The 72,089-nt window shown below is 36.8% G+C and overlaps 2 protein-coding genes across 2 annotated transcripts; both read right to left on the bottom strand.

Annotated features, from left to right (window-relative positions):
* Window positions 1-44,050: 44,050 nt before the first annotated feature.
* Window positions 44,051-46,191, bottom strand: LOC130949942 (uncharacterized). Its single transcript, XM_057878534.1, has 9 exons — window positions 46,100-46,191; window positions 45,532-46,015; window positions 45,358-45,444; window positions 45,105-45,233; window positions 44,876-45,010; window positions 44,628-44,740; window positions 44,464-44,557; window positions 44,209-44,378; window positions 44,051-44,057 (listed from the first exon to the last, which is right to left on the bottom strand). Exons 1-9 carry the CDS (start codon window positions 46,189-46,191, stop codon window positions 44,051-44,053), a joined length of 1,311 nt encoding a protein of 436 aa, XP_057734517.1.
* A 9-nt stretch (window positions 46,192-46,200) lies between these two features.
* Window positions 46,201-48,071, bottom strand: LOC130951939 (uncharacterized). The gene is made up of 8 exons (XM_057880697.1): window positions 47,932-48,071; window positions 47,654-47,731; window positions 47,501-47,566; window positions 47,354-47,422; window positions 47,204-47,278; window positions 47,077-47,130; window positions 46,470-46,535; window positions 46,201-46,386 (listed from the first exon to the last, which is right to left on the bottom strand). Exons 2-8 carry the CDS (start codon window positions 47,728-47,730, stop codon window positions 46,287-46,289), a joined length of 507 nt encoding a protein of 168 aa, XP_057736680.1. The 5' UTR covers window position 47,731; window positions 47,932-48,071; the 3' UTR covers window positions 46,201-46,286.
* Between the last annotated feature and the right edge of the window lie 24,018 nt (window positions 48,072-72,089).

Here is a 72,089-nt window from a genome sequence, read left to right as displayed (position 1 = left end):
GAAGCTGCTGAAGGAATTGAAGGAGGAAATGAAGAGAGTTAAGCTTGATTGGTTTGAGAAAAACAAGCATTGACTGTACAATGGTAAGAATAAATGACACTACATTAGTTTCTAGCTATGTAGTCAAATATAAGTTGGAGATAAAAACCTAAGATTATACAGAAAGTACCGAAAGAATCATAGTTGTATTCTTCTCTTTGTTTTTTTTTTAATAATAAGATTCTTTTATAGTTCAAAAAGAAAAGGATACAACAAAAGGTTTCATTATGAAGAATAATTTGCACTAAACCAAAAGCTAATATATAGCAGAAGTTCTAATTAGAAAGAAAAATCATGCTTCTAGACTTACCAATAGTGTAAAAGTTAATCCAGCCGAAAAGCATATTGCAAAACCATATAACTTCTGCTCATAAACAGAGAGCTTATTAGTCCAACAGTTTCACAGATAGAAAGCTTACCGAGTGAAAGCAACAAAGGTTTTAAGATGATAAAGATTTCCAGTAAGGAAGAAAACTAGGGGAGGTTGACTCGTTGACACATAATGACATGTTTCAATACAAAATTAAAACAATACAGAAACAATAGCAACAGATTAGGATAAATCAAACATCAGCTTAAACCATAGAGTCAATAGATCCACTACTCCTGTGGTTCTAATGGGAAAAATCAACAAAATTGGTGCTACATTGCATAAAGTCCTAACAAACCAATCTCCCACAATAAAAGTAATATGAATGGGAAACAAATTCATTATTCAAAAGTCCTGTATATGTAATTCTTGACCCAAACAATAATATTCATCACCTTAGAAACACAATCCGTCAAAATTATCTCTGCTTAGTAACAAAATCACATCTTACAACACAAACAAGCCTCAAAGTTATACTATACCACTCTTACATAACCTGTATAACTCATAAGTATTCATACCAATAACAAAAATACTGTATTCATGACTCATCCAGTTCATAGATTTCCTAAGAAATATTTCCCAAAGCATTTTGGTGAAGATATTCATAATCAAACTTAATAAAATAAAAACCTGGAACAGAGAACTAGTATAAACGTGATATTCAACTCTACTAATTAGTACAACAATGAAAGCTTGATATTAAAATGGAGACTTACTACACGTCTACACCCAAGTTCAACGAAAGCTTGATACAATGAGTCAGCGACGGTGAAGAACTGAAGATGACGGCGGAGAAGACCAAAGGCAGAAGAAGAGAAACAGAGGTGAGACCCGTTCAACATTGAATGAGACGGTGCCGGTGCCAGTTGCCTGCTACGGTGGAGAGTGGAGAGTCCCCGGTCGAAAGAGAAGAGACGAAGAAGTAGAAGAGGAAAGTTCACCGAATCAGAAATCCGAAATTAGGGTTTTTTTAAGATTTGGATCTTAATTTGGATCTGGATCTGGATCCGGATTTAAAACCATTTAAATGGATTGGATCAAAAACCAAATTATAAAATAAATATAATTTGGTTTGGATTTTTTTGCCCACCCTTATTAATTATGTTGCAATATTATAGGATCGGAAGAAACTTTCACCTGTTATAGAAATATGCATTTGTGAAGCAAATACTCAATTAGTTAAATGCAGGGATAGGAAGAGAAAGACATAGAAATGAAAAAGTAATAATATACTATGTATTAAGAAATGCAATAAAGATCGGGATGTGATTGAGCCTCTCCAAACTTGAAGATGAAAATGAGTACTAATGCATGCATAAACATTTTCTTTATGGAAGAGAAACAAAACTTACGATTATGAATGCATTTCGATTCACTAATTTGATGATCCTTCCAATACACCTTAGAAAAAATTGAGAAGATCTATATCTAGCCTTGCTAATCCAGTTGTCGGGCTCATAACTGAATACTTTTAGTTTGCGACGCATAGATTCAAGCAAAAGCCAGATCGACTCTACAAATGATACAATCAGATAGCCAAAAGCCACAAAACCATGATTATAACACCCTAACACACGGAACTTTACGCTTAAGCCATAAAACAGAGGTTGTGTGGTATTACGACCTCTAAAGTAAAACATATATAATAATAATAATAATTGAATGAATGTAATATTCGAGGAGCCTTGAAGAAAAACTTAAGCAATAAGTCGCAAAAAGAAAAGCGCATCGCTCGCGTAAACGGTTACTTGAACAAGAAGAAAATAAGGATATATATACACATAGAGCAGAGTATCTAAAATATAGAATATCAAGCTCCAAGCTCGACCTGCGAAGACAAGGCCAGCCGGAGAATATCATATATACATATTGTTCCGAGGGTTGCCTGAAACTGAAGGTCGATCTCGGATGAGATCTTCTGTACTAGTCGGAGCTGTTGCGTCCGACTTGTTGGATCTGGAGGCCGGAGCTGTCATGTCTGAATTATTGGATCTGGCGGCTGGAGCTGACGTGTCTGACTTGTTGGCCTTGGTGGCCGGAGCTGTCGTGTCCAATCTGTTGGACTTGGCGGTGCTGCTAATCCTTCGTCACCGGAGGGTGGTGGTACCTACAAGAGACTCCGATGCTTAAGTTAGCACGTGCTTTAGGTAGGTTTTTAGTAGAATCAGAGTATGAGTTATACCTGGGTGCTCCAGTGTATTAATAATAGTGTGGAGTGACCTTTCTGGAGATAAAATAGTTATCTTATCTTATCTTTGAGTAAAGTCATCTTATCTTTAAGGGGAACCATCTTTATCTATCTGGACTTTGGCTATGTTCATACCCTGGGTCGAGCTATCCGACCTGGGATGATTCGAGATAAAGCGACCAACCTCTTCAGGTCAAACTATCCGACCTCTTTTCAAAGAGCTCGGCCAAATCGACAGGAGAACCCAGTTAAGGGCCCAAATAGAGGAGAATCCTAAGGCAGCGCAAGCCTATAGGATAGAGGCGGTTCCGTTGAAGATACGCTGACCTCAACTCAAAGATAAAGATAAGATAAGATAACTAACTTATCTTATCCAAAACGGTCATGTCTCACCACTATAAATACACTTGAGCACCCAGGTATAACCCATACTCTGATTCTACTCAATACCTGCTTAATACCCTTGCTAACTTAAGCATCGGAGTCCCTTGCAGGTACCCCCCACCCTCCAGGAACGAAGGATCAGCACCATCACCAGGTCCAACAAGTTGGACACATCAGCTCCGGCCGCTACACACCTGCCGGACACGTCGGCTCCGACCAGCATAGAAGATCTCGTCCGAGATCAACCTACAGTTTCAGGTAACCCCCGGAATATTGGCGCCGTTGCCGGGGAACCTGGACGTCATCCCATCACCATGGCGGACGACTATGACAACGACCACGATTCAGGTCTGGAGGATCGAACACCGCACAAAAACGCGGATGTCACGCTATAAGACACTCCAGAGACCAACAAAAACAAAGACGCACCAAATTCAGGGACAATAGAGGTACTCCTGGATCGTCTAAAACAACTGGAAAAAGAAACCCAACTGCAATGGGAAATCGGAAGAGATCTCCAAAGAGAGGTGCGGCGACGTCGGGAGTTGGAAGAAAAACTACAACAATTGGAAGCCGATCTCAAATCAAAAGCACCTCGGGATAATCCCGAGGAAAATTTACGCAAAGAACAAGACCCATTCACCAGGGAAATCATGAGAACTAAAATTCCAAAAGACTTCAAACTCCCGGATATGACCCTGTATGATGGCACCACAGATCCCAACCATCACCTCAGCAACTTCAGAAGTAGAATGTACCTCACTAACGCCCCAGATGTTGTTCGCTGCAAAGCTTTTCCAACAACTCTGACAAAAACAGCGATCCGATGGTTCGACAACCTACCCCCGAAGTCCATCTCAAGCTTTGATGACTTAGCCAAAAAATTCCTAGCCAGATTCTCCATTCAGAAAGATAAAGCCAAGCACGCCCCCAGTTTACTAGGGATCAAACAAGGAGATCGGGAAAGCCTCCGAAACTACATGGAGAGATTCAACAAAACATGCATGGACATACAAAATCTACCAACGGAGGCCGCTATTATGGGACTCATCAATGGCCTACGAGAAGGATCTTTCAGCCAATCTATCTCAAAAAAGTACCCGACCTCCTTAGACGAAGTACAGGAACGAGCAGAAAAATACATCAACATGAAAAAAAAAATGCTCGGTTAGAAGAGACCTCAAAATCGGGAGCCTCCTACCGAGACAGAGACAAGGAGTCTAAGAGAAAAGAAGATCGACAAGGGGAGAAAGTCAAAAAATACCATAATTTCACTCCTCTCAGGGCATCCCTGGTCAAGATATACAAAGAAGTCGGCCATACAGAAAAAATCCCCCCAGCACGGCCACTCAAAGGCAAAAGGGGAGGAGGAAACCGAAAGGAATATTGTGAATACCATCGAGTCCGAGGACACTCCACAAACGAATGCTTCGACTTAAAAAATATCATAGAAAAATTGGTGAGAGAAGGAAAATTAGATCGATTCCTGGCCACCCGGGATGATGATCAAAGAAAGAGACGAAGAGAAGAAGACACCGAATGAACAGAACGATCACCTCAGACACCAAAAAGACATGTCCACATGATACATGGCGGATTCACAGCAGGTGGGATCTCCAAATCCTCCCGCAAAAGATATCTCAAAGAAGTATATCACGTCGAAGGAGAGGAGAAAGCACTCAACATCCCGACAATTACATTCACTAAAGAGGACGCATCCGACATCATCACAGAACACGATGATCCTGTGGTTATCACCATCATATTGGCGAACGCCAACCTGCACCGCACATTAATAGACCAAGGGAGTTCTGCCGACATCTTATTCAAAACAGCCTTTGATAAACTCGGCTTGGAAGAAAAAGAACTTAAAGCATATCCAAACAGCCTGTTTGGGCTAGGAGATACCCCGGTTCGACCACTCGGATACATACCGCTACACACAACCTTCGGAAAGGGGGATCAATCCAGAACCCTCAAAATAGACTACATCGTAGTCGATGTAAGTTCAGCTTACAACGCTCTCATAGGACGGACAACACTTAACCAACTCGGCGCAATAGTCTCGACCCCACACCTATGTATGAAGTTCCCAACCCCAAAAGGGATAACCACGATAAAAGTAGACCAGAAGACGGCACGTCGCTGTTATAACGAAAGCCTAAATCTCAGAGACAAAGGAGAAGAGGTCCACACAATCGAGCTGGGCAGAGTTCATCGACGAGAAGAACTTCGTCCCCAGCCAGAAGGCGAGATAGAAATGATTCAGATCGGGGACACCTCGGAAAAAACAACCAATATCGGCACGATCCTAAAAGGAGATTTAAAAGAACTACTAATACAATTCTTGCGAGATAACGTCGATCTCTTCGTGTGGAAAGCCGCAGATATGCCAGGCATAGACCCTAAACTAATGTGCCACAAGTTGGCAGTGTACCCAGGATCTCGGCCGATGCAGCAGAGGCAAAGAAAACTTGGGCCAGAGCGATCCCAAGCTATGGACGAGCAAGTACAGGCACTACTGGAAGCCGGATTCATAAGAGAAGTCAAATACCCGCTATGGCTAGCCAACGTTGTCTTGGTGAAAAAATCAAACGGGAAGTGGTGAATGTGTACCGATTATACCGATCTCAACAAAGCTTGTTCAAAAGATCCATACCCACTCCCAAGTATTGACGCTCTAGTAGATGCTTCCTCCGGATACAAATATCTCTCATTTATGGACGCATACTCGGGGTACAATCAAATCCCCATGTATCCACCAGATCAAGAAAAAACTTCGTTCCTAACACCGAAAGCAAACTACTGCTACATCGTGATGCCTTTCGGTCTCAAGAACGCAGGAGCAACATATCAAAGGCTAATGAATAATGTCTTCTCAGATCACAACGGAAAAATCATGGAAGTCTATGTGGACGACATGTTGATAAAGACACAAAGCGAAGATACATTATTATCCGACCTGACTCAAGTGTTTTACACTATAAGGAAGCACAACATGCGGCTCAATCCCGCAAAGTGCACCTTCGCAGTCGAAACAGGCAAATTCTTAGGCTTCATGCTCACACAAAGGGGAATTGAAGCAAATCCAGACAAATGTCAAGCCATACTCAACATGAAGAGCCCAACCTGTGTTAAAGAAGTACAACAACTCAATGGGAGGTTGGCCGCCCTATCCCGATTGAGCTGCGATAAGATCTCTCCCCTTCTATGCTACTTTAAGAAAGGGAAAACAGTTCGAATGGAGGACAGAATGTGAGCAAGCCTTCTAAGACTTCAAGGAGTTCTTAGGATGGCCACCTATCCTATCTCGACCACGAGAAGGAGAACCGCTCATATTATATCTCGCAGTAGGGAGTCGGGCAATAGCCTCAGCACTAATCAGAGAAGACAAAAATAGGCAACAACCCGTCTACTTCATTGGCAAAGCGCTACAGGGATCCGAGCTGAACTACCAGAAAATAGAAAATTTTGCCTATACCCTCATTCTAACATCTCGACGACTCCGCCCGTACTTCCAGGCTCACACCATTAAAGTTCGAACTAACCAGCCCATAAAAGGAATATTACAGAAAACAGATCTGGCTGGCAGAATTCTACAATAGGCAGTCGAGTTGTCAGAGTTTGACCTCCAATATGAAGCTCAGACGGCAATTAAATCACAGTATCTGACCAACTTTATCGCAGAATTCACAGATGCCCTATAAACCCCCACAGAATGGAACCTTTACGTGGACGGTTCTTCAAATAAAACTGGAAGCAGTGCAGACGTGATAATAGAAAGCGACCAAGAAACCCAAGTTGAGCTTTCCCTCAAGTTCGGGTTCCCGGCCTCAAACAACCAGGTAGAATATGAAGCATTATTAGCCGGTTTGAAGCTGGCCAAAGAGGTCGGAGCTCAAAAAACTAAACATTTACAGCAATTCACAAGTGGTCACATCACAAATAACAGGGAGCTACCAAGCCAAAGATCCCACCATGAAAAAATATTTGGATAAAACCAAGGAACAGCTCGGACAAATCGGGGAGTACAAAATCTGCCACATACCCCGCGAACAAAATGCCCGGGCTGATGCGCTCTCAAAACTAGCCAGCACCAAACCGGGGGGCAACAATAGGAGCCTCATCCAGGAAATGTTGCAAAACCCGTCAATCTCGGAAGAAGAAAAAGTCTTGACTATAACAAGTCAAGACCAAGGATGGATGACCCCCATAATCAACTACCTCAAAGTATGAACACTTCCCACAGAAGAAAAGGAGGCAAAGAAGTTAAAAAGGGAGGCACAGTACTACACCATCATAAACAACATCTTGTACAAAAGAGGAATCTCAACACCTTTACTAAAATGCGTGCCAACCTCCAACACAAGGGAAGTGCTAGAAGAAGTACACAGCGGCATTTGTGGTAATCATCTCGGGGCACGAGCTCTCGCCAAAAAAGTACTCCGGGCAGGATTTTATTGGCCAACTCTACAGAAAGAAGCTACAGAATTTGTAAAGACATGTCCACCATGTCAGAAACATGCCAACTTTCACATCGCCCCGCCAGAAGAACTCATTAGCGTGACCTCGCCTTGGCCGTTCGCGAAGGGGGGACTCGATCTTCTCGGTCCCTTCCCACAGGGATCAGGACAAGTTAAAATCCTCATAGTATGGGTAGATTACTTCACAAAGTGGATCGAGGCAGAGCCCCTAGCTAATGCCACCGCTCAGAGAAGCCGGAAATTCTTATATAGAAACATTGTCACAAGGTTCAGGGTTCCATATTCAATAACCACACACAATGGCACTCAATTCACAGATGCAGGCTTCAGAAAACTAGTAACTGACTTGAACATAAAGCACCAGTACACCTCCGTTGAACATCCACAAGCTAATGGACAGGCTGAGGCTGCTAACAAAGTTATATTAGCCGGATTAAAACGGAGATTACAAGACACAAAGGAAGCCTGGGCAGAGGAGCTTCCACAAGTTCTATGGGCATATCGAACAACGTCACATTCCTCCACGAAGGAATCCCCCTTCCGACTAGCATACGGAATAGAGGCAATGATTCCAGTAGAGATTGAGGAAATGTCGCCTAGAGTAGTTCACTACAATGAGGGAGCAAACTCCCAACTTCAGAGAGAAGAGCTCGACTTATTACCCGAAATCCAAGAAAGAGCTCGGATAAGGGAAGAAGCTCTAAAGCGCCGAATGGCCTCCAGATATAATCAAAAGGTAGTACCGAGAAGTTTTGCAGAGAATGATCTCATCCTAATCCGAAATGATATTGGAACAACTCGACCAGGAGAAGGAAAGCTGGCAGCAAACTGGAAAGGACCCTACCGAGTTGTAAAAATACTTGGAAAGGGCTACTACAGACTGTTTGAACTCGACGGACAAGAGTTTCCCAGATCATGGCACGCCTGCAACCTAAGAAGGTACTACAGTTAGAATAAACAAAGATCTCATCATTGGATGCACTCTTTTTCCTGAAAAGGTTTTTTAATGAGGCACCAAGTTGAGATTCAAACAATCCCATATGTATATATTTGCACTTTTTCTTTTTACAAAATATATTTTAGATGTTCTACAAAGATTCCAAGACGCATTAATCTGAAGCATTCATCGTCCGATTATAAAGCAACAGATCGTCGGAAAGTGAAAAACAAATTTCACTGCACGATCACGATAAAGACAACCGTCCGATAAAGGTGAAAACGCGATTCACCCAAAGAACGATCTAGAGATGACAACCACTTTCTACAAATTGGCAAAGATGAACACAAAATAATGTAAGAAGTTATCGAAAGTGATCTAAAAAAGAACCTGACGAGGTCTTACGGATCGCTAAAATAATAACTTAAGGACTGGTCGAACATTAAGAAGTCGAACCAAGTCAACCCAAGTTATAAGTAAACCCTGGAAAGAGGTCTGGCCAACCCTATTAAAGAGGATTACTTTAATTTAGAAGGGCATGACATAATCAAGTCGGCCCAAAACAAAAAGTTATGCAAAGTAGTCCCTGAAAGAGATCTGACAAAGATCCAAGAAAGAGGACTACAAAAAATAACTTAAAGGAGACCGGCATAACCAAGTCGGACTCCTACCACTTAAAAGTTATGCGAAGTAGTGCTTGAAAGAGATCTGACAAAGATCCAAGAAAAAGGACTACAAAAAATAACTTAAAGGAGACCGGCATAACCAAGTCGGACTCCTACCACTTAAAAGTTATGCGAAGTAGTCCCTGAAAGAGATCTGACAAAGATCCAAGAAAGAGGACTACAAAAAATAACTTAAAGGAGACCGGCATAACCAAATCGGACTCCTACCACTTAAAAGTTATGCGAAGTAGTCCCTGAAAGAGATCTGACAAAGATCCAAGAAAGAGGACTACAAAAAATAACTTAAAGGAGATCGGCATAACCAAGTCGGACTCCTACCACGTAAAAGTTATGCGAAGTAATCCCTGAAAGAGATCTGACAAAGATCCAAGAAAGAGGACTACAGAAAATAACTTAAAAGAGACCGGCATAACCAAGTCGGACTCCTACCACTTCAAAGTTATCAAAGTAATCCCTGAAAAGAGACCTAACAAAGGTCTAAAAAGGAGGATTACAGAAATAACTAAAAGAGGGACTAGCGCAAAAGACCCATTAAGAAACAAGTTGGACCCCTGAGTCACAACCTCAAAGGATCAAAGCTACAAACAATAAAATAAAACAATCCGAGGAGGTCAAGCTGCAAAATTTCAAACATCAGCAAACAGAAGAAGATGCCAAGTCAAAAAACTACTTTTTTAAAAAGGCCGTAAAAGGCCACCAAAAGACAGCAAGCTATTGTTCAAAATATAAAAGTTGCTAGATAAAGCAACTAAGAAGTGTCAGTGATTAAATAAAAAAGTTTCAAAAGCCCACAAGCCGGGCCAGCTACAGATCAACAAGCTTCAGGAACTTTCTTGGCATCATCAGGATAAGGAGAAGGAGGACGAGTCTGAATAGGCACGGCATCTACAGTTCCATCTTCCCGGTTTAAAACCTGGCAATCCGAATCAGGCGCAACCAGAAGAGCAGAAGAAGTCGACACTTTGGCTGAGGACACAGGAGGAGGATCAGCATCATCATCACCATCGTCATCAGGGACAATCTTGCCATCCCTGACAACATTGTCCAGGCTGAAAGGGGTGAGATCGGCCTCGGGAGCAATGACCCAAAATTGCTCCTTCAAGTTCTCGTAAGCAGCAGTCACACTGCCCACGAGATGACCTTGGAGCTCAGAATAATCCTCCCGGGCATTGTTCAACTCCTCCCTCAGGCGCATCACCTCCCGATAAGTCATGACGTAACTCTCCTTATGCATCAGGGCTGTGTCCTCGGCCAACCTCAAAAAAGCCGCCAGCGAAAGAGAACTCGCCTTCTCATTTTCTAGATCCTTCTCTAACTTGGTCACCTTTAATTCGAGCTCCTCCTTCAGCCCCTTCATCCGGTCAAACTCCTGCTTTGCCTCCTCCATAAATGCCTTGGTGGCATGAAGAAGGAGACTTTGAGCAGTCCGGTGTATAGCAGCCACCATAAACGCCATCTGCACGTGATTCCAAGCCATAAATTCCAAATGATGGAGGATGGACACATCGTCCATTGAGAGAGTACCATAGGGCCCAATTTGTTGATCTATGAACTCGATGGCATTGAAGTCAGGGGCATTGAGGTCGAAGGGCTCAACCATCTTTTGCTTCTTACTTGGAGGGGCAACTGATGGAACGACAGAAGTAGGGTCAGGATCCACCAAGAGGACCCGAGGTGTCGGAATCACTTTTTTCACCTTGGGGGAACTCGGCACTGCTGGTTTCTCACGCACTTGAGAGGACCCCTCCCCAGCTGCCTTGGCGGCAATATTCCTGGCAGCAGTCACCCTCTGCGCCCTCTTAAAAGCTTTCATAGATTCATTATTCTTCTTTGCCTCTGCAAATAAAACAGAAGTCAAGCTACAAATCGAACAAGTTGGAAATACAGCTACAAGTAACATAAACAAACAGCAAAGAAAACACAAGATACCCAGTTCAGTTTGAAGAAGAGAAGGATTGGTTAGAAATTTCTTTGTATCAAGATGGGGAGGTTGACCCCAGCGTTCTTCCAAAACAGTCACAAAGGCTCGCTCAGCCTCGTCCAACATGTCCCAAGAATACCTGGAGACCCTCACATCTTTTTGCCATTCCAGAGGAAAGGCAGGCTCATCATTTTCGTCCAGAAAAAAGGGCCGAGTTCCTTTAACAGCTCGGACCTTGAAAAAATAGTTTTTAAAATCGCGGAATGACTCGTCAAACATGGAAAAAACCTTCTTTCCCTGGGTGGAACGAAAAGAGACCCAAGCTGCCTTCTTTTTCACCACTCCAGGCTTAGTCAAGACAAACAAGTAGAAGAAGAGAGATTGGGAAGCAGGAATACCAAAGCCATTGCACAACAATTGGAAAATTTTTATAAACCCCCAGGAGTTGGGGTGAAGTTGAGAAGGGGCAACATTACAAGACCATAACAAGTCGATTTCAAATTGAGTAAAAGGAAGGGTGATACCCAGCTGACCAAAGAAAAAGTCATAAGCATAAAAGAAAGGGCGACCATCAACAACCCGAGTTGAAAAACAGATTCTCTCGTCAGAAGAAGGAGGGACAAGTTCATAGTTCGTCTCATCACCAGAATTGCTACAGATACTATGAAACTGCCTAAGCTGAGCACAAAACTCAGAGTCAGCCAAAGAGACACACAGAAGAACCATGGAGTCCACCCAATCGGCCATACCCACAGGAACCTGGGAAGGCATCTCTACAACGTTATTTCGGGAAGACATGAGGCCAACTAAATCCTACAAAAAGAAAAGAAGAGTGGATTACTTAAAAACATCTCGGACATGGGTCAAAACATCTCAACCGACGAATAAACCAAAAAGGGAAAAACCCCAAGACTCAAGAGAAGAAGTCTTGGAGCATCCCTTGGGGGCAGTAAACAAGAAGGGTCTTCAAAATCATTTCTACAGTCTACATCTCGGCACTCATCAAAATAAAATCCAGAAAAGAAAGCAAAGGAAGCAAAAACACAAAAGGTCCACCCTTCTACAGTTTATCAGGAAAAGCATTTCTCCCACAGTATACCAAAACTACTGCTACGGTTTATCAGAACACCAAAAAGGCCAAACGGAAAAATAGCAAAGGCACAAAACTTTTCAAAATCAAGCAAAATCATCAACCAAGGCACCAACAGAAACGGCGGCAACATGCAAAAGAAAAAGATTCAAGCAACAAGAAAAAGGTTCACACCGAAAAATGAAGAAAATTCCAGAGCATGCAACAAAGTCAAGCACAATAAAAACAGAAAAATCCAAACCTTCTCCAAAAAGAAGATCAAAAGGAAAACTTCATCGCAAAAGCCAAAAATACTAACCTGGAGACGAAAGAAGCTTCGAGGAAGAGTGGAAGCGCAGAGATAAAGGCTACCCAGAAGAACGCCAAGCGACGCCACAAACACAAGAAAGTAGAGGCGCAAGCGAAAGACAGAGAGCAGATGAGAGAAACAGAAAAACGAGAGAGTAAAGGGAGAAGTTACGCAAGAAGAAATGAAGAAGAGAAACCGTTTTTTGATCACAAAATTCAAAATAAAAGCCAAGAGAAAATGAAGGGCAATTAATGCCAATTAAATACGGATATCAAAACCGCTTGCGTTCCCAAAAAAGTGCTAATACAAAGGCGCGCGCTTTTAGAGGAAAACGTTCTACATTCAAAAAAGGACTTTACAAAGAAAGGAATCGACAAGTGCTTGAGTTCGACTTTAAGAAGGACCGAAGTCAAAGACTCGACCTCGAAAAGAAGATCGAGCTCAAGCAGGGGCACTGTTCATACCCTGGGTCGAGCTATCCGACCTGGGATGATTCGAGATAAAGCGACCAACCTCTTCAGGTCAAACTATCTGACCTCTTTTCAAAGAGCTCAGCCAAATTGACAGGAGAGCCTAGTTAAGGGCCCAAATAGAGGAGTACGACCCGAATCCTAAGGCAGCCCAAGCCTATAGGATAGAGGCAGTTCCGTTGAAGATACCCTGACCTCAACTCAAAGATAAAGATAAGATAATATAACTAACTTATCTTATCCAAAAAGGTCACGTCTCACCACTATAAATACACTGGAGCACCTAGGTATAACTCATACTCTGATTCTACTCAATACCTGCTTAATACCCTTGCTAACTTAAGCATCGGAGTCCCTTGCAGGTACCCCCCACCCTCCGGGGACGAAGGATCAGCACCATCACCAGGTCCAACAAGTCGGACACACCAGCTCTGGCCGCTACACACCTGCCAGACACGTCGGCTCCGACCAGCACAGAAGATCTCGTCCGAGATCGACCTACAGTTTCAGGTAACCCCCGAAACAGGCTGCCTTTAGATTTGGGCTGTGTTCCTTCGTTTTGGGCCTGCTTTGGGCTCCTCTGGCGATTTGGCCGACCTCTTTGAGAAGAGGTCGGTCATGGGCCAACCTTCTAAGAGGTCAGCCAACCCGGTTCATTATAGCTCGAACCAATGCATGAACAGTGCCCCTACTTGAGTTCGGACCTTTCCGTGAGATCGTGCTTTCAGAGCTTCGATCTCTATGGGGAAGTCGTGCTCAAGCATCCTGACTTTGAGTAGTTTTTCCTTGTGCGAGCCTGGTATTGCCCCTTTTAGTTTGTTGAGGAGACTTTTCAGCCTTCTTCCGACTTGTTTGTCTTCGCTGTTCAGGCTTTTTAGTCATAATCCAATAACTTTTTAGGTAGTGTTCCGATGGGGAACCTTTTTATAGTTTGTTTGGATGACTTTTTAGCGCCGTTTTGATTTGCGCTCTTGCCTTTTAAATAGTGTTTTTTTTTTGTAAGACTTCGTACCTTTCAGCAAAGCATTCCTGGCCTTCCTTTGGCCATTGCGAGATGTCTATGTCCTTTTTGTGGATCTTTGTAGAGTATTGTACTTTGTTGTCCGACCTCTTTTGATCACTTCTGGTTTTGTCCACTTTCTGCTTGGTCGAGGTGATCCTTGGGACTAACTTGTCCGACGACTTTTTAGTGTTCTCGTAGAATACTTTTTAGTCAGTCTGAACAATTTTGATAGCCTTGCCGTGGAGTCGTGGCTTTTTGGGCAAAACTGTGTCTCTTCTAGCGCACGCCTTTCGTTGGATTGTCTTTAGTTGTTTTTAGTAATCCCTTGGGTTTACTTTTTGTAACTCTGTCGCTTTAATTGGCAGACTTCTTCATCTTGATCCCTTCTAAGTTATTTCTAGTAATCCATTTTATTTGGACCTTGTCAGGTCTCTTTTTATGGATTACTTTTTATAACTTTTTGTAGCTTTTTTGGGCTGACTTCGTCATGTCGGTCCCTTCTAAGTTATTTCTAGTAATCCATTTTCAGGGCTGGCCAGGCCTCTTTTCTATGGATTACTTTTTTATTACTTTTTGTCGCTTTGTTTAGTCTGGTCTGACTTCTTTATGTCAGTCCATCCTAAGTTATTTTTAGCAATCCATTTTTTCTAAGACCTCGTCAGGTCTCTTTCTATGGATCACTTTTTTATAACTTCTTGCATTAATCTATTTTTATCGCATTTTCATCTTGCCAATTTTGTAGAAATCGGGCGGCATATTTGCCTTGCCGACCTTTGTCGAAATCGGACGATGAATTCGGTTTTCATTGTGATCGGGCGGTGAATTTGGATTTCACCTTGCCGACCTGTAGCTTTGTAATCGGGCGATGAATTTTTACGTTCAGATTAATGCGTCTTGATAGTGAGATTTTGTAGAGAATCTAAAAAGTTTTATTCAAGTAGAAAAATAGACATGTAGGCAAAAAGTATATATATGTGTGTGTGTGTGTGGGGGGGGGGGTGTTTACCCTTCTAAGTCAGGTAATTTTGCAAATCTTGGCTTGGCGCCTCGTTAAAAAACCTTTTCAGGAAAAAGAGTGCACCTTGTCCTAAGATCTTTTATTACCATCTAACTGTAATACCCTCTTAGGTTGCAGGTGTGCCATGACCTTGGTAGCTCTCGCCCCTTAAGTTTGGACACCCTGTAGTACCCTTTTTCCCAATACCTCTATGACTCGGCAGGGTCCTTTCCAGTTAGCTGCTAACTTCCCCTCTCCGGGTCGACTTGTTCCGATATTATTTCGGATTAGGATGAGGTCATTGTTGGCGAAGCTTTGATGTACTACCTTTTGATTGTACCTAGAGGCCATGCGACGTTTTAACGCTTCTATTCTGATCCGAGCTTTTTCTCGGACTTCTAAGAGTAGGTCGAGCTCTTCCCTTTGAAGTTAGGAGTTGGCTTCTTCACTGTAGAGGATCGTTTTGGGAGATCCTTCTTCGACCTCTACCGGTATCATTGCCTCCATTCCGTAAGCCAGTCGGAAAGGTGATTCTTTTGTGGTGGAATGTGGAGTTGTCCGATAGGCCCATAGGACTTGTGGGAGCTCTTCAGCCCAAACTCCCTTTGCGTCCTATAGTCTTCGTTTTAACCCAGCTAGTATGACTTTGTTGGCAGCTTCTGCTTGTCCATTGGCTTGTGGGTATTTTACGAATGTGAATTAGTGCTTTATTTTCAAATCAGCCACCAACTTCCTGAAACCTGTGTCCGTGAATTGAGTGTCATTGTCTGTGGCGATGGAGTAAGAAACCCCACACCTTGTAACAATGTTTCTGTACAAGAATTTCCGACTTCTTTGAGCAGTGGCATTAGCTCGGGGATCTACCTCAATCCATTTTGTGAAGTAATCCACCCTTATAATGAGGAACTTGACTTGTCCCGATCCTTGGGGAAAGGGTCCGAGGAGTTCGAGTCCCCACTTTGCAAACGGCCAAGGTGATGTTACACTGATGAGCTCCTCTGGTGGAGAAATGTGAAAGTTAGCATGCCTTTGATGTAAACCTTTGACTTTGTATTTGGGTTTTTGCTCTGTTTGTTGCCTCCAAAGGGTACCCCTGGACTTTCGTGTGAGTTCTGCGGTTTTCCTTTTACTGTTGTATCTGACACTTGATGTTTTGATGTTATTGTCCGAGTTGTTTCCTTATTTGCCCGAGTTGTTTGGTAGTAACCCAATTTTTCTTTTTCTTACTGTAGGAATATTTGACCTATGTCTTCCCGCAAAAACATTACTGAGATATCTACTAAGATCCCAGACGGCATGTCTGACTGGCTGAATTCCATAGTTGCATGTCTGACTGGCTGAATTCCATAGTTTTAATGTGTGTTATTGTGGCTGACCCTGAGTACTGTGTGCGATTTATGAGGTTCCATAAAATTTGTAGGGATAGGGATGAGGAGAAGAATTATGAGTTGGTGTCGCCGGACCCTGACGAGAGGGTTTGTTTTCCTTTCTTGACTCCGGGGGAACGACCCTGACTTAATATGGTTAGGACCTTTTCTTCCTCCGAGGTTGATGGATTTTGCAATGTTTCTTGGATGAGGCTTCTATTATTGCCCTCTGGTTTGGTGTTGGTTAGTTTTGAAAGTACATCAGCTCTTGGGCATTCTGTTCTTGAGATATATGTCGGACCTCATATCCCCCAAATTATCCAAGCTGTTGGTGCTGACTTGTTTTGAAAAGGCATCAGCTCGGGCATTCTGTTTCTGAGATATATGTCGGACCTCATATCCTCCGAATTGTCCGAACTGTTTTTTGGTTTTATCCAGGGTCCCCCGAATTGTCCGAGCTGTTCTCTGGTTTTGTCCAGGGTCCCCCAAATTATCTGAGCTATTTTTCATGGTGGGATACTTAGCTTGGTAGCTCCCTTCTATTTGTGAGGTGACTACTTGTGAATCACTGGACACGGTAAGCTCCTACCTTCTTAGCCAGCCTTAAACCAGCCAGTAGTGCCTTGTATTCAGCTTGATTACTTAGCTCGATTTGGGTTCCATGATCGCTTTCTATAATTACACCTGCACCACTCCCGATTTTGTTTGAAGAGTCGTCCACGTAGAGATTCTATTTTATGGGAGTTTTTGGGGTGTCAGTGTACTCTGTAATGAAGTCGGCCAGATACTGTGATTTGATGGTTGTCCGAACTTCATGTCGAAGATCGAATTCGGATAACTCGACTGTCCACTGTAGAATTCTTCCAGCTAAGTCTGTTTTTTGTAGGATGCCTTTTATGAGCTGGTTGGTCCGAACTCTGATAGTGTGAGCTTGAAAATATAGGCGGAATTGTCGAGAAGTGAGTATGAAGGCATAAGCAAACTTTTCTATCTTTTGATAGTTTAGTTCGACCCCTTGTAGAGCCTTGATAATGAAGTAGACAGGTTGTTGCCCACTTTCGTTTTCTCTAACTAGTGATGAGGTTATTGCTCGACTTTTCACTCCGAGATCTAATATAAGTTCGTCAATTTCCGGCGGTCGGGTAAGAATGGGTGGTTGCCCCAAGAATTTTTGAAATCTCGGAAGGCTTGTTCGCACTCTGTTGTCCTATTCAAACCTCTCTCCATTCCTTAATATACCTCTGATGTTAGGATTTTTGCTAGTAAAAAATTTTATAAAAATAGTCACGTTGTAGATATAAATTTTAAACCAACAAAAATCCCTTCGTACAAACGTTTTGGTTGTCACAAGTAACAAACCCCTAAATAAATTGATAACCGAAGTATTTAAACCTCGGGTCGTCTTCTCAAGGAATTGCATGGAGGTATGTTCTTATTATTGGCTATGAAAAAGATAAAATTGGGGGTTTTGGAAATAAGGAAGAAGTATGACAAGTAATTCAAATGACAATTAAATTAAATAAATAACTATAAAATAAACTCTTGGCAAGATATGAGAACTGGAAGTCCTATCCTAGTTATCCTTATCAATTTGTGAGAATTGGATTTTCTCCCACTTTGTTAACCTCTAACTATGAAGGTAAGTTAAGTGAATGAATCAATTCGAATCCTCAAGTCCCAGTCTTTCCTTGGGAAAAGTTAGAGTTATTGAATCTCGAATTAATTCTTGAAGAATTCCAATTTTCAGTCAACAATGAGTTTGATAACTCAAGAGTTACCAATTAATCAACCAAAGCCAAAAGGGAATAAAATCTACTTGAATGAAAATAATTTGGATGGAGCACAAGCATCAATAACATAAATTAGAGAAAACAATCATAAATATTTGAAATACCTCAATTGCATTAATAAAATAAAATCAATCCAAATATGAAGAGTCATAAGCCAAATAAGCAACATCAATAATCAACAATTAAGAGGAGTCGAAATAAAAAGATATTGAACCTGATAAAGAGTTGAAATAAATCCTAATTTCTAAAATTCCTAATTTCTAAATCCTAAGAGAGAGGAGAGAGCCTCTCTCTCTAAAAACTACATCTAAACTAAAATTGTGAATTATCAAAGCCTTATCATGAATGGATGCATTCCCCCACTTCATAGCCTCTAATCTGTGTTCTCTGGGCCAAAAACTGGGTCAGAAACAGCCCAGAAGTCACTTCCAGCGCTTTCTGGTCCGTACAGGTCGCGGCCAAGTGACACCGAGGCGTCATCTACGCGTCCGCGCGGATTGCAGTTCGCAGATGCGACGCGGGCGCGTCATTCACGTGTTTGCATCGTCTAACTTTGGGGCAGCTATGGCAAATTATATATCAAATCGAAGCCCCAGACGTTAGCTTTCCAATGCAACTAGAACCGCATCATTTGGACCTTTATAGCTAAAGTTATAGCCGTTTGACTGTGAAGAGATCAGGCTGGACAGCTTAACAATTCCTCCAACTTCTTATATTCCTTCCACTTTGCATGCTTCCTTTCCATCCTCTAAGCCATTCCTGCCCTATAATATCTGAAAACACTTAACACACATATCAAGGCATCTAATGGTAATAAGAGAGGATTAAACATAGGGAACTTAAGGTCAAAGAAGCATGTTTTCAATCAAAGCACATAATTAGGAAGGCAAATATAAAACCATGCAAATAGTATGAATAAGTGGGTAAAGAGTTGATAAAATCCACTCAATTAAGCACAAGATAAACCATAAAATAGTGGTTTATCAACCTCCCCACACTTAAACAATAGCATGTCTTCATGCTAAGCTCAAGAGAAACTATAAAGATGAAGAGGAATGGTATGATGTATGAAATGCAACTTATCTATATGAATGCAACTACATGCAAAAATGTTTCTACCTACTTGGTTAAAAATAAATAAGTTCTCCAAGACAAACATAAATCAGATTTCACTAATTCAAATCATATAAAATAAAGACAAGTAAACTTGTAAGAAGATAGCTCATGAAAGCAGGGAACATAGAATTAAGCACTGAACCCTCACTGGTAGTGTATATCACTCTAATCTCTCTAGTGTATAGGGTAATCACTCTACTCTTCCCTAATCATGCTTTCTAAACATTGTCCTTCATCTAACCGATCAACAAATATTTAGTATACCCATGCACACATCATGAGGTCTTTTCAAGGTTGTAATGGGGCCAAGGCAAGGGTGATGATATATGTATGGCTAAGTGAGCTATAAATTGAATCTTTGAGTAACCTGAGCTGTCACCTAACTTACATATATGCTATATAATTTCTAAATCATGCTTAGCTACCCATAATTCTCACTTTTATATCACATACTCATGTGTCAACTTTTCTTTTGATGTGTGTCACATATGCATTGATCTTTTATTAACTTAACATTGGGGTAATTTTGTCCCCTTATTTATTTATTTATATTATATTTTTTTTCTTTTTTTTTCTTCTTTTCTTTTTTTTTAGAGACAAAAAACTAAAATATCAATTCATATGGAATTTTTTAATTCTGTTTTACATGAGTAGGTTCCCAAATTTCTCAATCTTCAAAATTAGCAACATGATACATTCCCTTTATTAACCCATGTTCTCACAGTTTCTCACACTTAGTTGATACATAATCTCTATCTTAAGCTAACCAAGATTCAATTGGGGATTTTACTTTTGTTTTTCTGCTTAAGGCTAGGTGTGTATAGAACAGAAGGGGATTAAAGGCTCAAGGTGGCTAACAAGGGTGATGTAAAGGGTAGGCTATTTGGGATAAGTGAGCTAAAATCAAATAATGGCCTCAATATGCAAACATGTAAATACACTAAATATTGGACATATAGAATGGAACATAAAGATTGCAATCATAGAGAAGAAAAACACACAAGAATAAAATTTTATGGTTAAATAATGTAACCATTACAATTAAGCTCAAATCTCACAGGTTGTGTGTTCTTTGGCTCAAAAATCATGTCCCAAATACAACTTCAAACAAATTTAACACAAAAATCTCAATTTAAATTAGTGAAATTTTCCAAATAGGATCTTAAAAAGAAACTTATTTTTACCAAGCAGTAGCTAAATGCATAAAATCAAACAAACATGCAAACATGCAAATGCAATAATGAACAAACAAAGAAAATAAAACAATGGTGTTGAAAAGAAGAAAATAGCTAACCCATGGAGATCGGTATCGACCCCCCACTTAAAGATTGCACCGCCTCGGTGCATGCAGGTTGTGTGTTCTTTGGCTCAAAAATCATGTCCCAAATACAACTTCAAACAAATTTAACACAAAAATTCTCAATTTAAATTAGTGAAATTTTCCAAAATAGGATCTTAAAAAGAAACTTATTATTTTTACCAAGCAGTAGCTAAATGCATAAAATCAAACAAACATGCAATTAAACATGCAAATGCAATAATGAACAAACAAGAAAATAAAACAATGGTGTTGAAAAGAAGAAAATAGGCTACTCCAACTGATGCCCCAATAGTCTTCCCTTGCCCTTCCTTGTCTATCTCCCCAAGTAAACGTCTTCCACTTCCCTTCCGGGTGGCCATCCTGAAAGAAAATAGGGAAGAAAAGTAACCCAGAAATAAAGATAAGAAAATAAATGAAGTATGGTTGGGTTAATGCCAAATGATAAGGGTCTCATTTACATGGAAGCTTCAACATGTACGTGAGAAAACAATAGAAGCCATGGCATGCCAGTGGGACAAAATGTACAACAGTGGGGAAGAGAGTGGGTAATGAAAGACAATGTAAGTTCATGCCAATGCAAAAGGAATACAGGTATAAAAGATTGACATTGACAGAAAATTAACATTACCCAACATTGTAAAACAAGTCACTAAGCATCAAAATGACACCAGAAAAGATGCAACAGTTAAATAAGAAAATCAACACCAAAGGAAAAATAATAATTTAGAAAAGAAAAGAAAAATATGCACTAAATTAAAATACAATGAATGAAATATGCAAATAAATTAAGTAAAATAAAATGAAAGATAAGAAGAATGAGAAGGGAAAGAAGTAAGTAAGAAAGGAGGGAGGGAAAAATTAGGATTGGGGAAGAAAAGATAAGATATTTGGCAAATTAGGATAAGCTGTGCGGCGCAAGCGATGCGGACGCGTGGGGCACGCAGTCGCGTGACTTGCGCTTTAAGTTAATCGACGCGGTCGCGTCGGTCACGCGGTCGCGTGACACATGTTATGCTTCTAGCGCGAGTACAGCCTCGCGCCTGCACAACTCTCTGTTCGAATTATTTTATTTGCCAAATTTGGGGTGATGCGATCGCGTGGGGCATGCGATCGCGTGAGTGGGCTTTAGAAGGGAATGACGCGGACGCAAGAGTTATGCGTCCGTGTGGGTAGAATTGTGCGTTCAGCACCAATCCAGCACCACTCTCGCACAATAATTCGTTGTGCACCCTTTTTACGTCGAAAATCAGGTCACGCGGCCGCATGGGTCACGCGGTCGCGTGGGAGGCCATTATTCCCATGTGACGCGGACGCGTCGGCGACGCGGTCGTGTGGGTCGATTTGTGTCACTGGCACGCCTCCAACCACGCTCCAGCGTGACTCTCTGTTCAACTTTCTTTTCTTCATAACGCACTGGTGACGCGGACACGTCAGCGACGCTGCCGCGTTGCGTGCGTGAAAATTTTTATTATTATTATTATGCAGTATGCAGAGTGCAATGTTTAATATGAATTCTATGCATGATTCCAGGTTCAGTAAAAATTCAAAAACAAACAAAGTACACCCATTTGAAGTCTGTGTTGGTTGCTAGTGGCCTTGGGATCAGTGTTTTTAGTGGTTCTGCAAGCTCTACTCCCTTGTGGTCTTCAGTGAATTCCTCCACTTCCTTGCAAACCTTTTCCATTCCAGCCATGTCTTGGTCAAAGTCTTCCATATCTTCCTCATCACTTGAGTCATAATTAGGAGGTTGAGAAAAGTCGACCTCTGCATCATCTTCGTATTTACTTGGGGAAGATTCTTCTGTCTCAAAGAATTCACTTGCGGGTGCAAGTTCATCACTAAGAGGACTTGACTTGTGATCATCATCATCAAGGAAACATGTGTCTTGGGTAATTCCGTCTAGTTCCCCATAAGATACCTGCTTTGGGGGGTTGTGCACTATCCTCCTTAGCATCAATTGTAGCGTTCTTGATGGAATTCTCCACAACTCTAGATTCAAGTGGCGGTTCGGCATCTCCTAAATCTTCAACCAACTCTTCTTCTTCTACAATGACAGCGTCCTCTACTTGTTCCAGTACGAAGTTATGCTCTATGCTGTCCACTGGAGTTTCTTGTGTCTTCGTCACAATACATTCTTCATTAGATTCCCCACATGAAGCCATGGGGGTCTGTTGAGTGTCTGAACGTCTAGAAGATAATTGATGAATTGCTTGCTCCAGTTGATGAAGGGTTGCATTAAATTGTTTTACTGATTCTTCGAGGCGAACCTATGATTCTGGACTTGATGGATATGGACATGGTGTATAGGGGAGTGGTGGTTCTTGGGAGTGATTGGATTGGCGTTGGGGTGGATAAGGATCATGTGGTAGTGAATGGTAAAAAGAAGCTTGTGAGTGTGGTGGTTCGAAGTAATGTCGAGAGGATGGTCTCTGAGCACAGGGTGGGGCTTGTTGGTAGCTACAAGGCGGTCCACCAAATCTATCAGTTGGGCACGCATTGTAAAATGGTCTTTGTCTATGATATCTAGGAGGATGTTGTTGCCTAAAGGGGTGATCAACTCCTCTTGGCTCCGTCCATCTTTGATTGCTTAGACCTTGATGCATAGTCCTGTTATAGCTTCCATTCCTTGCAACAAAATTAGAACCAAACTCAAAGCGAGAGGGGTGAGAATTCATAATAGCTATCAGAAACAAGAGGGAAGAGAGAAAACAAATTAAACAAGTAAAAGAAATATATATATATATATATATATTTGAAAAAATATTTACAATAACCAATAATAAGGCACACGTTTGCAATTCCCTGGCAACGGCGCCATTTTGATGTTAGGATTTTTACTAGTAAAGAATTTTATAAAAATAGTCGCGTTGTAGATATAGATTTTAAACCAACAGAAATCCCTTCATACAAACGTTTTGGTTGTCACAAGTAACAAACCCCTAAATAAATTGATAACCGAAGTATTTAAACCTCGGGTCGTCTTCTCAAGGAATTGCAGGGAGGTATATTCTTATTATTGGCTATGAAAAAGGTAAAATTGGGGGTTTTGGAAATAAGGAAGAAGTATGACAAGTAATTCAAATGACAATTAAAATAAATAAATAACTATAAAATAAACTCTTGGCAAGATATGAGAACTGGAAGTCCTATCCTAGTTATCCTTATCAATTGTGATGAGAATTGGATTTTTCTCCCACTTTGTTAACCTCTAACTATGAAGGTAAGTTAAGTGAATGAATCAATTCGAATCCTCAAGTCCCAGTCTTTCCTTGGGAAAAGTTAGAGTTATTGGATCTCGAATTAATTCTTGAAGAATTCCAATTTTCAGTCAACAATGAGTTTGATAACTCAAGAGTTACCAATTAATCAACCAAAGCCAAAAGGGAATAAAATCTACTTAAATGAAAATAATTTGGATGGAGCACAAGCATCAATAACATAAATTAGAGAAAACAATCATAAATCTGAAATACCTCAATTGCATTAATAAAATAAAATCAATCCAAATATGAAGAGTCATAAGCCAAATAAACAACATCAATAATCAACAATTAAGAGGAGTCGAAATAAAAAGATATTGAACCTGATGAAGAGTTGAAATAAATCCTAATTTCTAAAAATCCTAATTTCTAAATCCTAAGAGAGAGGAGAGAGCCTCTCTCTCTAAAAACTACATCTAAACTAAAATTGTGAATTATCAAAGCCTTATCATGAATGGATGCATTCCCCCACTTTATAGCCTCTAATTTGTGTTCTCTGGGCCGAAAACTGGGTTAGAAATAGCCCAGAAGTCACTTCCAGCACTTTCTGGTCCGTACAGGTCGCGGCCAAGTGACGCGGAGGCGTCATCCACGCGTCCGCGCGAATTGCAGTTCGCATATGTAATGCGGGCGCGTCATTCATGCGTTCCCGTCGCCTAACTTCGGGGCAGCTATGAAAAATTATGTATCAAATCGAAGTCCCGGACGTTAGCTTTCCAACGCAACTGGAACCGCGTCATTTGGACCTCTGTAGCTAAAGTTATAGCCGTTTGAGTGCGAAGAGGTCAGGCTGGACAGCTTAACAATTCCTCCAACTTCTTGTACTCCTTCCACTTTTGCATGCTTCCTTTCCATCCTCTAAGCCATTCCTGCCCTATAATATCTGAAAACACTTAACACACATATCAAGGCATCTAATGGTAATAAGAGAGGATTAAACATAGGGAACTTAAGGTCAAAGAAGCATGTTTTCAATCAAAGCACATAATTAGGAAGGCAAATGTAAAACCATGCAAACAGTATGAATAAGTGGGTAAAGAGTTGATAAAATCCACTCAATTAAGCACAAGATAAACCATAAAATAGTGGTTTATCAACCTCTTTGAGGTGTCTTTTGTGAGATGATTTAGAGATCCCTCCCCCTGCGAATCCTCCATTTATCATGTGAACATGTCTCTCAGGGGTGTGAGGTGGATGTTCAACTCGTCCGACCTCTTCGGTGTGGGGTGGACGTTCTACTCGTCTCACCTCTTCAGTGTGAGGTGGACATTCAACTCGTCCGACCTCTTCCATGTGAGGTGGACGTTCAACTCGTCCGACCTCTTTGGTGTGAGGTGGACCTTCAACTCGTCCGACCTCTTCGGTGTGAGGTGGACCTTCAACTCCTCCGACCTCCTCGGCGTGAGGTGGACCTTCAACTCGTCCGACCTCCTCGGCGTGAGGTGGACCTTCAACTCGTCCTACCTCTTTGGTGTGAGGTGGACCTTCAACTCGTCTGACTTCTTCGGTGTGAGGTGGACCTTCAACTCGTCCGACCTCTTTTGTTTTTTATTGGGCAAGGTGGTGGGATCTTCTCAGTGTTGCATATTTCTTGGTAGACATCCACAAGAGACACCCAAAGGGGTGGGTGTAATTGTGGTATTTTCTAGGCTTCTCACCGGGTTGATCTTCTTTTTTCTTGGACTCTTTATCCTTGTCCCTTGGTAGATTAGGAGAATCTGATTTTTGAGTTGTCTCCCAATCAAGAGTTCTCCTCCATATTGATATATTTTTCCGCCCTTTCTTGAACCTCGATTTAAGATGTTGGGTACTTCTTGGAAATTGAGTGGCTGAAAGGTCCTTCTCTTAGGCCATTGATGAGTCCTATGATGGCCGCTTCTGTTGGAAGACTTTGTATGTCAAGACATACTTTGTTGAATCTTTCCATGTAGCTGCGAAGGTGATGAGCGGATAATTTATACGCTTTTTGGCATTGTTTTTAGTATGTTTTTAGTATGATTTAGTTAGTTTTTAGTATATTTTTATTAGTTTTTAATTAAAATTTACTTTTCTGGAATTTACTATGAGTTTGTGTGTTTTTCTGTGATTTCAGGTATTTTCTGACTGAAATTGAGGGACTTGAGCAAAAATCTGATTCAGAGACGGAAAAGGACTGCAGATGCTGTTGGATTCTGACCTCCCTGCACTCGAAGTGGATTTTCTGGAGCTACAGAAGCCCAATTGGCGCGCTCTTAACGGCGTTGAAAAGTAGACATCCTGGGCTTTCCAGCAATGTATAATAGTCTATACTTTGCCCGAGATTTGATGGCCCAAACCGGCGTTGCAAATCAGCTTCAGAATTCCCAGCGTTTAACGCTGGAACTGGCATAAAAATTGGAGTTAAACGCCCAAACTGGCATAAAAGCTGGCGTTTAACTCCAGGAAGAGTCTCTACACGAAAATACTTCAATGCTCAGCCCAAGCACACACCAAGTAGGCCCGGAAGTAGATTTTTCTGTCATTTACTCATTTCTGTAAACCCTAGGTTACTAGTTCACTATTAATAGGATCTTTTGACATTGTATCTGTACCTCATGACACTTTACACGTTTCTCATTGTATCGTCTACAGCATGAGTCTCTAAACCCCATGGTTGGGGGTGAGGAGCTCTGCTGTGTCTTGATGGATTAATGCAATTACTACTGTTTCTTATTCAATCATGCTTGCTTCCGTTCTAAGATATCACTTGTTCTTAACCCGGATGAATGTGATGATCCGTGACACTCATCATATTCTCAACGATGAACGCGTGCCTGACAACCACCTCCATTCTATCTTAGATTGAGTAGATATCTCTTGGATTCCTTAATCAGAATCTTCGTGGTATAAGCTAGAATTGATGGCGGCATTCAAGAGAATCCGGAAGGTCTAAACCTTGTCTGTGGTATTCTGAGTAGGATTCAATGATTGAATGACTGTGACGAGCTTTAAACTCGCGATTGTGGGGCGTTAGTGACAGACGCAAAAGAATCACTGGATTCTATTCCGACATGATCGAGAACCGACAGCTGGATAGCCGTGCCGTGACAGGGTGCGTTGAACATTTCCACTGAGAGGATGGGAGGTAGCCATTGACAACGGTGAAACCCTACATACAGCTTGCCATGGAAGGAGCCTTGCGTGTTTAAAGAAGAAGACAGTAGGAAAGCGGAGGTTCAGAAGACAGAGCATCTCCAAAACCTCAACCTATTCTCCACCACTGCAATTCAAGTACCTGTTTTATGTTCTTTTGCTTTTTACAATCAATCCTGATAATCTTTGATATCCTGACTAAGAGTTACAAGGTAACCATAGCTTGCTTCAAGCCGACAATCTCCGTGGGATCGACCCTTACTCATGTAAGGTATTACTTGGACGACCCAGTGCACTTGCTGGTTAGTTGTGCGGGATTGCAAAGTGTGATTGCAATTTCGCATACCAGTCACCACCGTCTCGGAGTTGTACGTCTGGTCTCCACTGTTTCTCTGTCAACGGAGCTGGTATGTTCTTTCAATTTAAGTTATTTTCTTGTTAATTCTGTGAAGTTTAGGAAGGATTTTTGATTCCCCCATTTTCTGATTTGTGAAACCCTCACCTTCTGATTTGTCGGCATGTTGATGAGAACGTTTAAATCCCTCATTGGATGAATTGACATTTGCCCTGATTTGCTTAAAATTGATGATTTGTGCTTCAAATGTTGAAGATTTCTGAAGTTGTTATATCTGAGTTCTTATTTGCCCTCATTTGCAGATTTATGAATTTTGTATCATCTTTTTTAAAGATTTGTGAATGTGTGATTGCTGATTGCTTATTTGTGTGTAACATAAATTTTTTTTAGCTTACTTGTGCTTATTAATTGCAGATTTATAAATCTATGATTGTCATTTTTTAAAATTTATTTTTGACGATTACTGTATAGAAAATCAAAAAAGATGATTTGAGAGATATTTATCATAATTATGTTCCTGTTGTGACCCTCTTTTGTTATCGAAATTAGTACTCACTGTTGAATGGAAATTTATTGGAAAAGTTAGAGGCACCAATATTTGATTTTAAATACAAAAGATTAGACATTAGTTAGTTTGTTTGTTAATTGTATCTTGCCTGAATTAGTAGTTAGTGAAGTTTGTTATTTCCTTCTTTACTTCTCATTCTGATTTTCACAATTGTTTATTGAATTTTTGCTATCAAGAGTTGCAGATTCTAATACACTAGTGCTTTTATGTTAATGGTTACCACCTAGTGTGTTTCTCCCTTGTTTTGGAGGCACAATTTATCTATCCACAGAGCATTATTACAATTCACAAAGTCTATGTACTGCTCTTATTGTAACAAACAGTATTTTTCATTAAATGAATTGACAAGCATTCAGTCTTGATCACATTTCCTTCCTCTTCATCCTCAAAATTGTTCCTGATAGCTATTTACTATCAAATAATTGGTTCTATTAAACACACGTGTTATTTTATTGTTTATTAACAAGCATGGTTTGAAAAGTTACTACTAGTACTGACATTATGTACATTATAAAAGCATGGACTTTAGCATTATTTGTTAATTAGGCTTGTAATTCTTTGTTGGTTTTGTTGCATTTTTTGTGCTTCTTCTTAATACTTTAGCTTTAATGTTTTTGTATTAATTTACCATTTGGGCTTTCTGTTCTCCGTTAGCGGTTCTAGGAGGAATTGAAGGGTGGATGTAGGTAGAAGTGGTCTTTCCCATTCTTGCAAATTGCAATAAGATATATTAAATTGGAAAAATTGTTTTGATTAGATTCGTTGGTGCAATTTATTTCGATTAGTGGATCCATTCTTGTGTTGTGTTACTATTTGTTGTTAACATGCTAAATGATTTTTGCTGACTGTTTAAGGTATAGCCTGGTTAACAATGGCTTCCACAAGAAGAAGATCCACAAGTGGTTTGTATGGCACCGGCAACATAACGGGAGAAAGAAATAGAAAAATTGCTATGGCAGAATGGTGCGACGATGAGTGGCATTAGAAGTTAGAACACAAGAAGAAAGAAGAAAATATGGGTCTAATAGTGCAATGAGAAAAAAGATGGGGGGCTTGCAATGTGGCTGAGAGTGAGAGTGAGTGGCACAGCTTGCAAAGAGGCACTAACTCAGAACGATTGTGACATATTGTCTCATGTGCTGCATTTGTTGATGTTTTGAAAGTGGATAAATTTTTATGTAATAAGCTTAACAAGAAACTACCATTCTATGTAAATAAATTATTATTTATCTTATGTTACCACTACTTCTTGAATAACAGAGATGATGACATTCTCATCTTAAACCAATATTTAAAGAGTTAATGAGAAATAAGTTTTTTTCTTCCATAAAGAATTGAAAAGGCTTGTTCTTGGTGTTGTGATCCTATAATAATTGAGACACATGCTATGAATGTTAAATATATAAGTTGCTGAAAGCGGTAAGTGTGAAATTAAGTAGATATAATTGTGGCTTAAAGAAAATTAACAAAAATAAAGACTAGAAGAAGAACTGCATTACTGAGAACCACAAATTATAAGAATGGGATAGTTGCTGACCAGAAACTAAGATAATTATCATTAACATGATCATGACTATAAATATTGTACTTAGTAAACAATTCCTGCTCAAACCACCAAAATAAAGGACACACTACAATACCAATAAAACTGTACAAAGAACCTAAACCTATTCTGAACAGAGCAAAATAGTAAGGTTTGTCCAAAATAAGGTAAGTTTGCATACCAAATATAAGTTTCTACATTATATCATCTTAAACATAACCATCTCCCAAAGACCTAAAACCCGACAGTGAAAAACTTAATACCCTAGCCCAAACCTAATACCCTTAACCAACAGTGAACTTTATATAATAGAGCGAACAAGGCCAATCATCTGTGAATCTGACAAGCCCCAAAAGTGTGCATACACGTTAGGACTTTCAGCAAACTTCAAAATCGCCCCCACCACCTCGTCATCACCGAACCCAAGCTGTGTGAGCTTCTCGCCAACCTTCCACTTCTCGTTCACACCAACAATGGCATCAGCTATCAGTTGGGCATTCTTCCTTTGGTCAGCTGAAGATTGCTGAATATGGTCGGCCATCCTCTCCAGTACGTCAAGTTGTTTTCTCTTCCTCCCATATCGCCTTGTGCTTCCTGCACTCGCACCTACTTCAGATTGTGATGCTTGTCCTTGCATTGCTGGCCCTCCGCCGTTGTCTGGATATGGAGACATATCAGACTCGTCAAATCCAACTGCAGTGTCTTCTGTCTCTTCGTTAACCTGTTCCTCCACATCAAAACCACTAACTGCTGCTGCTCCTGTGGCTCTATCCCTGCCAAATATACCCTCCAGCCGGTGAAAAAGAGGAAATGGCTTGCCAGGACTGTAGAACTTGGTCGGATGTGCCTGTGAAAAAATAAACCGCATTTAACAAATTTTTTATGAAGTTAATATTCAAAAGACATGAAATACATGAATAGCTGAGGCTTGTACATTGCTTAGTGTGAAAGCAAGAAGAGAAGGAGGCTGCTCTTGCCAACACCAGAGTCACCCATGAATAACACCTAATACAAGTAATCAAAGCTACTATTCCCTGCCTTTGAAGCTGAACCCATTTCTCTCTTATCTTTTTTACCCTTTTCAAATTCAATTAAAAAACTCCAAAAAAAGCATGCAAGTAGACTCTTTCAAAAAGTGAGGAGAGTTAATTATAGTGAGGACAATTCTGCCTGTGAACAAGTGTCCAAATAAATAGTGAAATAACAAATTACCAACAAACTTATTCAAGTCATAGATTGCATCAAATTTTAACTACTATATGAGTACATTATGCAAAAGTGAAATAATTCTGCCTATGTTGTCACGCAAATTCATTCCTCGGTTAATTCAATCCATTGACTCCATATCTTATTGTAATTAGAGTTTGTGAAATTGTATTAGTCACAATACAAATATAAAAGAATGATATTCCAAATGATGGAAATCACAAATGATGTATTATCAATGTTAACAAAATAAGCCAAGTCTAAAGTTCTCTATATCAGAAGAATACTAGCATAAAGCTTGATCATAGATTGAATTATTACAGAATTATTTTACTAGACTTGTTCAAGAAGGACAAAGTGGCTCAGACTAAATAAAGATATGAATGACACTCACCTTCATCCATGCATCAAGGACATCTTTGCTGTCAACCTCCACACATTGTTTGTCATGGTTCCAGCCGAATCCGTTACAAGCAAGCATGTCAGCGGCGTACTGGTACTTCTCCTTCAACCGCTTGTGCTTATTCTTGCAGTGCTTCGTGGTCAGTGTACAACCGGGGAAGGCCTCCAGCATCTTCAGAGCCAATTTATCGAATGTTCTGGGTTTAAACTGCCCACAATCAGCCCTCTGACCGTCTACGACAAACTCCTCCATGAAGCCAACAAAAGCGTTAGTCTCTTCATCACTCCAAATACGCTTGTTCTCCATATTCACCTACCAAAATTATCATAATCCAAACTGTGCATAAATTATCTTGATTAAAATAACTTAACATGAAAGAGGTAGTTGCCATTATGAATGAAACAGCAAAAATTTACACAAATATTGAAAATTCCAAAACAGGTCATTGCCATTACAAATGAAATAGCAAAAAATAACAAAATAGTAAAAATACTAAAACAGGTAGTTGCCATTACATATGATAATAAAACAGCAAACAGTATCACAAACAAGAAGTTGCCATTACAAATGAATATTAGCTATTACTATTTTTCCCGTCTAAATAAGTCATACAAATTAAAATGTGGCCATTACAATAATACTCAATCCCTTACAGGGTTTGTTTTACACTACTCTTACTACTCCATACGACTTGCACACCACTCTTCATACATCTCAGTTGCTATGTTGTCACGCCAGTTAGTCCACTCATTCGTGTTTTCAACCACATCAATCATTCCATCCTGTTCTTCGTCTCCATCAGGCATAAATTCATCCAATATGCTACCTTCCTCCTCCGGATCCATCTCCATACTCTTTCGAATGAAATTTTGCAGCAAACAATAGGCAATAATTATCTGAGATTGTGTCTTTAGAGGGTAAAAGCTAGGGCTTCTTAAGATAGACCACCTCTTTTTCAGCAAACCAAAGCATCGCTCAATGATATTCCTTACGGAAGAATGCACCCTATTAAAATATTCTTGGTAATTGCGCGGTTCACGTGCTCCTTGGGCCCACTCTCTTACATGATAACGAGTGCCTCTATACGGTGCGAGAAACCCCGGACCATTGGTGTAACCAGCATCAACTAAATAGTAATTACCTATAGACAAGTAATGTAAATAAGGTAAGACGCTGGCTATCGTGAACTCAAGGTAATTTTATAAGCTTAACTCCAAAGATGGCATCATTACCGTGGGGTATCTTAAGACTATTACGACGAGTTATTGCATCTCGAAGTATTCGTGAATCAGACGCCGATCCCTCCCATCCACTGAGTACATAGACAAAACCCATCTCCTGGTTACACACACCTAAGACAATGGTGCAGATTTTACCCTTTCTTGTTCGGTATCTTGCCTTCTCCGACTCGGGGACTGTCACCTCTATATAAGTGCCATCTAATGCTCCCAAGCAACCCTATCATCCATAGAAAGTTATGATACTCAGATATAGAATCCTTCAGAAAATACCCAAACATACACAACATCGAATAAGCTCTACCTTAAACCTTCTCCATGTGGGGTTACCACAATCCTCTTCAACTGGTGTAGCCTTGGCAAACAAAATGCTTTGAATCTGTATCACAGCCTTCAAAATTTTATTAAAATACTTACTAACTGTCTCGCCAGACCTACAAAATCTAACCTGCAGACTACGATTTTTTGTGATGCGCTAAGATAATTAAGAAAGTTGCAACCTGCTCCGGCAGGCTTACATGACCATCCTCAGTAAGTCCTCCTTGAACTTGGAGCAACTCACACAAATTAGCAAAGACATTTGTATTCATTCTCAACTCCCAGATACAATTCATATCACCCTCACCAACGATACGCTCTAAAGCCTCACGTTTAACTCTACTATTCATTCTTCCTCCTAACGATAATTGGCCACTAGTTCTATCTCTAAAGTAAATAAACAGCGTAAGCACAAAGAACAACATCAAGTCTTCATGGTTAGATCTCATATCTTCATAAAAAGACACGCATCGCTTAATAATTTCAGACCGCTCCATTTCTTCCTAGCAAAATCATTACATCAAAAATTACATAAACATTTAAAGAAATCTAACAATACTTTATGCAAAATCTGCTATATCTTAGGACCAAAAACAAGATCAAGATACTGAAACCAAAAGACAGTTATCACTATCTAGATCTAATCATATATATTGAAGTTTATCTAATCATATATATTGAAGTTTATCAAAACAGAGTATGTATATAAAGCGAGTATGATATAATATAGCATTTATTTGCAGAGAGTATGTACATAAAAATTGTTTGATTTGTGTTAGATTTGGAGTGGAAGATAAGAATGAGATCAACCGACCATGTTTTAATTAATTAAAAAATTATACTCCTTAACTAATTCATAATTTCTACAAAAGGCTTGAATTAACAAAAGGGTTGCTGCCATATTCTTCATTTCAACTATTAATGCATCAATAGATAAATGTGATATAACAATAATAATAATTATATTAGTCTAATATTTAAAGAGAGTATAATATAAACCGAATTCATCTTGTGTACTATCACAAAACTGCTGCTGTAGTGCTGTATGAAATTATCAAATATTTCAAAATTATAGTTAATGGAGTTTAGACTTATCCCTCATTCCTTTAATTTGCCAGTATTTTTGGTATCATCTCAGCTTTCTTGGCAGCCACTAAAGATAGAAATAGGTAAAATAAGGTGAGTTTTGACCCAACCTGACTATACCTCACACACTTTTATACAAATCTCAATATCCACTCAAGACATCTTGCAGGTCCTGAATGCAAAATTCTCACACCTTAACCAAGACAGAACTTAAGCAACACTGGCACTAGAAGGCAAATCTCTATGCATGGAAAGTTATGGCTAGCATTTTTTGATTTGCAAACTGATCATGCATTGATGATTCTTGATAATTGTGGAGCAAGATTGAATTTTAAATCAGTACATCTCATTATTATTTTTGCATCAGAATACTATTATTTTGGCCTATGCCATAGAAGGCAAACTTCAAAACATAAGCTACAATATAATGTTTTAATACACAAAAAGCTAAGGAGACGCAGATACTTATTATTCTCACAGTGGAAGTCTCATTTAAATTCTGGTATTGTAGGAACCACAATACTTCCTAGTTTAATTAATAAGACAAAACAATTTACACATTCTCACATCAAACAAAAATAAATTAGGTAAACAGAGCAACCCAGAATTCAAAATCAAAAGATGTATAAGAATGCAAAACCTAAATAACCAATCTGACCAAAACCAATTCATAAGAAGCACATCACAAACGAAATTAAACAAATAAGGCATGAAAACATATACGCATCTATACATCAAAACAAATAACCAAATCGAAGTGAAGAGAGAAAAGTCCAGATTATTTCTATAACGAAATCCACAGAGCAGAACTCGCGAAATAAAAATGCATAAACATTCAAATAAATCTGACACTTCTTCATGCAAAATCTGCTATATCTTCTTAGAACCAAAAACAAGAATAAGAAATTGGAATAAAAAAATATGTAACTGTATTTACTTCTCCAAATAGGAAATACAATAGAAACATAACAAAAATGATAATATTGATTTTTCTCTCTCATTTCATATACTGAAAGTAACTTTGTCAGGTACTTTAAGCACATCAAACTCTTCCAAAAGGCAAAAAAGAAGGAGAAAAAAGAGGAGATGAGAAGTACATAACCTATTTGGGTTTAAATTGAGAAGAACATGAAGCACATAAACAATTTGGGTTCTTTAACTCTATTTGCAATGGGGTTTTAGTATCTTCGTGTAATTCCTTTCCCAAATTTAAAGCATTTGATCCTGCGCAAATTACTATATCCCATTTCATTTTCTAGTATTTTCGTATATTTTAAATTCCTAATCATGTCATAAAATAATCTTACTCTTTAAAATGATATATTTGTTTCAACAAGATTAAGAGAAAAATAGATAGATTAAACATTTCAATATAAAATTTGTACATATATGAAAGAGGATTAATATACACTCTTTTCCAAATAATGAAAAACAAGTTTATTTGTTAAGAATATATTCAAATTTTGTGAGAGTATGATTCTCCTACTGTTTATATCATTAGAAACTTTAATTGCCATATAGCAAATATTACCCATGAACTGGGAATCTTGGTTTATATGTTAATTGTGAAAAGGTAAAATACCAAACTTGCATTGCTAGATGCAAAATCCTTCTTCTTATTCTGCCTTCATAGCAAATTCTGTTCTCAAGTCTAAGTGGGTCCACACTTGTATGCGTAAAGCATATATTAACTAGTACATATTTTTACTCAGGAAGAATTACAATTTACAACCTTATACACATTTCTAGATTAGCAAATAACATTTTATCCTTATGTCTTAGAAGTAAACACTCGCATAAAAGATTTTAAAGATATAGAAAATCTACATTTTTCCCCTTTGCTTTTAAAAACAAGCTTGTTGTAAAAGAACGTTTTCCTATTTTCCAGAGTTACACATTCAAAATAAACACTGCAAATCTTATGTCTAGGAAATGAATCACACTCAGTTATACTGATTCCCCCTCTTCTTTAAATTTGATTAAGCACTCTATCAAGTACCACTTATTTTTTATAAAAATATATATAAATAAATTTAGTTAGACCATTTTTACATAAAAAAGCAGCAATTGCTTTATCAGACTATGATTCTCAAACTATGAGAAACCTTAATAAGGTCTAGAACCGAATCAGCTTTATCCATGAAAATTTTTACAAGTGCGGTGTAATAGAATAAACCAAGGTAACTAATAACAGTTTGCTTGCAAATTTGTACTACATATTCAATCCTACAATATAAGGTCCAATTGAGTTAGGCTAATGAGAGCTCTGTGCAGACATGGAACAATAGTAGTCACAGACACGAAAAAATGGGAAAAAATAGTATAATCTAAAATGAAATCAACAAATAGATGTTGTTAGGCTAATAAATTGAGTAATCATCCAATCAGTGGCATTTAAAACGAAGTAAACATCATAAACTCATCAATCATAAAGCTGGAATAAATGGGTTATGTAGGTCACGAACAAATTCACACTAGGCAAACAACTGCTTTAACTTCAATGCTGCTACTACACACCATTAACAAAAATAATTACAAATCAAGTAAAGAGGTTCTGAGTACAATGCTAGGTCACAAACAAATCCAAATTAAAGATTATGGCACAACAGAAAGGATGAAAGGAATCAGTAAATTAAATAACATTTGCATAAAACTAACCTGGTCAGAGCAGTTTGGAGGAGGAGTTAATGGTTGAGGTGGACAGCTATTGGGGAGAGGCGACACCTTCGCTCTTCGATTTTACTGTGAAGGAGAAAAAGAGGAGATGAGAAGATGGGGGATACGAAGATGAACTTGCAAGCGGCAAATTACTTACCTAGCGGTGGCGAGTCCAGCGGCGACACGGTGGCGAGTCCAGCGGCGACGCGGTGGCGAGTCTTGAAGAAGAATGTTTGAGCGTGCAGGGGCTGTAGTGAAGAAGAATGAGAAGATTACTCACGATGGTTGATCAAGAAGCCCTAGATTTACATTAAGGGTAATTTTGAAATTATAAAATTTGGATGGGGGTAATTTAGGTACAAATTATAATTAAAATTTCTGTCCCCGTCTTTAAATTTTTCTGTCTCCAGTGTCCCTACTTTTTGGAGGTACTGAAATACTGAAATTTTAAAGACGGAGACAGAAATTTAAGTTCCAATCTCTAGCTCAACAAACATAATATTGAGTTCCTATTTCTCAGTCTCAGTTTCAGTCTCTGCAAACAAACGCTACCTTAGTGATGGCTATCAACAAATTTATGGTCGTTGACCAAATCGCCACAATCTTTTTTATTTGGTGGTGATTATGTAAATCGACACTAAATGGCTGCTGCAATCCTCCACCACTATTGTGGTGATATAATATTTTTCTTTTTTTTTTTTTGTTGCGTTCGTATAAACGTTAAAATAATAATGTTCAAAATGAAGCAAGTCAAATAAGAGACGAGAAAATTAAACATATACTCATTCATATGCCGCACGTGCTTTGGACTTTTGAAAATAACGTACAGTTCTAATAACCTAATGAGAAAGTAATAGTACATGCTTGGACTACAAGTCTCCAACATAATTTGATTTCAATGATATTTCAAAATATTATTAATTATTAAAAAAGTGTTATTAAAACTCTTCCTTTTTCTTTTCAAAATCACTTGTATCTTCTTTTATTCAATGCAAATCATGTTCGAATTAAAAAAGATTATTTAAACAGTAAAATTCAAGAATTTTGGTTAAACTAGCACAATTAGTTGAACTATTTGTTTATTGTGTTATAATTTTTTTTAAATTTAAATTGATAAAAAAAGTATATAAATTATTATATCTTTAATATATTAATTATTAAATAATAGAATAATAAAGTAATGACACAGAAGATCGAATTAGAGGCACTATATAAAACGTATTAGTGATATAGGTTAGTCAATCAGTTACTCTGTTGATATATTAATTAGAGAGTTTGTTACTGATATATTAAAGATAGTAAGTAGTAACAAACTCTAGTTAAATTGAGTTGATTTAGTAGTTAGTTTATTAGTTCATTTAAAAAATTATTACAAGTTTTAAATTTTACTTTGTGTATATAATAAATTATTAGCCAATGATAAACTTTTAAATATAGTTCATATTCATGACGAATTAGATTTTAACATATCATACTTAGAGATATTACGAGAAAAAAAATAACAAATTAACTAATAATATAGGTGAATTTTACCCAACTCCCTTTAAAATAACATGTAAGTTATCCTTCATGATGTGTCAAAATTTAATTGATCATCATCTTAACCATAGTTAGATTATTTTGTAATTTATTAATTGAGATGGGCAATGATATAATTTTTTAAAATATCAAAACCACACTTCCGTTAATTGAAGCTTTCCACTCCTCCATTCTTTCTTGGCGTAGCTTCCATTCTTTCTATTCAAGCATCGCTGTCATGACAAGAAGCACCAACGTCGTCATCATCGTCTCTTAACCACGTCGTTAAATTAAATTCTCGTCGTTCGTAACTTTGCCGTCCTTTCCAATATAGCCAGTGCTGATCTTATCGTTATCTCTCATCCTCATTAGATTTCTCTTTCTGCAGTGGATCACACCTTATCAACATAATTAATGATCAGTTTGGTCATTAAATTTTTTTATTAAAAATATATTTTTATTTAATTACATGATAAAAAATATACTCGTATGTAAAATATAATATAATAAAATAAATATATTCAGAATACTTAAAAATATAATTAAAATTAGGAACATATAAATATAATAATAAAATTTGTATTTTAAACAAATAAACATATCTTTTATCATACATAAATTATTTTAAAAAAATGAATAAATAATTAAAATTAATAACACAAGTTTAAAATAATAAAATCTAATTTTTTTGCGAATATTTTTTATAGAATTTTTATTCTTTTAAATTTTAATTTATTAGTACTTTGACTTAATAATTAAACAAATTATTTTCATAAAAAATTATTTTTTGTATTATTTTAAAGAAGAGACCAATATAATAATTTAAAAAATTACGTAAAAATAATATTTTAAATAAAAAATAGTTACTATTAAAATTTTTAAATGCAAAAATAAATTATATTAATATTTAAGAGATAAATATGAAATACATAATTAAAATAAATAAAACAGACAAAAATAATTTTTTATTTCTCAACCGACTTCTATTTATATGTTTTATTTATTTTAGGCATATATTTTATATTTATCTGTTAAATATTTATACAATTTATTTTTGTATTTAAAAATTTTAATATTAAATATTTCTTTATTTAAAATATTAATTTTACGTTATTTCTTAAACTGTTATATTGGTCTCTTTTTTAAGATAATACAAAAAATAATTTTTCATAAAAATAATTTATTTAATCATTAATTAAATAATAAAGTACTAATAAATTAAAAATTAAAAGAATAAAATATTATAAAAAGTATAGTAAAAAAGTTGAATTTTATCATTTTAAATTTTTTGTTATTAATTTTAACAATTTATTCAATATTTTTTAAAGAATTTATGTATGATAAAGCATATGTTTACTTATTTAGAGTATAAATTTTACTATTATATTTATATGTTTATGATTTTAATTATATTTTAAATATTCTAAATAGAATTATTTTATTATATTATATTTTACATATGAATATATGTTCTATTAGGTAATTAAATAAAGATATATTTTTTTAATAAAAAAATTTAATAATCAAACTAACCATTAATTATGTTAGTAAAGAATGATCTACAGCAGAAAGAGAGATCGAGCCAGAATATAGGAATGACGGAAATTTAACAATGTAGTTAAGGAATGATGCTTCTTGTCACGACTCGGAAGGACCGAAGTTACGCGATGAAGAAAGAATTGAGAAATGAGAAGGTGTTTTAATTAATGGGAGTGAGATTTTGATCTTTTAAAAAATTATACCAATTATGATTAAGATAATAATCAATTAAAATTTGACATATCATAAAAGATAACTTACATGTTATTTTAGAAGAGATTGAATAGCATTTACTAATAATATATATACCAATAGAGGAACTTATTAATAACCCATATCACTCACTAATAAAACCAAAACATGGTCTGTGGTTACAGGTCCATCTAATGCAAAGGTTATTGGACGTAGATGGATATTTACCATCACGAAACATCCAAAGGTTTAGTAATGCGAAGAAGACGTGCAAGTATTATGGTGTTGCTATCAAAGATTTCATATTAGTCCTCCCTTATTGCAAGGAGGAGGAATATTGGGTGGATATGAATATGTAAAGTGGCAATGGGAATGTAGGAACGAAGAAATGGGGGAAAAGGACCACGCAACACAACTGGATTAGCTGCATTTGGCGGTTATTGTTTGCCTAATCGTACACTCATCATTCTTTCTGCCCACTCTACTAACACTACTTGATAATTACAATGATAAATGACTGCTTATCGCTCCTTAGCAGATAAAAAAGAAAAGAAAAAAAAGATGGTTCTCCTTGATATGGAATTTATTTTCCTATACATATATTTAGGAATTTATATTTTAATTTTAGAGTAATATTCTAAATTAATTTCTAAAAAAATTTTAGTCAATTATTTTAATTCTCAACAGATTTTAATCACTAAATCAGTCTTCAAACTTTTATTTAATAAAATATACCAGTCTTCATGTTAAATTATTGGTCTAAATGAAAGGTCTAATCTTAGAATTTAAAAAAAAATTTAAAGACTAATATTTCTTTTATTAAATAAATGATAGAGATTGATTTGTCTAACTTTTTATTAAAATTTGATATAAGAATTAAGATGTTTAACAAAATAAAAATTTAATTTACTGATTAAAATTTCGGAAAAGCTCTGCATACAAGCCATTAGGACTTGTATGCTCTACAAGTACATTAAACAAATACGCGCTGCTCCACGTACGTTGATTACACGCGCTATATAACATCCCGCGTATATCTAACTACCAAATTTAAAATATTTGTTTCCTTCTTCGTTTTCGATATTTTGAGATTTGGTTGTTCTTCTTCTCGCGCGTCTTCCCTCCTTCTTCTCCATCGTTCTTTTGCTGTCCTTTTCTCACTGGTATGTTCTTCATTTACGTTACCTTTTTTTCTCTCTGCAACTCGACCTTCGTTTTCTATTTTGATTTGTTGTTTTCTGAAATCAAAGTTTGAACTCGTTTTGAAGATAATGGATCATTCAACCTCTGATTGTCAGCTGAATCCAGGCGAAGTGGATTATGAGTTTGAATTTAACGAATTTCCTGAGGTTTGATTTACATAAGATTAGTATGATTTTTCTTTCAGTAATTGGTATAGCATTGTGTAGTTGAAAAATTGCTGAACATTGACTGTGAAAGTAACACGTTAACATGAATCTGTCCATTCAATGTATTAGTTGTGACTAATTACCTAGAATTTATAGCAGACGCTCGGGTGTAGATCAATTCTTCTTTGGGTGTATTTTAGCTAGAAGTGTGGGTGTATCTACACTTTACTGGTTTTTTGTTATTTTAATTGAGTTGTTGTTGTTCAGGTGTATTATATCAGACACGATTGGGTGTGTTTTTAGTTTTTGACATGGTGTATTCTGCAGCCTGAGTATTTACAGTTTATGGCTTTAAAGGTCATTCTGTAGTTGAGTTGTTGCGGCTCGGGTGTATCATATTAGACATAATTGGGTGTATTTGAATCATATCTATGGGTGTATTTACAGTCTGACACGGTGTATTGTGCAGCCTCTCTCGGTTGTTGATGACGAGCTTATTCCGAAGGTCGGAATGACCTTTACCACCCTTGAAGATGCTGAAAAATTTTACAGGGACTACGCCAAGGCTGCAGGTTTCTCTACAAGAGTTCGGTGCACAAATAGGAAGGGAAACGAGATTAAGAATCAACTGATTACATGTAGCAGAGAAGGAAAATAGAAATCTAAAATATCTCCGACCGAGAAGACCAATCCGATAGCCGGTCTAAACTGTCCTGCAAGAATTTATATACACACATTGAAGGATGTCGGTGCTTGGATCATTTCAAAGGTTGTGCTGGATCATTCACACCCCTGCTGTCCAAGCAAAGCAGAGATGCTTAAACAGCACAGGGAACTAAGCATGTCCATTCGTCGTACGATAGAGAATAATGAGGAGGCTGGTATCAGACCAAGCAAAACCTACCAATCATTTGTTGCTGCTGCCGGGGGTCACCGCGAGTTAAACTTTATCGAAAAGGACGTGAGGAATTACATTACCAGGGAAGTGCGGAATGTTTCCGAACAAGAAGATGCAAAGGAATTTGGGAAATATTTCTTAAGAATGAAAGAGAAGAATCCGAATTTCTTTTTTGAGCTCGAACTTGAGGAGGATCAATCGATTAAGCTGGCTTTTTGGGCCGATGCCAGAAGCAGAGCCGCCTTTGAGTATTTCGGAGACGTCATTTCATTCGACACCACCTACAATACAAACAGGTAACAAACTGTCCCTGTTTATGATGCTAAATTAATTTATTTTTACGAATCCGCAGCAGAGGTGTATATTGGCTGTTTCATTGGGTGTATTCGAAGCATTTGTTAGGGTGTACCTAATGATTTTGCATTCTGGACCATGGTAATTTGTTTCAGGTATAATTTGGTCTGTGGTTCTTTTGTCGGGGTGAATCACCACGGTCAGTCAACACTTCTCGGATGCTCTTTGATGAAGAACGAAGAAATTGAATCATTCAAATGGTTATTTCAATGCTGGCTTCGTTGCATGGGAGGAAACGCTCCGAAAGGGTTTCTCACCGATCAGTGCGCATCAATGAAAAGGGCTTTAGAGGCCTGTATGCCAACAACAGTTCACCGCTGGTGTATTTGGCACATCATGAAGAAGATTCCAAGCAAATTAAACGGGTACAAGGGACATGCGGATATCGAACAAGAAATAAGCCATGTTGTTTGGAACTCTCATAGCAAAGACTCATTCGATAGGAATTAGAACGATTTTCTGCTAAATTTTGGTCTTGTGGACAACAAGTGGCTTTCAGGTAATGTGTTTTTAAAATCTGCAGCAGAGGTGTAAATTGTATGTTCTCTCGGGTGTATTTTACAGTTTGTGTTTGGGTATTTTATGCAGATCTGTACGAAGACCGTCACATATGGGTTCCTATCTATCTGGATCACCACTTCTGGGCAGGGATGAGAAGCACACAAAGGAGCGAGAGCATGCATTCATTTTTTAACAAGTACATCACCCGGAACAGCTCGCTTATTCAGTTCGTCAAACAATACGATAATTGCCTCGGAAGCAGGGAGCAAGCAGAGAGAGAATCAGACGCTGCAAATTTTCATACGGTCATACCGTGTGCAACCAAATCCTCCATTGAAGCTCAGTTTCAAGATGCGTACACTCATGCAAAGTTTAGGGAAGTCCAAGCGCAATTCAGAGGAAAGGCGAATTGCATCACCAGATTAAAGAATTCCGCTCTAGGCTATTCAATATACGAAGTCGGAGAACAAGTTTCCAGCTCAATATTCAACAAGTTCGCTGTTACCTACGACTCAGTCGCAGCCGAGGTAAAATGCCAATGCTTATTATTCGAGTCGAGAGGGATACTGTGCCGTCACGCACTAAGCGTGTTAAGCTTCGAACAAGTAAGCCAAGTGTCCCCTAGATATATACTGGAACGATGGAGCAAGAAGGTAAAGAGGCGACACACACACATCAAGAGCAGCCACGACGAGCCACTAATGGAGCCAAGAAGCAAGAGGTTCGACCAATTGGTTTTTCGTTCACAAAATATTTGCGAATTTGCCTCCGAATCGGAGGAGCTGACTGTAATTCTGCACCGTGCGTACGATAACGTCATGGCCGAGATGGAAGCATTAAAAGCCAAAAGGAAGGGGAGATCTTCTTTATCCCACAAAGACGCCAACTTGGAATCCGTTAACGAGCTTCAAAGCCCACCAAGGATTCGAACAAGAGGACGTCCAAAAAACAGGCTAGGTTCAAAGCTAGAGAAACAGATTGCAAATGCCACAAAGAAGAAGAAGACGAAAGTTTCAAGCGAGGTACAAGGAAATGTTCTTTAAATTTGTGGCAATTGAGTTTATTTTTCTCGTTAATAGTTTAGCTAATGTGTGAGTGTTATATTCAGATAAACGTGTTTGATGCTGCATCAGCGGCGCATTCAAATTCCAACCAATATCAAGGACACGTTATGAATTATCAGCTCAGGGTACCAGCAGCAGGGGATAACTCTTTGGGTGTATAGTTTTAAAGAATATGGGTGTAAAAGCACTGTTTCTTTTGGGTGTATTTTTGTTAATTCACAATTTACATATAGACACATATATAGATACATATAGAACAAAAGCTGTAAAAATTTGCAGGTTATGGGTGTATATTTCATTTGATGTTTTTCTTCATATTTTAGTACATGTAATTCATACATTTTGAGTATAGCGCAGACAGTTGGGTGTATAGTTTATGCAATCTTGGGTGTATTATTAGACTTGCGTTGGGTGTAACAGTTTATAATTTGCATTTACCACCTGTAATACAATTTTTAAATACATCACAAACACTTTACCAGCATAGATAGTTTAACTATGGGAAAAAATATACATGGAATAGAAGTTGTTGATAATTGGCAAATATTTACATCATTTGTTTAATTTACAAACTACGCAGCAGTTGGATTACCCAATTTCTATATCAGCAGAATTAATCTGACAAAACGGACTCAATAATACAGAGGATGGCTTCGACAGCCTTATAGCACTACTCTCTCTAATTGCCCGATCTCTCTGTTTATTCATCTCACTGAATAGTATCCGGGAAGCATACTCCACTCTATAGTGGTCCACCTCCTCCTACAATTAAAAAGTATATTCTGTTTAAACAGCAATATTAATTCAGTAAAGTAATACAGAGTTATATAGTTCTAAAGACAGTTACCTGTGGCCAATTATCCCATTCATACTTCCCCTTTTTGATATTTTCCGGCTCAATTAACTCAAGCCACTTCATAACGTAGATAGCGCAGTCATAGCTGAAAACGAAGAAAATAAATTACAAATCTCATTTAGGAAAGTTTAATGTTCAGAGTCAGAAATTTATACCTTGTTTTTTGGCCTGATATTTTAACATATGATGCTTTAATTTCCTTTTCCTTCTCGCCTTTCTCCAGAGGTTTTCCGCCGGCATATGTTATCAATCTTGAAAATACATATCCCTTAAATACCAAAACAAATCATTAATACACCCGAATGAATGCACAGGATACACCCAACTGAATATAGAATATACACCCAACACAACCTTCGAAATAGACCTATCTATTAAAGTAAAGAAGACAGAGGCAACTTACAGTGAATTTATTAATGTCCTTTCTCTCATCGCTTGGAGCTTTTTTGTGTAGCGGGTCAAGTATTTGACATTTCCGCTTTGTTGTATTTATTAGCCATAACCACCAATGTCCCGAGTGGCAAACAGGAGCAAAAATCTGAAGGATTGCTACATTTCAACAGTGTGTTATTTTATTTGGCATATAATTAAATAAATAAGCGTACTAACAAATTTAGCAAACGAAAACTTACATATGGATGCGAACTTAATTTTTTTCTATCTATGAAGTGAATGAAACTCGGGTAGGCTTCCACCCTGAATTCCTTTTCCGTTTTCGGGGATATGAATTCCCCCTTTGGGTGATCCGAAAGTGCCATGCTCTGCAAGAATTGCGAAACAAGAAATGAAATACTGAAAATACACAACTTACACCCAATCGAACCCAAAAAATACACCCAAATCAATGCAGAAAATACACCCAAAGTTCGTAGAAATAACATTTACCACAATATCGGGGGGGAGACAGTATATTTGTTCCTGAAACCTCTTTTCATTTTTCTGGTTTAGGATGAGGCAGATGGCAGATACAATCTAGAAATATATGCCGAAATCAATTTTACATTAATAAACATAGCAGTTTACTTTGGTGTAAAAACATTAATGTTAGTCTAATATTACCTGAGATTCTATATCACTTTTTGCCTGGAGGGATGCAAGGTGCGATCTGATCAAAATGTATTCTCCTTTGCCAATCAGATTGCAAATCTCCTCATACTCGTCAGTATTGCCATTTGCGTCTTCCTTCAGTCTCGTCCCCCAGATGTAGCACTTTTGTTTCATATCATCTGTAATTTGATTTATTCCCCTTGGAGTTTCAAACTTTGCAGAACTTTCTCCCCCAGTCTCCCTCTGAATTTGTGGACTTTCGTTTGTTCCCTTCGCCGCATTGCTTGCTAATTTTTGGACCAAAGTGTCTAATTGTTCTAGCATACTTGCAGTTTCTGGAGATTTTTCCCTTTCTGTCTCCTGCGTTGACGCCCCCTCCTGGCTTGAATCAGTCAGTCCAAGGCTGAATGATGGCATCCCTGAATCTGTTTTAGGAACATAGGTTGCTGTCCGTGCCATCATCAACAGCGCAGCAGTGTCTTCTGCGGCTGGATGACTGCGTCATGATGTATAAGAATAAGAGTAAGAATAATAATATAGGGATGATAAGCAAAGATTGATTTTAGTCTGATGAACTTACATTTTAGTTGGAGCTGGGGGAAGCGTGGGTGTGGTTTCTTGAAGTTGTTTGGGGGATTCAGGAGTGCTGCACAGTAACACAAAATTAATCATGGCGTAAAGAAAAAATTGATCAGGAACAATATACACCCAAACTGTATGCAAATATACACCCAAACCCTAAACAAATATACACCCAATACTATTTCTTACTTTTCTATAGTCCCTTCAATCCGTAGCATAGGGGTTGGTTCGAAATCTGTCTCAGGGGTTGTTTGGGATGCCGGCACAAAAACCTGGATCGGGACTCTAAACAAGAAGAAAAATGAAAGGTTAACAACGCCTTTGAAAATAATAAGGTTATAAGGTTGAAATATTCTTGGAAAACTCACATTGCAAGCGCTTCCGACGGTGTTTGTTCCCTCACAACCATCATATTCGAGTCAGTCGGACTCAACCTAAAATAACCCAAAAAAGGTCAAAAATACACCCGAACAATTCAAAAAGAAGACAGGCTTTGTTTTTTGAGAACTTACATAGTTGCAGTTTTTGCTTTTTTTTGCTGCCTTTTTTTCTTGAATAAAATAATAAAGGGCTTTTTTTCTAAAAAAAATATATACAGAATTAGAAGTAGAAGGTAATAGAAGAACAAAAGTAACGGTTATTTGAAAGAGAAATTACATGCTCTGTGATGGCTGGTTTACGCTACTCTGTTCTGTGCGTCCTTGAGAGAAAGGATCATCACTTCCCAAGTTCACAGCCGGTAGTCTAAACAGATTTCATGTTATTCAGACAAAATAAGATACAGGTATAAAATACACCCAAATGAATGCACAAGATACAACCAACCGAATGGACAATATACACCCAACAAAACAAACGAAATATCCCTAGTAAACAACATACACCCAACTTGATCCACAAAATAAACCCAAATGTTTCCAGAAAATACATCTAAATCACGATAACAAGATTTTATTAAATAATAAAGGTTCTTACGTTTCAGAGGACACATAGCGACCTTCTGTCGATCGCAGGTCAGCTAGGTTCTCCCTGCGTAACAAGATACAATTATTAGCAAACAAAACAGACAAAAATCTCAAATACACAGCCCCGCAAGACATACCCCTCCGCAGCAGATTTATCAACGTTTCCCCTTAGCCATTCATCGATTTCGTCACTTGATATTTCATATCTCTCACTACATTCATAAAATAAGATGTTAACAAAAATAATTACGATGATAGACCGTAATATAGCTTACGAGGTACTGTACCCGTCAAAGTATTGATCTTCTTCAGGAGGTGAATCCTCCACAACAACTTTTTTCTTTTCTTGTTGTGTTCTGGGTGGAAAAAAAAGAATACCAATCAGAAATAAAAAATTAATTTTATCACAGAATATTAATGAAAGAAGTGCTTACTCTTTTGGTGTTGTTTTTGTTTTTTTCTTTTTCTTCTCCTTCTCCGCAGGTGATGATTCTTCACTCCTATAAGTTAATAATAGACACTTCAATTAATACACGAAATCTTTATAATGAAGCCAAAAGAAAGGAGTAATAATTTCAGGACATTACTCATCACTTGGTTCAGATTCAGATTCTGAATCAGAATCTGACTCCTCTTGCCTCTGCTTTCTTTTTCTGGAGTCCATTCTGGAAGGCAAACAATCATCATTTAGAACATACTAAAAATACACCCAAATGAATTCACAAGATACACCCAACTGAATATTAAATATACACCCAACGCAGCAAACGAAATACACGCTGCTTAATAAACTACATACACCCAACGTGATCAAACAAAATACACCCAACTCGAAAAAGAAATTACACCCAAGTATGGTTCTTACTTTTTCCCCTTTTTGCTGGGGTGTTTTCTTCCTGAATCCTCTGAGTCTTCTTGAGCCTCAGACTCAGAGGTAGAAGTGTCACTGTCAGTAGTTTCTGTCTCCGAAGACGAAGTTGGACTCGCCTTCCTTTTTTTTGTTTTTTTATTTCTTGTTTTTTTCTTTTTTTTCTTTTTTTTTTCATTTTTTCTCTTGTCTCTGCGATCTTCAGAATCCCCTGAAACATGAGATATTTTAGTTAGCAGCATTCAGGTAAATAAAATACACCCAACTTATTATGTTTACTTACCAAAATTTCCTGTCTTTCTGCAGACATTCTTTCCACCAACTGCTCCTTAGTCCAGTTGGCAATCCAGGGCTTTGGTGGTCTTTGAGTCCTGTTTTTGCCTTTGTTTTTTGAAAGATGAAAGTAGATTATCATGAGGGCGAAGAGGCAGCCATTAATTGATTTCTTCTTCTTCTCCTGGTAGTCTGTGATGCCCTTGACCATGAAGGTCAAAACATGCCCCCCCCCAGTTTCTCTCTGATATGCCGTCCATCTTAAAAATTGGGGCCAGGTGCACGGGCGATATTTTGTTTATCGTCGTTGGCAAAAGGAACGCCATCTGTATGTAGAGGATGAATATCCTCTTGAACATCAGGCGTTCCTCTTCGTTGCCAACGCCGATTTCCATCATTTCATCAGTAAGACTTTTGAGGGTCTTACCCTGGAATCTTCTATAAATTATTTTGTCATCATCAGAAAGTTTCTTATACTCAACTTTCTCAAAAAATAGATCTCCTACGAAAAGGAAGACAACAAAGTATCCAAGTCGGTTCAAAAACACCCAAGCATCAACTTATATAGACCCAAGCAACAACTTAATATACACCTATAATTTTAAGCTAGTTACCTGTTGCATTGATGCCAAGTGCATGACCTATTTTTCTTGGTGTTATTTGGAAAGAACCATATCCTGTCTTCAGTCTGTTCTCCCTAAGTTTGAAGTTGTTTGCCAGCTCCCTTAAGAGTTGGTGATCCACCCTTAGTGGTGGGATGTGCATCAACCCACCGAATCCAAGATCCCTCACAATTGCCTTCTTCTCCTCAGTCATGTTTCTGAACTTATCACTCAGGAGATGTGTGGCACACTTAAGGTCTTTTGTTTGGTTTCTTGCTGCCATTTTCTCTGAAACGAACAATACACCCAAAGATAACAGTAAGATACACCCATATATATGAGTCAGATACACCCATTAATAACAATAAGATACACCCATTGATAACAGTAAGATACACCCATATATATGATTCAGATACACCCAAAGATATCAGCAAGATACACCCATTGATAACAGTGAGATACACCCATAGATATTATTCAGATACATGCGTATAGATATTAGTCAGATCACTCAACCATGCTTCAATATCAAGCCACATTACAAGGTTAAGCAGTATACACCCCCGAATCTACGGAATAAACCCCCAAAAATCAACAACAATAACAGGAGAACTTAGAACAACAACGTAGAACGGCGTAGAACTTAGAAGAACGACGTAGAACTTAGAACATTGTAACAAAGAAGCAAGAATAATAGTAAACCCTAGAAGAACGACGTAGAAGAAAAGTAAAATATACAGGAATCTTAATGAACTTACGTTGAGTATTGTTGCTTTGTTTTCTCTTCAGATTCTTCACGGAGAGTTTGATGGTGTTTTGATGGAGGTTTCGAAGAACGATTTGTATATTTTGAACTTTGATTTTCGCTCGAAAATGGGAGGGTTTCCTTGTTTTCGAAGTGCCTTGAGAAATGGAAGAAGTGGAAGAAGTGGAAGAGTCTGCCATACGTAACCGTTTGAGTGTTGAGCGCGTGACTTTGACGCGCCATGTTATCTCTTTTGGTGCGCGTGATTTCTCTTTGGGCTGGGCCAACTTGTATGCTTGTAGGCTTGTATGTGTAGCAGGCCCGTTAAAATTTATTCAGAATTAAAATCTCTTGCTAAATTTTTTTTGAACTAATTTGATATATTTGCTACTCTTGTATAACTGCATAAGCAAAGAGCACCTTGGTCGGTTTTTAATTTTTATAGACCTACAAATGATTGTGCCCTATAATTGGAATGGGCTCATTTTGAAGTATGGAGATGGTCAGATGGGGGCACTTCCACCATATGAAAACAAGAAAAAGAATTGGGCTACTGCACTTCATTTTACTGGTGGAAAATGGATTTGATTGGGCTGATATCAAATATTAAAGGATAAAATATATTTTTTATTTTAAAAGTTTTACAATTTTAAAAATATTTTTATATTTTATTTTACTTTAATTTTATTTTTAAAATTTTTGATTTTGCATTAAATATCTATGACAACTAAGGATGCATTTGATTTGTGTTTTTATTTTCTGTTTTCAGTTTTAATATTTTCTGTTTTTTAAATTTTGTAAAGAAAAAAATAAAAACAAAAGGTAAAAACAGAAAATAAGATTTTATTGTTTTCATTTTTTTTTACAATCCAAAAAAATAGAAAATACTCAAAATAAAAGAAAATAAAAACGTATTTTAAATTTTAAAAATTTTAAGATCAATTTAGCAATAATGCATGATAATTATGTCTGATTTGTTTATGTTAAAAATTGTTCTTATACAATTGTTGCTAAACTTGTCCTAAATTTTTTAAATAATTACTCGTCAAATATATATTTAATACAAATAAAAAATTTTGGGATAAAATTAAAATAAAATAAAATTTAGGATTATTTTTAAAATTTTCAACAAATTTCAAGAACAAAAAATATACTTTATTCTAAATTAAATTACTTTTAAAATATTTAATTCTTTTTTGGAATATTTAATTAAATTATTTTTAAGAACTTGCTTTTTTGAAAAAATTAATTGTTCCTCACTTCAATAAAAAAATAACTTTTGTTAAATATTTAATTAAATTTATTGGCTACATGTCAAATTAAGTGATTTTTAATTGAAAAAGAAAAAGAATTATATAATTGGTATCCTTGGGGAATATAATAATCTTTTATGTCACTAGTTGTAGTTTTACACACACAAAATTTCTTTAGTATTATTGTATTTATCGAATCCAAACAAATTAAAATAATAACTATTGATTTAGATAATACAAAAAGAGTACTTCTACAATTATAAATATGAAAAATTTTTCTACTTCTATTAGTACTTTCCTTTGTGATAATGAAGAAATAATTATTTCAAGGTTTTAGTAATAACTGAAATTTATTAAATTATGTATAGATAAAGTTATTCAAGTAAAAAGTTTAATAGATATTATTTATTTAAAGTAAAAAACTCTACTAACATTTACTATTATAAAATCCATAAAATATGACCTAAAGAAGTTTGGAGGACAAGGTTTGAATGTTGACAAAGAATCAATTAATAAGGGAAATAAAGTAAATTTGTGACTAGTATTAAATGAACAAATAATAAAAAAAGACACAGAACATTATTCAAATAAATTTTTTCTGGTTGTCCTGATAACACGATGATTCTTAGTTGTCCATCAAGATCCTCAAAGGTAATAGGTAAGCAAACGCTTGAATCTGTCACACACTTTGATGCAATTAACTTATTAGCTTTGCCTACGAGATGTATGTCATCCCAAAACAGATATTGATCCCTCCTTGGGCATGGTTCAGCAAATGAAACACAATATATTCCGGTCTCATTTACTTCACAACAGGGATCTCTTGCATTTGTCAGATCTAAAACAAAATAAAAATAAAAAATAAAAAAATACATTAAAACACTAAGCCTAGAGGAAAGAAAAAATTTATTTGTTATTATTCTATGTGTGGTGTTTGTTACTTGTTGCTTAGGACATAAATAAAGAGATAAAAAAAATAAAAAATATATCTCTTCTATAAATAATTTTATTGTTTAAATTTTGCATTTTAGAATGACAAATAATCAAAGATAACTTTAAAGGTTCACTACTATTTTTATTAATATTAGGCTATTAGCTAATATTTTAAGCTATTAATACCGTATTTTTATACTATCAGGATTTAAAAGTTTAAGATTTAAAGTTTAACTAATTTCATATTTTTTTTAACATATAACAATATGTTTGTTCACCAAATATTAATAAAAAAAATAAATTTTTTTGGCACATTGTTGATAATTAATATGTACTATCTTACATTTCAGTCTTTAATTTCAGATACCAAACGCTACTATTTTAAGTTGTATTTAGCAATTATCTGAAAAGAATGTATTATTAGTGGCTATCTAGTTCTGTCTTGAGACTATTAGCAATGGATAATTTAGTGTACGAAAATGGCTTACCATATTTGAAAGGGTTTTCGGCCATATCATAAATAACCCTAAAAGTTTTGGCTATAATGAATCTTGTCCCCGGAAGCTTGGATGCCAATGCCACAAGCTCATAGTAAAGCTTGCCATTGAATACAGCAATCATGCTATTTAATTCCTCAGAACATTCTTCACTTTCACCAAGTTTTTGACGCACCACTGGGTAACATCCAACGGGACCAATTTCGAACACAATCATATACCTTGCTCCTAATTCGTATAGATCCTGCATCAGACAATGGTGGTCAACAATAATCGATCACTTCTACCATAGGAAAAATGATAATGTGGCTCCAAAAAAGAAGTGACATTATCATTTCTCTGTAACAGTTATTAGAAGTATAAATAATATTTTTGTTTAATTAATTAATACTTGAATGTAGGTGCGGAGTTGTGTCATGAGGAGATTGCTGAATTCGTCTCTAATGGATTGTGAAGCTTCATGATTGTGTTTGCTTGCAGCACCATAAACAAAATTGTCCAAAAAGTCACGAGCACCAATAGAAATTGCAAATATAGAGTTTGCCAAGTGGTGAGAGATTCTATGTGTAGAGTTGCCAAAGCGGTGTGGCAAGTGTTCTTTGACGGCGTGAGCAAACAATTCAATTTGCCTTGTCATACTGATAGTATAATTCTACATACACAACACAATTGTAGCATAGCACACTACCCATTAATTATCAAAAATCCATTAAAAAGGAGTTTTTGTTAAGTTTGAGTTTCAAATGTTTCTTCTAATTAAGTTTTAAATGTTCTTATTTCTAAGAGTTTCAGATATTCATTTTCTTGTGTTGGATGTTAGCTGCAGTGTTAACTGCGCAATGTTGGTTTTCAAAACCTTTTGTTTTTTAAATGATTGTTGTATAAAAATTAAAAAAAAAATCCAAAATTTTTTCATGTGTAAATATGCATCTTTTGGACATAAATAAGGCAACTTAATTAAATGAGAAATTGAAAGTAAATATGGTAATAGTTCTCACACTATTAGATCCTGTTGTAGGAAGAATGCCAGCAGGTCCAGATGCATAACCATATCCCGCTGGATTGAATGCATATTGTTTGAAATCAACAACCCAATATGGAAGAGTCGATGTTAAGTTAAGGAACATAGCTGCATTATAAATGCCATAAATTAAATTGTTAAACAATGTTGCATGTCTTCATGCAGCTATATCAATGAGATTTACCGAATCAAAAAAATAAGAAAATAAATAGAGATTCCGTTAATTATTTCTCACCAATTTCATCTGCAACTGTACGACCATTTGTGTATCTACCGCTGAATCCATCAGAGTCAACGCCATAAGGGGGTGCAATGGATTCAGTGCCAGATCCACAATCAACCGTGGAGTCTCCAAATACATATTGAGCATATAAGCCGTGAGCAATTGATAAAAGGTTATCAACCTCAGCTTCACAACAATAATAATAATAATTAACTATGAAGATTAAAAAACAATAGAGAAATGTGGTGTGCATAAAGAAATAATAGTGATGAACAATAAGTTGTTCTCCTTGTTTATCTCTGTTTTCCAAGTTTTCTCGGTGGTGAAAATAGATCTCAAATGTTTCATCGTTATTGAATAACCACAAAAGAAGTGTGAGATTTACCATTTAATTTGTTGATGAGTTTTAAGAGATGTAAATTTAGAAATTAGACAACTCATCATCATTTGTTATATAGAAGTTGTCACTAGATAACTAAAAATAAAGGAACGTCTGCATATTGAATGATGATATATGATGATGAGGGACAAAATTGTTAGACCGTTATGATGAGGCTAAATCTTGGTTTTCTTGCTATCTATACATATTTCTCATGATCTGACTTTAAAACTTTGGTTTATACTACTGCGCTGAAAGTATGTGGCATGGTGAAGGAGTAGTGAACGCGTATTTATGTTGCTTCCAAATTCCCTAACAATTCTTTCATCATAGCAGATTGTGCCTAGATGATGATGTATGCGGACAATTGATTAGATGATAGTAATCTTGCATTAATGATGATGATTATCTTCTTGAGCATTTTTTCAGAGTCCAGCAAATACTTGGTATCACATTGAGGTGTATTTTATTTTTTTGATTGTATTATTACACAAAAATGAAGTGACTATAACGTATCACACTAAAGTCTTTTTTTGTTGTATGTTTTTTGGTGCAAAGTGTCTTGGAAGATTGTAATGTAGGGAATTAAGTTTAAAAGAAAAATGAAATTGCACAAAATTATGACAATGAAAATTCTAGACAAGTTGAACCAGAAATTGCAGTTGCTGAAAATTCAAGAGACAATTTTATTTTGTCTCATGAATCTAATGGAGATCCTGAAACCAGCAATACCCAGAATTCCTTGGTTACTGAATCTGCTTCCAAGTCCACCAGACATCGTGAATGGAAATTCTTGAAGAATTATCCTGAAAAATTTGTCAATGGAGACATCTCTCATGGGGTTAGAACTCGGTCCTCAACTAGAAAGGCAAGTGAAGGGACAAACATAGCCCTTCTCTCTCAAGTGGAGTCTCAAAATGTCAAGAAAGCCCTTGATGACCCTTCTTGGGTAAAGGCAATGGAAGATAAACTTCTTGAATTTGAGAAGAACCAAGTGTGGACATTGGTTCCAAGGCCAAATGAAAAAAAAGTGACCGGCACCAAGTGGATATTTCGGAACAAGCTAGGAGAGGATGGTAGTATTACAAGAAACAAAACAAGGCTAGTGGTACAAGGATATGACCAAGAAGAAGGAATAGACTTTGATGAATCCTTTGCCCCTGTTGTCCAAATGGAAGCCATAAGACTTCTCTTAACTTATGATGCTTTTTGTGGTTTTAAATTATATCAAATGGATGTGAAATGTGCATTTTTGAATGGTGTGATAGATAGAGAAGTGTATGTGGAGCAGCTACCGGATTTTGAAAATAAAGAATTTTCTAACCATGTTTTCAAATTATCAAAAACTCTCTATGGTTTGAGACAAGCTCCTAGAGCTTAGTATGAGAGACTTAGCACTTTTTTTTTTTTGAAAAATAGTTTTTAAAGAGGCACCACAGACACTACTCTATTTATCAAAAATTCTAATGATTCTTTCATTCTAGTCCAAATATATGTTGATGACATTATTTTTGGATCAGCCAATGAATCCCTTTGCACTGAATTTGGAAAGCTCATGACAAGTGAATTTGATATGAGTATGATGGGTGAACTTAATTTTTTTCTTGGGCTACAAATTAAACAAACTGAAAATTGAATTTTCATTCATCAAGAGAAGTATGCCAAGGAACTAGTTAATAAATTTGGTATGAAAAATGCCAAACCCATGGGAACTCCCATGCACCCTAATTCAAAATTAGACAAGAGAGAAACTGAGAAAGATGTAAATGAGACTAGGTATAGAGGAATGATTAGCTCTCTTATGTACTTAACTTCCTCTAGACTTGATATTGTACAAAGTGTTGGAATGTGTTCAAGATTCCAATCTAAACCAAAAGAGTCTCATCTTTCTACGGTAAAGAGGATCATTAGATATGTTCATGACACATCCAATTTTGGTTTATGGTATCCTAAGATTGATGATTTTTCTGTAGTTGGTTATTGTGACGCAGATTTTGCCAGAGATAGAGTTGATAAAAGGAGCACATCAGACTTATGTTGCTTCCTTGGAAGGTCCTTGAATGGTTGGTCAAGTAAGAAGCAGCCAACAGTGGCTTTATCCACTACAGAGGCTGAGTATATAGCTGCTTTTTCTTGTTGTTCTCAGCTTATGTGGTTAAAAACACAGCTTGCTGATTACAAATTAAATGCTGAAAATATTTCCTTGTTGTGTGATAATATGAGTGCCATTAATATTTCTAAAAATCCAGTTTTGCACTCTAGGACTAAGCATATTGAAGTGAGATTTCACTCAATAAAAAAACATGTTCAAAAGGGAGATATTAGCATTCAATTTGTTAAATTAGAGGAGCAATTAACTGATATTTTCACTAAACCACTAGCTAAGGACAGAGTTTGCATGCTTAGAACTAGTATAGAAATTTTAAGTCATGATTCATTGTTTGAAAATTGCTGATGTGTTAGTTGAAGTTTTTGTCTCATAGGTTCGGATGAGACATTTCTGGGCAGAAAAAGAACCATCACTCTGAATTTTATCTTCTGGGCTCTGAACTTTCTTGAAATAAGGCTTTAAACTTTCTGTTTCCAAGAACACTCTTAACTTGCTGCAATTGCAAACCTATTCTTGTATTGTGCATGTCTTTTTTACATCTCTCATTATCATCATTTCAATTTTTGAAAAAAAAAACTGCAACTTCTATTTTAATTGTGCTAATGTCTTGTTTGAGAATTCTATTTTTTGTTTTATTTTTCTCACCTTGATGAAAAAAAGGGGGAGAAAAATATATATATGAGGCTTGATAAAGCATAAGGCTTACTAAGATTATTGGATATTAGTTTTGATTAGTCTTGTGTTTGTTAATTGACTTGTATTTATGAATTGAAATCTATTTGACTTGTTTGTGAACTGAACTTGGCTGACTTGTTTGTGAACTGAACTTGGTTGACTTTAAGTCATTTGAACTTTATGTTGTGCTGGTGAATTGTTGCTACATGCTGCCGTAGTTTGCAATATGTGCTTGTATGGATTATTAGACTTTTGTGCAACTATAAAATTCTATATAAGCATGTATATACATTGAATTGTTGTGTTGACATTATTGTCTATGTTCTCAGGTTAAGCGATAAGCATACATTAAGGGGGAGCAGTTCATATGAAAGAAAGGGGGAGCACATCAAGTTAATCTGGTATCATCAAAGAAAAGTCTATGAACCTTTTGTTGCAGGATCTTAGTCATTTTAAGTTGCAGATTTGAACTTTATATTAACTCTTACACCTTTGATGACAAAAGGGGGAATAGTTGTATGAATTGAATTTAGTAGCATATGAATTTTTCTAATTTTGCTGCTGCTGTGAACTATGGCATGTGAATCTGAATTTTCTATACATGATTTGTTGCTATTTTGTCATTATTAGTCATTGATGCTCTGTTCTGTTTAATTTTTTAGCAGTTTTGAACTAGACATTTGTTAAAATTGCTGTTATGATCTGTTTAGTATTAGGCTGGATTTTTAGTTGCTGTTTGTGTACAATCCCTTAGTCAAGAAGAATTGTGTGTTATACTTCATTGTATTTTCTATAAGAATAATGTAAACAGGAAGGAAGAGAAGAGCACAAATCTAGGGGGAGCAACACAAAAGCAAGTGACATCATTCAAAGAAAAGTTTCTTAACTTTATTCAAATTCAATTCCTTTTGATCTATGTAACAATTATGTTTGTCATCAAGGGGAAGATTGTTGAGTTAAGAAATTAACTAACTTAATTGATGATGATAAATATTATTTTATTGGGTTAAATATCCAATTGGATTTGATTATGTTTCATTAAGTATTGCAAGCCAAATCAAAAGGAACAACAACCCAAATGCAAAGAACCAAAACACTACTGGTGGGTTGCCTAATAAATAAAACCCAAATGAAAATAATATAAAGAAGCCACATGGGCTAAGAGGTAAGTAAAGATAATCCAAGCCCAATGCACATTACTCAAGCTGAAGCCTCCCAAAGCCTCCCAAAGCACTTCACATGTTTGCTTCAGTAAGAATCAGAAAGAAAGAGAAAGAGAGAGAAAGGTAAATCACAAAAAGCTAATATCTAATCATCCTAATCAAAGCAAGATAAGCTAAGTCAGAGATGGCTATGCCATGGTTCACATCCTAGAAGGAAAAAGAGGTTAGCTACAAAGAAGAAAGAAGAAGAAATTAGAAGTTAGGGCAAAATCAGATCTTAGGCAAATCAGAAATATCTTTCCATTATTGGTACCCCAAAGTAACTTGCTGAAGCTTCCTTCCCCTCATACCCATTTCTAGTAAAATGAAAAAAATGGATGTTATGGAGTTCTGCTGTGGATCAACAGTCAAGAAAGGAACTTGGAGTCAAAGCAAAAATAAATGGTTTAGATTCAAGTTTACCTTTGAAACTTGTATCTTTGCTGATCTAAGGCTTTCGGTCAAGTAAAAAAAGGGTCCGTTCCAGCATTCCATTTTTCGAGGAGTGGACTCAGAGGAGAGCAACTCAGCAACATGCAAGGAGATACAAAAAGAAAAATTTTGTTTTTACTGATGTAAGGAGAAAAAACCAGTGTTCTTGAAGTTTTGTTCTATGAACAAGCTTTCTGAAGAAGTTCATCTAACTGGACAATATTTTCTAGTCTAAAGGAGCATTCCGCCAGAATGAAGAACTGAATCAGAGGCTAGCAAATTTGGTTTATCATATAGCAAAGAGGTTGTTGAAGAGTCAATCTCCTTCATGTTTTACAGATTGTAATTTACTTTTCAATGTTTATCTTTCTGTAATTTCTTGAAGTAAAAGGCTGAATGAGAGAGTCATTGAAAGAGCCCAAGAGTGAAAAAAGGCAGAGAGATACACATGAATGAAAAGCCTAGAGTTATTTCAGATTTCTTTAGGTTGATTAAGTGTCTTGTATCTTGTACCTGTGAGGTATCCCTTTCTTAGTTGGGTAAGCACTAAGAGTGAATAGTTAGGTATTAGCATAACCAAGTCAAGTTAGGTTAGAACTTGAAAGTGAAAGGATTGTGTCAATCCTGAGGAATTGGTGTATGTAATACTTTAACTATAGTGGAAATTCCACCACTATTGTGGTGGAGACTAGATGTAGGTTGCATTGCCCAAGGCAACTGAACCAGGATACATGATGGTGTCAACTTTTCTCTTCCCTGTTCTGTTCTATTTTATGATATTCATGAGACAAAAATAAATTGTCTCATAAATTTTCTGCTGTTGAGTTCAAACAGAATCAGAATTGAAAGTTTGTTTTAAAGGGTTATTTCAGTAACATAAAAGAAGGTCATAGATTCAACCCCCCTTCTCTAAGCCTTCTACAACCTTCAATTGGTATCAACAGCTAAGGTCTCAAGAATCAAGCTCCACCTCTTAGAGCAAAGGTCCAATGGTGAACAACTTGGACACAACCACAGTTACATATACTCTAATTGAAGGCCAGTCAAACAACAGGCCACCCTTTTTCAACGGGAAGACCTATTGATGAATCCATATTTGATGATATATTTTAAATTGATTTGAGTGGATTTCATCATATAAACCCCACATTTATTCATCTAAATAGCATACTTTTGAGATTTCTTCCTAAAATGTGCTTAAAAGTGAAAACATGCTCTTTTGTGTTTAATTTAGTCAATTTTTATTCACTTTAATCTCATTTGGTGCTTCAATGTATTTGTTGAGTGATTTTAGGTTTCTAAGACAAGTATGAGTTGAAGAAGTGAGAAAAAGCGCATGCAAAAGGGAAGAAATCATGAAGGAAATGGAATTTGGAAAGCTGTCAATCCTGACCTCTCTGTACTAAATTGGTCATTGTCATTGTCAAAGACATAGATTTTAATGCAAATAAAACTGGTACCTGCAAAAGAAGAGTAGGTTTCGCTCCCAAATTATTAGAATCGAACCACCATCAATTTGTTAAAAATCGACAAAACATCTCCTTAAATTAAAATTGATTTGATCTAATTATATACCGTTATTATGTTAACAAATAATTAGGACTATTAAGAGTATGTTAGAGTCTATGTGTTAACAATGAAAATAATAGCAAAATTAATATGACTAATTTACAATTGTTAAAGTATAAAATTAAAAAAAAAATTGAAGAAAAGAACGAGTGACAAATTTAATCATAAAAAATATTAAAAAATTATTATAATTTATTATTTATTATAATTATTTAATTAGTCATTAATTCAAATTTTTTAATTTAACTTTTTTAATTTAATAATTTTATAATATATTTTATTTTATATTTTTAAACATCTATTCTATTCTATTATATAAAAACCGGATGTCTGCACTTAATGATGAAGCTGACGTGGCATGCTTCGGAGAGTGTTTCCTGATTTAATTATTTTAACTCATTCAATACAATTTATTACACTAACTTAATTATATCAACTAATTGATTAGATTAGATATTTAAATATTTCTTTTCTTAATATTATTTATTATAATTTATATTTAATTAATTATGCTACATTAATTATAATTCGTTATATTAGTGATTTTCATTTATAAAGTCTAAAATAAAATAAATAAATTGTTATATATTCTAATTAAATTTGTTTATATACTATATATGAATTAACATCTATTCTATTATATAAAAATCGGATTTTTATACTTAATGATGGAACTGACGTGGCATGCTTCTAAGAGTGTTTCTCTATTTATTTCTTTTAACTCATTAAATATAATCTATTATAAGATTAATTATATCAACTAATTGATTTAATTAGATATTTAAATATTACATAATTATTATAATTTATATCAATTTATTTTGATAGTATTTCCTAATTTATTTCTTTTAATATTATGGTAGTATTTTTTAATTTATTAAATCAAATTAGGTATAAATTATGTATATTAATTAATTGATTTGATTAAATTATTAATAATTAAAATAATAAATTTATAAATAAAATAAGCAATTGAGATATTTTTAACTAATAATTAAATCAAATTAAATTATATGTATTGAGTCAAATTCAAATCATGTGAATTAAATACTAAACTAAAATATGATCATTTCTTTCTTATTTAAATTGAATGCAATAAATATAAATTAATTTTGTTAGATAATCATGATTTTCTGGTCTTCTATATATAGACGACCAAACAAAATGATAAGAATCATCATTTTTATCGCTCTTGCTATTTCAACTCTTTTTTTCTTTTTTTTTCTTTATGTAAAATTTCTTTTATGGATAAATGAGAAGGTATGGATGAATAATGTTTCGTCGATTGTTTGTTTATAACTCGAAAATGTCCCAATTTAAGCATTACCGTTACTGATGGAATTAGATGACAATATGCTCGGCATACTTGCGACTTAAGAAATCAGGTCATGTGCTCGAGGTGCACCGATGCAAACTTTTGGAGCTGCCGACTGCCGCTGAATTTATTGTATAGCTGGAGCAAATTATGATATAGTAAAAAATGTTTATGCATGCATGCTATTCTTCTTTATATATGTATCCCTCTATTTTTACAATTCACATCTTTATATATTAGATTCTTTTTTACATTATTTAAATTTGATTTTTTTTTTCTATTTTTACGCTTCTAATCATTTTTTGTCTTAATATTTTGTTCTCATCAATTTCTATATTTTATTTTAGGTTAACTTTGTAGTTCAAATATAATCATTTATATCATTATTGAATGTTATGAAATTGACCTGATATTAACAATAAATAATTTGAAAAATGTGTTTTTTTGGAACAATTCATCTAAATTTAAATTGTTACGTTAAACATATGATGATAAATATTTTTATATTAAATCTCTTAAAAAAGAAACTTATAGAAATGTTATGTTATATGATATAATTTGATTATATATCTTTTTTATCTCCAATTTAAATTATTTGAATTGGCATACTATTTATTTTTAAATTTAATTAAATATCTAAATATCTTATAATTTAATATAATTTAATTTATATAAATACATGACTTTTAATATTTATGTAATAAATTTTAGAGATATTTTTGTAAGTTATAATTTTTTATATGTATATTTAACTTTTAATAATATTTTTTATTATTAATATATTATTTCTATTATTTGAGTATCAATAATGCGTTAAGAATTTTTCATTGTATAAGTTACTTCGAGAAAAAAAATGATAAAATTTGATTGATAAAAATTTAAAATTGAGTGTTTACTATGATTAAGCTCAAATTTTAATTTATTTTTTATATTATATAAATATTAAATTCTTTAATTAAACACTTATTTGTTTATGATAGGATATTATATATAACTTTTATATTGGTTTTCAATTGCTACACAAAAATAATATATTTTAGGTAATTGTACATTTTTTGTTATTTTAAAAATTATTATATATTTTTAAAATTATTTAATTATGTTTATTCTTTTAAAAGAATTGCTATTATTAGAGAACAACAAATATTTATAATAGTCTAAAATAAAAAAAATACAAAATACAAAATATTAATATTCTGAATTTTTGAAGTATAAATCTTAAAATAAATATATATGATTATGATTAATGGTTATAATTGAAGTTTTTATTTTATTCTAATTTTTTTCAGAACATATTTGTCTTATTGAAGTTTTATTTTTTTATTGATTGCTTTTTTTGTATACTTAACTATCATTAGTTTATATCAATTAAAATTTTTACCTTGAATAAAATAGTTATGTGTCTAAAAAAAATAAACAAAAAAATATTTTTATTTTTAGTAAAAATTTATTTCGCTTTAGCTTTTTTTCTACATGACATCTTATATTTTTACTATATTTATAAGAGAGTTTTTATTCAAATTAAGAAAATTTTTTATTTATTTTTCTTTCTTTTAGTTTTAAATATTATTTACTAATATAATAAAAAAGTAAAAATAACAATAATTACTCACATAATTAAAATAGATATCTGATGAGCGGATAATTTATACACTTTTTGGCATTGTTTTTAGTATGTTTTTGGTAGTTTTAGTTGAGTTTGTAGTATATTTTTATTAGTTTTTAGTTAAAATTTACTTTTCTGGACTTTACTATGAGTTTGTGTGTTTTTCTGTGATTTCAGGTATTTTCTGGCTGAAATTGAAGGTTCTGAGCAAAAATCTGATTCAGAGACTGAAAAGGACTGCAGATGCTGTTGGATTCTGACCTCCCTGCACTCGAAGTGGATTTTCTGGAGCTACAGAAGCCCAATTGGCGCGCTCTCAACGGCGTTGGAAAGTAGACATCCTGGGCTTTCCAGCAATATATGATAGTCCATACTTTGCCCAAGATTTGATGGCCCAAACCGGCGTTCAAAGTCACCTCAAGAAATCCCAGCGTTAAACGCTGGAACTGGCACCCAAATGGGAGTTAAACGCCCAAACTGGCATAAAAGCTGGCGTTTAACTCCAAGAAGAGTCTCTACACGAAATTGCTTCATTGCTCAGCCCAAGCACACACCAAGTGGGCCCGGAAGTGGATTTTTATGTCATTTACTCATTTCTGTAAACCTTAGGCTACTAGTTATCTATAAGTAGGACCTTTTACTATTGTATCAGAGGACTTTTGGTAGCTATCTTCGTTTTATGCTATCTTAGATCATTGGGAGGCTGGCCATTCGGCCATGCCTAGACCTTTATGCTTATGTATTTTCAACGGTGGAGTTTCTACACACCATAGATTAAGGTGTGAAGCTCTGCTGTACCTCGAGTATTAATGCAATTACTATTGTTCTTCTATTCAAATCCGCTTGTTCTTGTTCTAAGATATCACTTGTTCTTCAACTTGATGAATGTGATGATCCGTGACACTCATCATCATTCTCACTTATGAACAAGGTGACTGACAACCACTTTTGTTCTACAAGCAACCAAGGCTCTAGTGAATGTCTCTTGGATTCCTGATTGCACGATGCATGGTTGATCGCCTGACAACCGAGTGCTCGCCTGACAAACGAGCCAACCATTCCGTGAGATCAGAGTCTTCGTGGTATAGGCGAGAACTGATGGCAGCATTCAAGAGAATCCGGAAGGTCTAACCTTGTCTGTGGTATTCTGAGTAGGATTCAATGACTGAATGACTATGACGTGCTTCAAACTCCTAGCAGGCGGGGCGTTAGTGACAGACGCAAAAGTATCGATGGATATTATTCCGGCCTGACCGAGAACCGACAGCTGAATTCCGCTATGCTGTGACAGAGCATATGCAATCGCTTTCACTGAGAGGATGGGAGGTAGCCATTGACAACGGTGAAACCCTACACGAGCTTGCCATGGAAAGGAGTAAGAAGGATTGGATGAAGACAGTAGGAAAGCAGAGAGACGGAAGGGAAGGCATCTTCATGCGCTTATCTGAAGTTCCTACCAATGAATTACATAAGTATCTCTATCTTTATCTCTTATGTTATTTTCGTTCATTATCATATCCATTTGAGTCTGCCTGACTAAGACTTACAAGATGACCATAGCTTGCTTCATACTAACAATCTCCGTGGGATCGACCCTTACTCACGTAAGGTATTACTTGGACGACCCAGTGCACTTGCTGGTTAGTTGTGCGAAGTTGTGTAATGCCATGGAATTGAACTACCAAGTTTTTGGAGTTCATGACCGGGGATTATGAGAGTTGTGAAAAGTATTGTTCACAATTTCGCGCACCAAGTTTTTTGGCGCCGTTGCCGGGGATTGTTCAAGTTTTGAGCAAGCTTTTTGTCCGGTAACATCAGTGCCAAATTTCTGATCCGGCAACAAGCACCAAGTTTTTGGCGCCGTTGCCGGGGATTGTTCAGTTTGGACAACTGACGGTTCATCTTGTTGCTTAGATTAGGTATTTTTTTTTCGAAATTCTTGAAGATGAATTCTAGAGTTTCATGATGATTTGTTGAAATCTGGCTGGCTGAGAAGCCATGTCTAATCTCATTGGACCGAGGTTTCAACTTATCATCACAAGAACTTGTTGATTTTTATCAATCTTGCTCTTGGAGCAGTGATCTGCTAAGGCTTGGCTGGCCTTTGGCCATGTCTAGTGTTTTGGACCGAAGCTTTCTTTGAAAGCTTGGCTGGCTGTGAAGCCATGTCTAATTCCTGGACCGGAGTCTTAGACTAACATTGCACTGATTCCTGGAATTCTCATTAAGAATTTTGATATCTTTCTCCACTTAATTTTCGAAAAACACAAAAAAAATCAAAAAAAATTTTCATAAAAACCAAAAATATGTTATGTTCCTTGTTGAGACACTAGTCTCATCTTAAGTTTGGTGTCAATTGCATACATTCATTCATGTATCTTAAGGATCTTCAAGTAATTCTTGATGATTTCTTACTCTGATCTTTGAATTCTTTTGGCTTGAGTGTTTATGCGTCTCATATAGTGTCAGTAGTATACAAACTGCTAAGTTTGGTGTCTTGCATGCATTGTTATTTCATTCTTGTTGCATTTTGATTATTAAAAACCCAAAAATATTTTTAATTTGTGTCTTTTCAAGTCAATAATACAAAGAATTGAAGATTCAGAACATGCTGCAGAGGAATTATACAGAAAAAGCTGAGCATTCAAAAATGCCCAGTGAAGAAGACATACTGGCGTTTAAACGCCAGCCAGGGTACCTGGTTGGGCGTTTAACACCCAAAGAGGTAGCATTTTGGGCGTTAAACGCCAGAATGGAGGCCATTCTGGGCGTTTAACGCCAGGATGGCAAAGGGGGAAGATTTTGTTTTTCAAATCATCTTTTTTCAAGTTTTCTAAGCTTTTCAAAATCAAATCTTTTTCAAATCATATCTTTTCAATCAAATGTTTTCAAAATCAATTCCTTTCCTTTTTCAAAGATACTTACTAACAATTAATGATTTGATTGAACATCTCAAATATGTTGCCTTTTCTGTTGAGAAAGGTTTAATGTTTGAATCATATCTTTTCTTGTTAGACAAGTCATTGATTTTCAAAATCAAATCTTTTAAAAAAAATTGTTTTCAAAACATATCTTTTAAAATCGTTTTTAAATCAAATCTTATCAATCATATCTCTTTAATCACATCTTTTTCAAAATCAGTTTTCAATCAAATCTTTTTAACTTCTAATTTCAAAAAAATCACTTGATTTCTTTTCCACTTTCAATTTTCGAAAATTATCAATCAATTTTTAAAATGTTTTTGACATCTTTCTAATTAATTTTCGAAAATTCTCTTCCCTCCTTCTCACATCCTTCTATTTATGGAGTACTACTCCTTCTTAATGCACAATTCGAACTTTATCTCATCAAGTTCGAATTCTTCTACCTTCTTTCTTCTATTTTTCTTTTCCTCTGACACCTCAAGGAATCTCTATACTGTGACATAGAAGATTCCACATCTTCTTGTTCTCTTCTCTTTCATATGAGCAGGAGCAAAGACAAAAGCATTCTTGTTGAGCCTGACCCTGAACCTGAAAGGACCTTGAAGAGAAAGCTAAGAGAAGCCAAAGCACAACTCTCTTTAGAGGACCTGACCGAATTCTTCAAAGAAGAAGAACACATGGCAGCCGAAAACAACAACAATGCAAACAATGCAAGGAAGGTGCTGGGTGACTTTACTGCACCTACTCCCGACTTCTATGGGAGAAGCATCTCTATCCCTGCCATTGGAGCAAACAACTTTGAGCTTAAGCCTCAATTAGTTTCTCTAATGCAACAGAATTGCAAATTCCATGGACTTCCAATGGAAGATCCTCATCAGTTTTTAGCTGAGTTCTTGCAAATCTGTGACACAGTCAAGACTAATGGGGTTGACCCTGAGGTCTACAGACTGATGCTATTCCCTTTTGCTGTAAGAGACAGAGCTAGAATATGGTTGGACTCACAACCTAAAGATAGCCTGGACTCTTGGGAAAAGCTAGTCAATGCCTTCTTGGCAAAGTTCTTTCCACCTCAAAAATGGAGTAAGCTTAGAGTGGAAGTCCAAACCTTCAGACAAAAGGATAGAGAATCCCTCTATGAAGCTTGGGAAAGATACAAACAATTAATCAGAAAATGTCCCTCAGACATGCTTTCTGAATGGAGCATCATAGGTATTTTCTATGATGGTCTCTCTGAACTATCCAAGATGTCTTTGGATAGCTCTGCTGGAGGATCTCTTCATCTGAAGAAGACGCCTACAGAAGCTCAAGAGCTAATTGAAATGGTTGCAAATAACCAACTCATGTACACTTCTGAAAGGAATCCTGTGAACAATGGGACAAGTCAGAAGAAAGGAGTTCTTGAGATTGATACTCTGAATGCCATACTGGCTCAGAACAAGATACTGACTCAACAAGTCAATTTGATTTCTCAAAGTCTGTCTGGAATGCAAAATGCACCAAGCAGTACTAGGGATGCTTCATCTGAAGAAGAAGCATATGATCCTGAGAACCCTTCAATGGAAGAGGTGAATTACCTAGGAGAACCCTATGGAAACACCTATAATTCTTCATGGAGAAATCACCCAAATTTCTCATGGAAGAATCAAGAGAGACCTCAACAAGGTTTCAATAACAATAATGGTGGGAGAAACAGGTTTAGCAATGGCAAGCCTTTTCCATCATCTTCTCAGCAACAGACAGAGAGTTCTAAGCAGAATACCTCTGACTTAGCAACAATGGTCTCTGATCTAATCAAAACCACTCAAAGTTTCATGAATGAAACAAGGTCCTCCATCAGAAATTTGGAAGGACAAGTGGGTCAGCTGAGCAAGAAAATTACTGAACTCCCTCCTTGTACTCTCCCAAGCAACACAGAAGAAAATCCAAAAGGAGAGTGCAAAGCCATAACCATGGCCGAATATGGAGAGGAAAGAGAGGAGATGGACACCACTGAGGAAGACCTCAGTGGGCGTGCACCAACCTCCTCTGAGTTCCCCAATGAGGAACCATGGGAATCTGAGGCTCAAAATGAGACCATAGAGATTCCATTGGAATTACTTCTGCCATTCATGAGCTCTGATGAGTATTCTTCCTCTGAAGAGGATGAGTATGTCACTGAAGAGCAAGTTGCTAAATACCTTGGAGCAATCATGAAGCTAAATGACAAGTTATTTGGAAATGAGACTTGGGAAGATGAACCTCCTTTGCTCACCAAAGAACTGGATGACTTGTCTAGGCAGAAATTACCTCAAAAGAGACAAGATCCTGGGAAGTTTTCCATACCTTGTACCATAGGCACCATGACCTTCAAGAAGGCCTTGTGTGACTTAGGGTCAAGTGTAAACCTCATGCCCCTCTCTGTAATGGAGAAGCTAAGGATCTTTGAGGTGCAAGCTGCAAAAATCTCACTAGAGATGGCAGACAACTCAAGAAAACAAGCTCATGGACTTGTAGAGGATGTTCTGGTAAAAGTTGAAGACCATTACATCCCTACTGATTTCATAGTCCTAGAGACTGGGAAGTGCATGGATGAAACCATCATCCTTGGCAGACCCTTCCTAGCCACAGCAAAGGCTGTGATTGATGTTGATAGAGGAGAGTTAATCATTCAAGTGAATGAAGAATCCTTAGTATTTAAGGCTCAAGGATATCCCTCTATCACCATGGAGAAGAAGCATGAAGAGCTTCTCTCAAAACAGAGCCAAACAGAGCCCCCACAGTCAAACTCTAAGTTTGGTGTTGGGAGGCCACAACCAAACTCTAAGTTTGGTGTTGGGAGGTTCCAACATGGCTCTGAGTATCTGTGAGGCTCCATGAGAGTCCTCTGTCAAGCTAATGACATTAAAGAAGCGCTTGTTGGGAGGCAACCCAATGTTTTATAATTAACTATTTCCTTTTGTTATTTTATTTCTTTTATAGGTTGATGATCATGAGAAGTCACAAAATCAATGAAAAAAGCAAAAACAAAATGAAAAACAAGAAGAAAAACAGCACACCCTGGAGGAAGATGTTGCTGGCGTTTAAACGCCAGTGAGGTTAGCTGTTGGGCGTTTAACGCCCAGTCTGGCACCATTCTGGGCGTTTAACGCCAGAAAGGGGCACCAGACTGGCGTTAAACGCCAGAAAAGGGCAAGAACCTGGCGTTAAACGCCAGGAATGGGCACCAGCCCGGCGTTTAACGCCAGAAATGGCTCAAAACGTGATTTTGAGCAACATTTGGTGCAGGGATGACTTTTCCTTGACACCACAGGATCTGTGGACCCCACAGGACCCCCACCTACCCCACCACCACTCTCTCTCTTCTTCCCCCATTCACCAATCACCTCAATACCTCTTCCCCAAAAACCCTTCACCTATCAAATCCCATCTTTCTCTTCACCACTCACATCCATCCTTCATAACACCCCACCTAACCTTCCATTCAAATTCAAACCACTTTCCCCTCCCAAACCCACCCATAATGGCCGAACTCCATCTCCCCTCTCTCCTATAAATACCCTTCTTCACTCCTTCATTTTCACACAACCTAAACACCACTTCTCCCCTTCTTTGGCCGAATACAAGGCAATTCCCTTTCTCCTCATTTCTTCTTCTTCTACTCTCTTATTTCTTCTTTTGCTCGAGGACGAGCAAACCTTTTAAGTTTGGTGTGGCAAAAGCGTTGCTTTTTCGTTTTCCATAACCATTTATGGCATCCAAGGCCGGAGAAACCTCTAGAAAGAGGAAAGGGAAGGCAAAAGCTTCCACCTCCGAGTCATGGGAGATGGAGAGATTCATCTCAAGGGTGCATCAAGACCACTTCTATGAAGTTGTGGCCTTGAAGAAGGTGATCCCCGAGGTCCCCTTTTCACTCAAAAAGGGTGAATATCCGGAGATCCACCTTGAGATCCGAAGAAGAGGTTGGGAAGTACTTACCAACCCCATTCAACAAGTCGGAATCTTGATGGTTCAAGAGTTCTATGCCAATGCATGGATCACAAAGAACCATGATCAAAGTATGAACCCGGATCCAAAGAATTATCTTACTATGGTTCGGGGGAAATACTTGGATTTCAGTCCGGAAAGTGTGAGGGTAGCGTTCAACTTGCCTATGATGCAAGGAGATGAACATCCTTACACTAGAAGGGTCAACTTTGATCAAAGGTTGGACCAAGTCCTCACAGTCATATGTGAAGAGGGTGCACAATGGAAGAGAGATTCAAGAGGCAAGCCGGTTCAATTGAGAAGGCATGACCTCAAACCCGTGGCTAGAGGATGGTTGGAGTTCATCCAACGCTCAATCATTCCCACTAGCAACCGGTCTGAAGTTACTCTAGACCGGGCCATCATGATTCATAGCATTATGATTGGAGAAGAAGTGGAAGTTCATGAGGTTATAGCCCAAGAACTCTATAAAGTGGCGGACAAGTCTTCCACCTTGGCAAGGCTAGCCTTTCCTCATCTCATTTGTCACCTCTGTTATTCAGTTGGAGTTGACATAGAAGGAGACACCCCCATTGATGAGGACAAGCCCATCACTAAGAAAAGGATGGAGCACACAAGAGACCCCTCTCATCATGAGATCCCTGAGATACCTCAAGGGATGCACCTTCCTCCACAAAACTATTGGGAGCAACTGAACACCTCCCTAGGAGAATTGAGTTCCAACATGGGACAACTAAGGGTGGAGCATCAAGAACACTCCATCATCCTTCATGAAATTAGAGAAGACCAAAGAATCATGAGGGAGGAGCAACAAAGACAAGGAAGAGACATTGAGGAGCTCAAGCACTCCATAGGATCTTCAAGAGGAAGAAAGAGCCGCCATCACTAAGGTGGACCCGTTCTTTAATTTCCTTGTTCTTTATTCTTCTGTTTTTTGAATTTTATGCTTATGTTTATCCATATTTGTATCTTGTGATCATTAGTGTCTTAGTGTCTATGCCTTAAAGTTATGAATGTCCTATGAATCCATCACTGATGAGCGGATGATTTGTACGCTTTTTGGCATTGTTTTTAGTATGTTTTTAATGTCTTTTAGTTAGTTCTTAGTATATTTTTATTAGTTTTTAATTAAAATTCACTTTTTCTGGACTTTACTATGAGTTTGTGTGTTTTTCTGTGATTTCAGGTATTTTCTGGCTGAAATTGAGGGATCTGAGCAAAAATCTGATCCAGAGACTCAAAAGGACTGCAGATGCTGTTGGATTCTGACCTCCCTGCACTCGAAGTGGATTTTCTGGAGCTACAGAAGCCCAATTGGCGCGCTCTCAACGGCGTTGGAAAGTAGACATCCTGGGCTTTCCAGAAATATATGATAGTCCATACTTTGCCCAAGATTTGATGGCCCAAACCGGCGTTCAAAGTCACCTCAAGAAATTCCAGCGTTAAACGCCGGAACTGGCACCTAAATGGGAGTTAAACGCCCAAACTGGCATAAAAGCTGGCGTTTAACTCCAAGAAGAGTCTCTACACGAAAATGCTTCATTGCTCAGCCCAAGCACACACCAAGTGGGCCCGGAAGTGGATTTTTATGTCATTTACTCATCTTTGTACACCTTAGGCTACTAGTTATCTATAAGTAGGACCTTTTACTATTGTATTTGAAAGAAAAAAGAAGGACTTTGGTAGCTATCTTCGTTTTAGGCTATCTTAGATCATTGGGAGGCTGGCCATTCGGCCATGCCTAGACCTTATGCTTATGTATTTTCAACGGTGGAGTTTCTACACACCATAGATTAAGGTGTGGAGCTCTGCTGTACCTCGAGTATTAATGCAATTACTATTGTTCTTCTATTCAATTCCGCTTGTTCTTTGTCCAAGATATCACTTGTTCTTCAACTTGACGAAGGTGATGATTGACGCCCATCATCATTCTCACCCATGAACAAAGTGACTAACAACCACTCTTGTTCTACAAGCATCTGAGGCTTAGTGAATATCTCTTGGATTTCTGATTGCACGATGCATGGTTGATCGCCTGACAACCGAGTGCTCGCCTGACAAACGAGCCAGCCATTCCGTGAGATCAGAGTCTTCGTGGTATAGGCGAGAACTGATGGCGGCATTCAAGAGAATCCGGAAGGTCTAACCTTGTCTGTGGTATTCTGAGTAAGATTCAATGATTGAATGACTGTGACGTGCTTCAAACTCCTAGCAGGCTAGGGCGTTAGTGACAGACGCAAAAGTATCAATGGATATTATTCCGGCCTGAACGAGAACCGACAGATGATTAGCCTATGCTGTGACAGAGCATCAGGGAGTATTTTCACTGAGAGGATGGGAGGTAGCTGCTGACAACAGTGAAACCCTACACGAGCTTGCCATGGAAAGGAGTAAGAAGGATTGGATGAAGGCAGTAGGAAAGCAGAGAGA

The sequence above is a fragment of the Arachis stenosperma genome, chromosome 9, assembly GCF_014773155.1.
Source record: "Arachis stenosperma cultivar V10309 chromosome 9, arast.V10309.gnm1.PFL2, whole genome shotgun sequence".
Lineage (NCBI taxonomy): Eukaryota > Viridiplantae > Streptophyta > Magnoliopsida > Fabales > Fabaceae > Arachis > Arachis stenosperma.
This window is presented reverse-complemented; position numbering and strand designations above follow the sequence as displayed.

Excerpts from the sequence above, each read along its gene's own strand:
- LOC130949942 (XM_057878534.1), bottom strand. The coding sequence starts at position 46,191 with ATGATTAATTTTGTGTTACTGTGCAGCACTCCTGAATCCCCCAAACAA. Across the intron at positions 45,445-45,531 it reads AAAGTGATATAGAATCTCAG|ATTGTATCTGCCATCTGCCT; the intron begins GTAATATTAGAC and ends ATATATTTCTAG. Across the intron at positions 44,379-44,463 it reads AATGGGATAATTGGCCACAG|GAGGAGGTGGACCACTATAG; the intron begins GTAACTGTCTTT and ends TTTTAATTGTAG.
- LOC130951939 (XM_057880697.1), bottom strand. The coding sequence starts at position 47,730 with ATGGACTCCAGAAAAAGAAAGCAGAGGCAAGAGGAGTCAGATTCTGAT. Across the intron at positions 47,279-47,353 it reads GAAGATCAATACTTTGACGG|TGAGAGATATGAAATATCAA; the intron begins GTACAGTACCTC and ends TTATGAATGTAG. Across the intron at positions 47,131-47,203 it reads GATAAATCTGCTGCGGAGGG|GGAGAACCTAGCTGACCTGC; the intron begins GTATGTCTTGCG and ends CTTGTTACGCAG.